We start from the raw sequence: 72,089 nt of genomic DNA, 5'->3' as shown, positions 1-72,089 counted from the left end.
GTTATTTTTTGTTTAGTTTTTTTGCTTGGGAACATTCCTGATAAGCCTAGGCCTTCCCTTTCAATTTGCTTCCGACGCCAAAGTCAGATTAAAACGGTAAAATCTTTACTTTATTCATATTTTAAAGTCAATGTAGACCAGCTAAGTGATATAGAGGAATTTCGATTTATTTCCTACATCCCATAACAGTATGACAGCATACTTACCTCAGTTTTCTGCCATTCTGTTGTATTCGTCAGGTCCTGAAATGGCGCTATTTGCAGGAGCTTTCGATATGATAGGTTCACAAAAATTATGAATCTTTTTAATGATGCAACATTATTGCTTTAAAGAGAGAAAGTGCTAGCGGCAGCATGACTATGTCTAATACATTTGATTTAAAAAGCACATTGGTGCCACAAAGTGCTAAGCCCCATCCTAAACCATGAAACTTGTTCCTTCGGTGGAATTTCACTATCACACACTAGTATTAATTAAATATTCAATTCATGTTTTTTTCGTTTATCGTGAATAACTATTATGTAATTGGTCGGAAATAAAAGAAAACAACTCAACAAGATATTTATATATCAAAGAACGTGTGAGTTGTCGGGAAATAACGTTTTGAGAAATGTATTAATGAGAGTTGCACCAGATATTTGAATTGAGCATAATTACTCGATCTGAAGACGTTTTACTGTTTTAAAAACACGTGATTTTTTGTATCACAGTTAAGGCAGAACAAGTACTCTGTGTATGAACAATTTCTAAAACGAAGCAAGCTACTGACAAATAAAACAAGACTTTCAACAGTTTCGATTGAAGTCATCATTTCAATAGTCGCGTGTTTTCGGATCTCATATTACAGTTTAACGTCAGTGGTGTTAGAGAAATTCCTAATATATATAATTAATTTTCGACAAAAGCAATGAGATAAAAAAATCATTTTTGCAAGTTTTAAGATAACGCGCTGCACTGTTTGTAATAGCTAGAGTATGTAATCTTTCAGTACAGCAAAGAAAACAGAAGTATATATAGTCTTATTTGTTGACACTAAGTTTTAGGATAAAATAGCATGGTGTGGTTTTTAATGAATCAGACCACCATTGAGGTTAAATCAATAGTGTGACCATTATTCTTTTACGGCCTGAATATAAATAAAACTTCAATTTGTCTAGAAATGGTTAATTGTATCGTTCCCTACCGCAAGCATGCAACATTGTACCACTTAAGCCTGCCTTATCTCGAATGCTTTTTAAATAAAACTAAACGTTTACTTACTACGCCCTGCTTAATTCATGCTCTCTCTCTCTCTCTCTTTCTCTCAACTCATAAACAAATTCTAATATTTTGTTAGCCAGATGAATTATCACAGTTGAAAAGATACTTAAGATGTGTGTTAGAATAATCATGTTGTGAATATCGCCTATATTTTGTTGAAATGAGTAGTGTAATTCATTCAATTCTCAGAAGCAAAATGTCATAAAAAGACACATGTAAATGTATTTACATTTCAACTCGTATGACTGTAAAACGTTGTATTATATTCATTGATGGCAGTTTTTTTTCTTTAATTCTTTTAATTCACGCACTATAATTTAAATCAATAGTTAGATGCATCGTTAACCAATATATCTAATAATGGAGACAATTTAACAAGTAATCAACGAACATTCAAATAAACACGAGAAGCATGTGTCCTAGACTACAGCGAATCGGTTGTCCACGAGCGCGGCATGTCCTCGGCCCGTGTTATGTAAATGTACAATAAACGTGGTGGGTTTGAAATGGTTGCAGTTTAATAACTGATATTTATTTTCCAACAATAACGCTATTTTATGACATAGACAAGATCACAAAGAACGCCTGTTTTTAATGACAGTCATATCGAGACCAAAAACAGTATTTAATTTACTTTGAAGGTAAAGGTATAATTTGTTTTATCATTTACTCTTTAATATAGTTAAGATCGGAATTCGTCGTGTTTGCAACTACATAAATAAACCCATGTGTGCATTACAGCAAGGCGCAAATCTTGTGTATTGGATAAGGGTAGACTGCTCGCTAGTCCAGCCGTGACCTATTTTTTGAGACTGTTTAATAATTTCATTACATGTTGAATTGGTAATGGATAAAAATAGCGTTTTATCAGTGCAAAAAGGTCAAAATATCAATTAGGTGATAAAATTGTAACATTTTTTTTCATTTATGATCATTTTAATTTTTTTATTTTAATTAAAATAGATTTGTATCTGGTGCCATGGTTCATCCCGATGATAAAAGATAGAGGGAAAAGCGATTTATGTGCAATTCACACTTTCAGTGCAGAGAGGTTAACTAAATACACCGTAGCGCCAAATGACGCATATAGACCCAACAATTTTGTTTTGAATTTTGGTTAAGCTATTTGTGTGTAGATTTTTAAAAAATACTTTAGAAAAAAACTTCCAGACGTTTGATCGCAGGATCCAACGTCCTTAAGTAACATACGTTAAGCTAATTAGTTATATTTAATCAAATAATTGAATAATCTAACATATTCAGCTTAAATGGTAAGTGATAACCTCAATCTGTCTTTTTCAAGCGGCATATTACATGTTTTATTGCATATAGGGTACCCTTATTGCACGGATAACTCCTCCTACAGTTTTCAAGATAGGAAGATGTTTTTGGTGTTTTGTGGTTTTTTTTGAAGATCAATTGTACATATATCAGAGGTATGCATATTGCTTGGATTTTGATTTCTGTTAATTTATGAAAATATTGCCAGCTTTTGAACTACGTCATTTTTTGGAAAAATATTGCATATATGGTACCCTTATTTTACGGATAACTCCTCTTACAGTTTTCAAGATAGGAAATTTATAATTTTTTTTGCAGATCAAAGGTACATATATCAGGTGTGCATATTGCTATACAGTCTTTGAAATTAAGTGGTAGCCCGATGACCGAGGCTGGTATAATCGGGATCAGGCAACAAAATATTTTTTTCGCGCATGCCCGATGGGCTAGTATGTTATTTCCGGCGGTAATTGAAATGATACCATTTTACCAAAATATATGGAAGGTGCTATCCCGGGTAAAAAATCCAGCAAAAGGCTGCTCTAACAGAAGAAGAAAAGGTTGGGGCGAAGAACAGGTATAAAGAAAAGCGACAACTGATATTTCAGAGAGGTTGGCAAGAAGGTCGGCCATGGCTAGATTTCGTAGATGGATTGATGTACTGCACCTGGTGCAAGAATGAAAACGTGGCAAACCGCAAGTTTGTCACCGGAACTGATCATTTCAGAATAGACTCGGTTAGAGAACATGAAAATAGCAAGTGGCACAAACACTTCACACCTAAGTAAAAACCGAAAGCAACATCAGACACACATAGTACACCTTTGAGTTACATAAAGCTGATTATGAACGTTTAGTGATTAAATTTAGGAATGCTCATGCAATTGCAAAACATCACGAAGTTTTAGGGACTACACATTTTTGTGTATGCTAGATAAAGTGAAAGGACTAGATGTAGGCAGTAACTATCTTAATGACAAATTAGCTGCAATGTTCGTTCACAGTATTGCATTAGTGACTCGAACACAAGTTTGTGAGAAGCTTCGGGAGGCCAATTTTTTTAGTCTGACATGTGATGGTGGCACTGATTTTACTGATAAAGAGTTGGAGAATGTATATGTCCGGATTTGTAACAATGGGAAGGTAGAAGATTTTATCTTGTGTATTGGTAGTCCTAGTTCAACATCAGCCAGACATTCATTCTCATATAGGGGAAATGTTTGAGAACTTCGACCTTTCTCAGGTATTCCGGGAAAAGCTGTTTGGGTTTTGTTCCGATGGTGCTTCAAACATGCAAGGTAAATATTTAATGAAATAAATAATTATTTTATGATTTATTGGATGGAAAAATCATATGATTAGTAAAGATTAAATTACAACTTTTTTTATTAAAATGTAGGTTGTAAATCTGGACTTGCTGCACTTTTAAAGGAAACTAGGCCATGCATGTTGGCAACACATTGTCTAGCGCATCGCTTGGAGTTAGCCTTCAAAGTTGCCATCAAAGCTGCTAGCCCTAAGTTGTATGAGAAGACCATGACATTACTGATTGGACTGTATTACCTATACAGAAGTAGTCCGACACAGAAGAAAGCTTTAAAGAAAAGCTTTCAGTCTCTTCAACAGACTATTATTCTACCAACACGAGACGGCGGAACCAGATGACCACAGAGAGCAATAAATGCCTGTTTAAAAGGTACAAACTACAAACATTTCAAAAAATGATCAATATTACTGTGAACTTTTCTTTTCTGTTATCCACATTTATTATGTGTGCTATAACTTATCATTCAGGTTACTGTGCTATACATCAACAACTTGAAAATTCATCACACAAGAATGCCAAAACTGAGGGACTAGCAAAGTTAATGAGTGATGGACAGGTCATTGCTTGTATTCTTACCTTGATATTAAATAAAAAAAAGTTATTATAAGAAATTTATTAAGATGCACCTTTTTGTCGGATATGCTGACACAATCTGAATTTCATTACACTTATATTGCTGACTAATTTTGAAGGAGCTGATTGGACATCTTATGAAGCTCTAACTATATCTACAGAAGTCTGAAATTTCCCTAGCAGATGCCTTTACAAGAGTTGCAGCCACAAGCACATTACTAATATGGCTATTTAATAGCTATGTCATGATTAACAAAAAATTGTTTTATATGAAGAAAAAAAAATAACTTCCAAAATATTTTACTGCAGGGATGTGCAATCAGTGAAAAACATTGTCACACTTGGCACTTATCAAGGAAGGAAATTAAATTTCCTTTGACAAAAGCCCAATCCAAGACCCCAACATATTTTAAATAATGTCATATCTGCCCTCAATTCTCGGTTCCCTCAGACACCTGTTGTGCAGCCAACTGCTCTGGCTGCATTCAATAATTGGCCCGATAAAGGAGAGGATAGTATAGCTGGTTATTATCTACTATTGTTGGTTACTCTTGTTTTAGTTTTTTGAAGTTGCCTGAATCCCATTCTTTTCTTGAGTTCTAAAATTTTTGTTAGTTTCAGATTCATTTTAGATTTTATTAACTAGTTTCAGATTAAGTTGATTATATGATTTGTATATTAATATGAATTATTTTATTACTGTGGAGTTAAGCATTTATAAAGAGATATTGTTTTTATGCGGACAATTAACTAACACTGTTTTTCAGAGTTTGGTGTCAAAGAGATGAATTTTTAGCTACACATTTCAAACACTTCCTGTCAGTTGAATCTGGGGATATACTTAATTAATGGGAGTTGTTGAAAGTGCTTATTTATGAAAGGTAAGTTAACTCTTAATTTTACTAAAGTTAGGTAATTAAAAATATGTGTCATGTGAATAAAGAAAAAAGTTGTGCTCTGGCAGATTTTGTGATGTCCTGGAAACACAGAGATGGAAATCTATTCAGCAGAAGCTGTCAGGAGGTGGATTAGAGAATGTCTTCCTTCTGATTGACATGATGAGGAAACTCCCACCAACATCAGTGAAGAATGAAACCACATTTTCAGCTATAAAGTTGACTAAAGGAAAACGAAGAATTCCACTTTGAACGACCTGCTTACTATCCAAATTCAGTCTCCAAATGTTGAAAATTTTGACCCAGATGAATCTATACAATGTTGGATGGTAGTTAGATATTTAGTCATTAGATCAGCTATCTACTAAAGCATATGGAAATATTTATGATCTGACAAAAGGCATTAAATATTCTTATCGAAAACTCCTTCTGAAAGAAAAAGAATTGTGCCCAACAAGATTAAGAATCCTGCTGAACAGAGAAATCAAAGGCATATTTTGCACCAGTAATCTAATTTAAGATTTATAAAATCAGAGATTTATTCAAGTTTGTACAGATTTTTTTTTATTTGGAGATTTGTTGAGCATGTTGAACGATCAGTTGACCCTTTGGCTTTTAAGGTTGGGCAAATGTGGCTCCTAATGAGGTTCATGTTGATGAGGTTCTGGCTGATCATAGTGATGAAGTTCACATTGAGGAGGCAGCTGCCTTTGCTGAACACGATGGTGTGATTCCTGATCATGGTGATGCTGGAGTAGTCACCCCATCAGTTAATCCAGGAGAGGAGGTATTCATCTTTTACCTTTATTATGTTTAACATATTGTTTAGAGATTTACTTACACTTAAGAAAAAGTTGACAACCTTTGGTTTTATATTTATATGATGAAAGTGATGATCAAGAACTGGAAGAGGAGTATGACTTTGAGGATTCTGAAGAATCTGATAATGAAATGACAGAGCTAGAAGTAAAAAGAGAGCTCGAGCTCTTGTAGTGCAGTGCTAACTTTCAATGCATTACTCAATAAAAAGTCATTTTTTGTCGAGTTTTTATTGTTCTTGATTTGGGCTAATAAATTTTGTTTGGGCTACCAGATTTTGTAACCTCACTTAAAAAAAGTTAAGCGCAAAGACTGGCTATATGACAATTTATGAAATTATGACCAGCTTTTGAGCTGGCAAAGTATTGCATGGAGGGTACTGTATTTCACTGGATATGATAGGTACACTGGATATGGTAGGTAGTGATTATCAATTCAGGGTTGACACGGAATATGGGTACAGTTCACTTAAAATAAAACCCGGCTTGCTGTCACATTGACAGCTTTTCATTTGTCTTAGGTTTGGTCTAGTTTTTTATGGAAAAAAGAAACTGTTTCTGTTATGCGACCAAAAATTGTTACCATACTTTTTAAACCATCTGTGTTTCTTTAAAAAGTTTCGGAGTTGAAATCATACATGAAGTATATTAAGAGCTAGATGTTTTAGTTTTCAGTTACATGTATGCGGCTAAGAATTGTTACAATACTTTATAAACCAGATGTAATTCTTCGATAAGCTTCGGAGTTGTAATCATACATGTAGTATATTTAGAACAACAGTTTTATTATAGACAAATTATTTTAAAGTTTTGAAGTATTTTTTCAAAAGGTGCTTTGATACATAATGCATTTAACCTAAAGATCATATACGTTTTTTGTACTTGCATACATTAGTTTCATCTCTGAATAAAAAAAAACATGCTTTCCATATTGCGAGAAAAAATGTAAGAAAATATAAATGCAAACAGATACTGGAAGAGTAAGATTTACAGGAATATTTAAACTGATATGAATTGCTTTTAGAAATCGACCAAATCAGAGGAACAGATGAAGAACAGGTACAATATATAACATTTTGACGAAAATTTTTATTAGTTTCATATATAAGTTATAACAAATAAATATAATTATCCTCGTGCCTTTCTATATTTATATCCGCGGTCGTCTATCAGGAAGATCTAAAATAAAAATAAGATAAACAATACACATTGAAATTTTATTTAACAAAAGTCACATAAAACAAGCAATGCATATCCCCTTTAGGTACCCCTAAATTTAAAACAATTGTCGCTTTTTGTATTTATTAGGTCTAAATAAAATTTTGTAGATCAACAATCCTTTTAGAGAGTAATTAAAAAGATTTTACTACTTCTTAACAGTCTTTATTTATAAATATAATAAACATGTAGATCCAAATTTTCTCAATTTAAAACTACCTGGAAGTTTTAAAATAGATTTACCAAACAATAATAAAAAGTGTAATATATAAATAAGACTAAACGAATGACAGACATCGAAAAGACCATCTAACTCCTCAGGTTTTACCTGTTTTGTTATATGTTGCACTTGGAATACCCCTCCCCATTTTTCAAGAAAAAATAACTTACAAGTATTTTGTCGTCGTACACATTGTCTTTCACATTCATCTCTTGTCTCGAAATTATTTTGATTTCCGCCACATCCTCCGTAAATAAATCTCTCGCACTGATTAGTTCTTCTGTTATACCACCATCTTTGGAATGCTGCTCTACAACGTCCCACCTTTTTTGGCTGGTTACAAATGACTCCGTTACCTCCTGCAAATGGAAGTGTAGGTAAATTGATATATCTTACAGAAATATTTTTTGATGCAATGTATTTTTATTATTAAGTATTCGAGTGATGGGTTGGAAATATTGCAGTAATACACGTGGTATAATTTTTTTCCAAGTAAGTTCCTTCACCTACAGGATTGCATACTGCAATCTAAGATTGAATATTTTGTGCAAGGTAGAAGTTGCCATTACACAAAATAACTACCAATTAGTTGAAGGGGGAGGGTGTTAGGGCTTGTGTAGGTATAATATTGACATGGTGAGGGAGTGGTTCTTATGTATGTTATGGGCAATTAACTGTGCAAGTTTAGTTTAGTAGCGTTCAATTTCTGTTTGGAAAAAAAGACTCCCCTGTCTTGTCTGCGTTATACCCGTGCGTCAAAAGATATCCAAGTAAAATAGAGTCTAAGATTACCTGTTGGTAAAGATGCACCCTAAGAAGATAGATAATAAGATTACCTGGTGGTCGGATTATATCAGGGATAATGTTGACTGGATTAACACAAGATCTTCTACAACCGCATCCTTGGTCACAGCACTTTTGGACTAGATAAAACAGATAACTTTAAGACAACAGGCATATCCAACTTCTTCATGTTAATAAGTATCTTCCCATTTCATTTTTTAAGATCAATTACAATACATATGGATATGACTTACGATTAACATTTGCTATAAACTTTTTTAAGAATTTACAATTAATCTGAGTAGGAATTTTTCAAGAGTGCAACATTACAAAGATGAATTATATTCATAAACTTTACTATTTAACAAAGAAAAAAATCAATGGTTCTAAAGATGTGATTTGTATGTACTTCTTAAAATCTTTACAAGTAAACATTGATAAATATTACAAACATTGATAGATATTTTTTTTACATATTGCATCAATCATTCGACTTTTACAAGTTACCGGTTATGTCTGTTGAAATTGAAAGAGAAACATTTCATTTGGATTATCATTATCCTAAACAAGTTTTTCAATTGCATGATTTATAATGCGTAAAAAAATCGTACCTCCGGGGCATTCTCTATCATTGTTACATTGGTTAAACTCCGGTCTACATTCACACGTGGTTATAATGGTGGACACTGGACAGGTGCCCGGCTTCTGTCGCCCGGGACGACTAGGGCGCGACGGGGGAACATACTGAGCACACGCCTGTTTAAACAAGGATTAGTTTAAACGTCTAATAACTTACTCATATTATTTTTAATATTTGTATATTATTAAAAAGTTGCTTTTGCGCAAACGGATAATTATTGTGATTGTTTTTTATATTAGAAAGAAAAATTCAAATAATATGAATAAAAATATACCGGTACGATTCATTAAAACAAAACAAATGTTATTAAAATCTGATAGAAAATAATACTTACACTGACAAAGAAAAACACTACTAATAGTTTGAAGTCCATCTTACTACTTTTTTATGACTACCGTATCGTTTCTCCCGGTTCTATATATATACATACAAACTCCTATCCTTGATACCAACATGTCTTAACTGCAATAAATAACAGCGCCTATTTTGATACATTTTGCGCGTCGCACGATTAATGTAAACAAACACAAATTTTCAAAAATGGTATTTTCCCCCAGATTCCAGAATTATAATATTTAAATGACGCACTTGCGTTGACATACATATAGGTGTGTAGAAGCGTTATGTTTTGTAGTAGAGGATATACTACGTTTAGGATTTTTATCGACGTTCCTCGCCTTACGTGATGACCGCATTGTTTACATTTTTTTTTGGCCGGAGGCATTGCGTTATTTACCTGCATACAAAATGTTCTTTACCACAACACCATAAAATAGCAATTAAAATCATAACCTTACCTGTATAGCTGTCACGATTGTTTTTTACTACACAAATTATTGAAGTTAATCTTTGGAACATTGTGACCGATGAAATGGGCTCACAGCCTAGTTTTATGACTAGGTTTTCTTCCATTTTAAAATTTTCAGATATCAGTTGAATTTGCGTATTAAGCAAGATAAGTCATGGGTAATAATATATATATTGGAAGACTATTTGCAATACAAGAAATGTTAAATATAACTGTCAAAAGAGATCGCAATGTATGCAACTATATAGGTATAAAAGCTAGCAACATTTTCATATGTGCAGTTTTGAATTTTTATCATATTCGCCGGGTCCATTTGTCAGCCTTACTTTGTCTGAACATGATCTAAAACATGTGTGCTTTAATTTTTTTTCTGAAAAAGTTTACACTTTACTATTACTTTAAAAGAAAGGTTTTCACATTTACGAACTGTATTTCTCTCACTTTTTCTGTTCTTATTAGTGATTTCACAATGAAGTCATGTTTTATTCGAGGATTGGCTGTATCCGTATTTGTTATTGTACTTTAAATTTTGAAAACTCCACCAATCAGCCGAACATTCCAATATCACCGCAAAGGTCGAAGGTCAGGTGCCTGAAATTTACCGAGGGTTGATGCACGATGTGATATGGGAATAGGTATACATTGTAATATTTATTGCATTTCTTGTCATAGTATAAAGAAAAGTAGGTTAAAGTTAAATCCTTCTCTGTGCCATGAAGGCCATACGGCCTGTGCTTATCCCCGGTTTCCGTGGTGCTAAGCGGATGAGAGTCATTGACTCCCCCTGGAGTGACAAGTGCATCAAGTGACCACAGCGGGGTTTGAACCAGCGATTTTTCTGTTACTGGTATAACGCACATGGCCACTGAGCCATGTGCTCCACAGTATAAAGAAAAGAAGTATGAATAATTTGTACACATATATTTTTAACATTATTTGAAGATCACATATATCACAAATTTAAGATTTAAAAAATTACTTTTTGGCTATTTTCAGAAAATAAATTTTTGAATGGTTATAGCAGATTCAACTCTTTAAAATAGCAGATGTAATTCATGTCACAGGGGAATACCTGTACATGACCACTAGGAGTCGGAAGGACTGAGCTTCATAATCGGAGCAAGTGGCAGGATTCTTATTCTTGCCTTTGTTGTTTCTGTTGGCTCTAAATATTCATCTCAGACTGACATTTTCAAATTTGCTTCTCATTTTAATATTAGCTGAAGTTATCAGTTACCTGGAACAAAAATTCTGAAACCTTTCGATGATGCAACATTATTGCTTAAAAGAGAGAAAGTGTTAGTGGCAGCATGACTATTTCAACTATATTAGATTTAAAGAAGCACCTTCATGCCAGAAAGTCCAGATCCTTATCCTAGACCATGAATCTTGTCCCCTTGACTGAATTTCACTACACCAAACTCCTAATAATGAAAAATAATTTCATTAATGGGAATTTTCGTTTATCGTGAACAACTTTATTTTGTATTGGGTCAAAAATAGAAACCAGAACTCAACAAGGTATTTAAGCTGAGCCAGATATTTGAATTTAAAAAAGATCGATATCAAATAGTTTAACGGATTCACAAACAAGAGCTCTTTATGTTTCTCAGTTGATTCGTCAGGTAGAGCAAATACTCTGTGTCTAAAACGAGGCAACCTTCTGACAAATAAGTTGATAAAACAGGATTATCGACAATCTCGATTGAAGTCATCATTTCATAAAGTTTATGTTCGATACAAAGACCTTGTTAGGTATTTATCTATTACCGAATTTTCTATTGATTCTACTCTTTTCCCGATTATAGGAAAAAGAGCACATGGCAGGTCTGACGGGTCAGCAGAGGATGTTCACTCCTCGATAGCACTTGATCCTACCTATAATATGTTTTGGAGGTCGATGTTTTTTGACAAGTTTTTTTTATATTTTTTTCTTAATTTCAATTCCTTATGAATTTAAATATTTTATTTTTATATTTTATTTTATTTTTACAATGCTCAACTTGATATGATATTTTGGCCAATGAAAAGTTTGGAGATTTTCTCTGCCTCCCCTTGGAATTGGAATAATGCGGGTTTATCCAAATTTTATTAATGGAAGGGATACTGCTGGAATATGTCCACATGACCCATAGAGACTTCTCCAACAGGACATTCATATTCCGAGTTGGAATAATCTTCATCCAATACATATATAAATCCTACAATCCTGTCTTTTAAATAGCCGTATAATGTACTGTCTGTGTCTGCTTTTGTCTTTTTTACGAGAGCAATTTAGCTTGGTTACATGTATATACTACAGAGAGAATGTAGAAAGTGAAAACTCTACCTTCTTTAAGTGGGGAGGGAATATTGTTACGACCCAGGAAAATTGCTTATTATTTTATTTATCTATTTATTTATTCCAAAATTGTTATTATACATAGCTGTTTATTTATTGTTGATATTGTTATAGTATGTTCTTATGTGATTGTTGAAGACGTATCTTATGATATATAAAGGATTTTTTAAACATGCAAATCTTGATGTGTGTTTTAGTACGGTACTTACTACAGTGTCTTGTATACAAGGATTTCTATCCAACAGAAATACTACGTGGAATTTATTCAACCAGTGATGATAAATATCAAAACAACTATCTGTTGTCATTATCTATTTACAACTCTATTTACGATGAATTAATGCGTCTTGGGTACTCTTGGCCAAAATGATCGCTTACAATTTATGTCAACATGTGCTCAGAGAACTATTTTCTGCTTTACATACTACAAACCACATGTTTAAATAGAATAAACACAATCTGCGTGGTTCAATTACATACATCTGACTGTAAAGACATCGATAAATACTTTGTGTTAGCTGCATTATCGTCTTTTTGAGCAGAAACCCTGTAAAGTTTTCGTTCGCACACACGATTTTACTTCATGAATACTGATTAGCGGGTCACGTGATAAAGACTATATAAGGCCGAGCCCGATCATAATTTGACACTTCGGTCACTTCATGTTTGAGATGAGTCAGCTTCAGCTCTTTCAGCCCGACCTACCGGCTACGAAGGTGAATATTTTGCACCTTCTCTATTAGATAGACATAACTGAATATAGGTTCTATTTTAGATGTGTTAAGGTTTCAGTAGATCTTGAACATCACCTTCTGCATCATATTCAGCATCCCTGCTCACCTTCCTCAGACGGCGCAACTAAATCAAGTTCAACACCTTTCAACCCCTACTACTAGAATTGGAACTAAATGATGTCATCTTCAAAATTAAAAAAACCCCACTCAAAACCAAAGATTATCCACCACGACCGCCTCAAACCTTATACATATACTTTCAACAATCTGTAGAACTTCATAACATCCTCATAGACATAAGTTACTAGAGCCCTGTAGTATCAACAACAGTAACAATACATCATGAGCGCAGAGCTGCATTTAAAAATATATATATTCTACTTAAATATTCAGAATGTGTGTAGTTCCTTAACATATCTTAATTTATTAAATAACAGATCACCATGTATAGGTGCTTGGAATGCCCAATCCTAAGCTTTGAGAGGAGATCTCTATGTGAGCGTCATGTGTTCGAAAATCACAGTGGCTGCGGTTACGAGTGCACTGTGTACCATCGAGTTTTCAATAGGCCAAACAATCATTCAGGTCGTTGTGTGGGGAACGAACTACTATTGAGGAAGAAAGCAACCAGAACTTACACGGAGGAAGAGGCAGAGGAACATCGGTCGTTCATTAGAAATCTACATCAGAAAATCGAAGCAATGAATATCATAGGCGTACCCCATCTCAACGCCAGCAGCTACAGCAACATACCAGAATGTGCAACTAAATCAAGTTGAACACCTTTCAACCCCTACTACAAGAATTAGAACTTGGTTTCTCATATTTAAATAGTTCATCAAAAGCCTGAGTGTATTAATATTCACTTAAGAAGGTGCAAGTATACTGTTAGTTATAGTAGTTGTTTACACCTTCTATTTATAAGTCAGCAGCTTTCCGTATGGTCTGTACCTTCTACATTTAGGTATAAAGATTTCATTGAAGGAAATAATTAATTCAACCCCTAGACTCAAAACAGCACCTAGACCTAGGAAGGAGACCCTCCAGAGGAAGATTATTGAAATTTATATTTTATACCTGAATAAATGTGTATTGATTTTAAATAATCTTGTCACAACTCATCTTCTACCAGGTACAGATAGCTGCAATAATGTAGCCCTCTCCCGATTTTTTTTTTTTTTTTTTTTTTTTTTTGGGAGAGGGCTACAACTCCATAGGATCTCCGTAATGGTGCAAGTGCGGGAGTGATTCACTCCCGCAACGATTTCGTCTCAAATCGTTTATAAATGACAATAACATCTGCAATTCTTACCTGAACTCAAACATTGTAGATGTCTATGGCATAAATTAATCCAAAAATATCAGATATAGTCCATATATCGGTTATTTTCGTGTATGTCAACAACGCAAATTGAATTTGTCCGCCATGTTTACTGACCTTGACCGGTTTTATTTTGGGACAACCAATGAGAATTTAGGAGCGGATCTTGAACTGAATGTAGGAATTCCCCTAATTTAAACATAATTAACGCGGTAAATATGAATTTTCCATTAAATACCATTTCCTTAAATGATGTTTTAGTGATAGAACGAGGTAAGATCGATTATTTATACTGACATTCACGTTATCAAGCCCATCAAAACTCCAAGCGTAAATCCCATAAAATCACGCGAGAACTGTCATGGCTGCTGAAAAAGACGACTGGTAAACATGCTGATGTGTTTTATCTGGTTTTGATTTATATTCGGTTAGTTTGTTCAATCTGAATTAAAAAATCATTTTATCCAAAGAAAGTCAAATATAAAATCGATCTTTTCAGACCGAAGTCAGCCGCATTAAAAAATTAATTTTGCACCATTACGGAGATCCTATGGAATTGTAGCCCTCTCCAGTAAACATCAGATATAAAAAAATCGGAGAGGGCTACATTATTGCAGCTAGGTACAGAGGGCTCGCACATTTTGAAACAACTGAGACCTTACAATTAAAGTTAAAACTAGTTTATTTAAATATCAAATAGGTACCAGTTGCATTTCAATGTGCAATGGATATCTGTAATTATCACCGTAATTAAGAGGCAATAAACATATTTTGCTTACAAAGAGATACGATGACACAACTAATGGAAATTGATAACAAGAAGAGGCTAACAATCAGGAATCTGATATTGGTTAAGATTTAATTTGATATACATATACAATTGTAGATAAAGGTTTATTGTTAAAGGGGAAGGAAACCCAAATATTGTTCATATTGCAAATAATAGAATGTCTTAAATAATTAAGATATTTCAAAATATTTTTTCGATAAACTTTATAAATAAGCTTCAATGTCCCTTTGAATTTATAAAAAATTGCATTTCCTGGAGGCTGACATGATGTGGAACTCTTTTGTATTAAAAACCAACAAAATAAATTATTTTGACGACACACCATCTATTCCGGTTTAGGACTACATCAGTACATGTTTTATTTTGGTACATCACTAGCATGGTTAGTGTTTAAAAAAGCTGATTTATGCCTTCCTGTCAAGCAATTAACTGTACAAACACAAGGGGAAGATGCGGGAAAAGTTTTTTTGAAATTCCGGACCCAACAAAGTCAATTTCCACAACTACACCATTCGTCCAGCGATGGAACATGTTCTGTCTGTGATGCATATAAACTTCTATTCGCTTCAGTTTCGCCAGGAGAGAGAATAGGCTCAAATTTATATGGCTTTATACCTAACTGATCAGAATTTGCCATTTAAAGGGTATTGCTATAACAAACGATGATGTTTACTTCTGCTATACTGTGTTGATAAAGCAAACCGGAATAGATGGTGTGACGTCATCATTAAAAGTTCAATGGCAGGTCCCAGAGCGGCGGGAAATCTAAAATAAGCAATCGAAAATTCGTGATTTATTCTTTATCCGTGGGTTTTTATTGAGAAAAACATGATATAGAATCATAAATGATGTTAATTTATCGAATTAGGGTACTATATAAATTTTACTTTCCTTCCCCTTCAAGGTTTATTCATATATAATAGCAAATGTATTCATATAAAATAGCAAATCATGATATGTTTCAACAGTTCAAAAAAGGCGTTTCTACAAAGAATTTGTTTTAAATTACATTCTACGTGGGTCTTTGCAATATGCGGCAAAATATCGTAGTGATCTGATGTTAATTGTTTATACCCTGTAGCCGGCCATTCTACTCGCGTTTTCACCGGCAGTTAAAATTTGTCTCGTATGCTTCCAACCTGTTCAAATTAATTTGACTAATTACAATTTATGTTAATCACTGACTTAATATTGGTTTAAATTACCAAAACGCAAAATAAATCACCTGGTTACTTTTACGATACAACAAATTTTGCATATCTTTGAATCGGTCGTTTCCCTTCATGCATCAATATATATTCTAGAATATCTCCTAGAGTGAATAATATTTACAAACTCTAAGAGCGAAACTATATCTGTTTTATATAAGATTTTGGTTTTGCAGTATTAAATATGCTAAACTCTTGGATTGCAGGTGTTAAACATATTTAAGATATGTGTGGTTTTTTTCAAATATTTCGTCTGAACAAAATGTTGTAAATGAAAAGTGTAAAACAAAGGTTAAAAGACAAATATATTCAAAAATGGTCTAGTGAAATTTCTGACTGGTCAAAAGGACTAATATACAGAATTTTAAACAAAATTTAAGTTATGAAAACTACCTAGTTATATTGCCACATAAGCTCAGAAAGTTTTGCGTGGACCCTGAGGTCCACGCAGAAAATATATAAGCGAGGTTAAACCGGATGATATGGGGAAAATTCAGCCTGCGCATGAGCTAGCCTGGATCCTGTGCGTAATGGGTAGCTCAGGGAACCAGGCTAGTATACGTTAATCTGAATCGGGATCGGGATTCCGTGCTATATGCACACATAAGTTCAAAGGCGCTGTAATTGTAAAGTTGTCGGTAAACAGTACAGAAACAAAGTATTCCTTTTAAAAATGATTGGCATGTGATGTGAACTATCAGTATTATGAAATAAGTTAATGTTATGCAGAAACTACAACATGCATCAAATAGCATAATTTGCAATGTTTTGTTGTTTTCCGAATACACAAGTAACTTAACTTTACTTTTATAGTAGGCGAGGCTAGAGAACTTCCCGATTAAATTTTTTAAGCATTTAAGTATGATTGAATAATTATGTCACTGTATAAAAGTTTACATCTCAACAAAAATGAGCATGATAATGAATATGAAATTTTTAATTTACACAAAGCTGTCACTGCATAGTTAACAATGTAGTGCAAATCCTAATATGTGCGCAAATAGTAAAATTCACCGAATGCCTGATACTGTACATGCAAACTTCATTCATAGATATATCATAATTATTTTAGAAGAGTCAGGGCTATAAATACATGTATATGTAATACAACGTACAATTTAGTGGTTAAAAGCAGAGGGCTAGAGTCGGTGGAATCTCTGATAATCTTAAGGCTTTCACGTTTTCGTTGGAAACACATACAAATGGTCCACGTATTGTAGTCCTTTTTTAAAGGACAGCAACTTTTTTTTATAGAAAATGAGAACCTCAAACTACCATCTCCCAGTGGAGATGGTGCAACATTCATTTTAACCAAAGAAAATGTAAACTTTGTAATTCAGGTCAAACTGTTGACGAATTCCATTATATTCTTGAATGTTAATATCATGATGATCAATACTGTTCAGCACCAACTACTTTGAAGTTTTGTGAACTCGTGTCTTGTACTAATGTTACAAATCTAAAAACATTTATATCAAAATATACAAGTCTGATTTAATAATCCTTTCTCCTTAATTCTACTACATCCTTTTTTCATTGTATATATTATATATTTATACTTAATAAATATTTATTTACTACCTGTCTATTCATTTATAAAAATGTACCTTTATACATTGTATTTATTATATATTTATACTTATTAAATATTTATTTATTACCTGTCTATTCATTTTTAAAAATGAACCTTTATACAATGTACCTCTGTATAACACTCTGGTTGACCTCATGTACCATATCATGGTTTAAGTGAATATCCGAATTTAATTGAATTGAAATAAATACCAGTTCTTAAAAACATATAAAATACGACATCTTCAATTAAATATAATTGCTACTACCAATATTTATAAATAACCACCATTATATAAGATCGATTTTACTTCCAGTCGTCACAGCACTGCGAATTGTTAATCGAGAAGACGTGACTCATTCACCTCCAAAGAAAGCCTAAGTTTGTGAATCATCAAGTATGAACATGCGTGTAATATTTATGGACTGAACAGAAATTCTTCTGTCCCATTTTGTTCCCGAAAAACAAAGTGTACTCTACATATTACTGAAAGGTAAATACTTAAACGAAAAAGTTGGTTGGTTTTAAAAATAATAGGTAGATAATAATTTCATAATCTATAACAGCTTGTCCATTAAATTATGCACTGTTAAATTGATGTCCAGATATATACTTTTATTTTGAAAAGTATTAAATGCGCGATTTCATGCCATAAAAACGAAACAACCTTTACCGATAATATCATTTTCCATCAGTACAATACGCCAGCACACACAACAGTACAGACACAGAAGGAAATCGAGCTCCTGGGATATTAATGACTTCAGCACCCGCCCTGCAGTCCAGATCTTGCTGAAATGGACTTTGCTGTCTTTCCATAACTTAAGTTAGCATTGTGGAATATTACTTTCAATGACTTTGGAGAACTGAAAAAATTCGCGGCTATGTTAAGGCTGTCCAAAGCTAAATATGATACTATTCTAATTATCGAAAAATACTTTAACCGAGCGAGTTTCTTTAAACTTTTATTACATACATTAACAGTGACATCTACCACTATATTTGATGCATTTTTGTGACGTCATATATTTTTCTAAGCACGTGACGGGTGTCTTTTATTACGTTAATTAATCAATAAAAATCGCATCGGCGCAAGTGAATAATGACATTAAATCAAAAATATTTTTATGAAAAATCCTTCGATAAGCAATGTATTTTGCAGTTCTTGCTGGGGGTTCATATATCAAATATTTCGTTTATTTGAAATATTGTTAAAACATTTTGCACCGCCATCCAAATTAGGCACATTTTTACCTCTTAGGCTCGATTTACACAAAATCGGGTCAATCGGTAGGTTTCCCCCAGCAAGATTCACATTCATTTGGTACTTATTTTCTCTCCCGATTTCACGTAAAATATACTAAGATTGTTTTTATCTTTCACATGCGCCAAGCCGTTTTGATGTGCATATACAATACATATCACCATTCATTAGATTACACGTAGCATGGGGATCTCGAGTCTCAAAATCATTAGTTTATGAATAGTTATTTACAAATTACGAAGCTTTAAAACTGTTGAAATTTGTTATACTCCATATCGGCGATTTATCACTAGTATTTACAACAGTGTCTATGTAAAGGAATGAAGCGGTTTTATTATGCACAATGAATCACTTATTACTTTACGATACATTCCCTAAGAACGATCGAAAGGAATGCAGATCGTGACGTCAAAGTTAACTATGACGTCATATCTTATGAAGTACAGACATATCGCTGTGAAATTAATCGGGCAGCCTTAACATAGCCGCGAAGCCACCTTAGATGCTGTCAGATCGTTAGATACTGATTGAAGCCAATATGTTTATGACAATTGGTTAGCTCAGTTAAATTCCAAAAAATGTAAACATTCTTTAAGCCGTTAAGGCAGTTTAAAATAATCAAGCTTTCGTGTTTCATTGCTACATGTATGCAGTAGGTGCTGGCACGATAAAAGAATTGTCCAAAACTCAGGGATTCAATGAATATTTTAAATAATATTCACAGGCTTTGTTTCAATTCTAGCTCTCAGATGATCATGTTTTAATTGTGTTCTATTATCGGTTGTTTGTAAAATCAAACTTTACCATCATTTCCGTAAAAGTTACATAAAATTCCGTAAACATACAATTTTGGAGTATTGCTCCCCGTTCACCCCAATAACAATTGTAAGGAGACACTTTCATCAAAAGTTGTATCCAACACGATGTGTTCTCAACCCCTTGCCAAGTCTATCGAATAGGATCACACACGAAAATCCCCCCCCCCCCCCAAAAAAAAAATAACAAGACAACATGTCTGCCGCTCAGGGACAGAGACAAACACAGTGTCAAGGTACTATTCCTATTTCTAACCCGTCATGTAATACCATACCACCCATTCAATACATTATTCAAGTAGGTAACGAAACGTTCCACCACATGCAGCCAATGCAACCTATACAACTAAGTGTGCAGCATCGCTTCAAAACCATCCAAACAAAACTTAAACGAACACTTTCCAAATCAACCCACCGTGGGCCAAAACAATTTCAATAAAATTCAGAATTGGAATGAAAAACTTGACGCTATAAAAACTTCCCTCTTCCGCATGCAGAGCGAAATAAATAATCTAAGCGCTAGCGTCTCAAAAGTAGGGAAAATGTCAACAATTTTTTCGAACTCCTACGACTAAAACACAACACACAATGCTACAGCCCTTGAAGAGCTAGACAACCTCAAAACTTCACTCGAAGATTAAACAGGTCGGGTACACTACCTTATATGGATAGCATTATTTAACACGTGACAGTATTTACGTCAAACAGATTCTCCAATCCAATGAATGAGTTGCAATGCATGACGGTCTACAACGTGTCTACGATTCAACAAACGCACGTGGTTTTTGTCTGTTTTATTCACAATATTTAATTGCTTGCCGGAATGTTTGTACATCTTGATTTTTACGTTAGAAGGTAAAAAAGGAAAGATTACGTACCATTAACTTTGTTCCACGCTCACATTGAAAAATACCGTTGTTTTAGTTGATCAATTGTTGCTTAAAAACATGATCAGTATCAAACGATTGACAAACATACGCATACCAGCACAAACAGATTTTGTTACGAAAAACCACACACTTGTGTTTTGGTGACTTTATCATTGTGCACTAGAAATAAATACAGGTAACTGTAATTTTTGGGAGTTGATTTTAATCAACTCTCCTATGCAGTTACTCAGACAAACTGAAAGTGAAACAGTGTTTGGACCTCAGCACAAATCATTGCTGCTGACAAGACATAGTTCTTGAAAATAATTGATAAATTCGATGTAATGTATGCTAAAGCATTGTTTTTCAAGGAAACTTATTTATCAATACCTTGAAATAGTCAGATTTTAAATGGAACGAACAATTTTAATTTTTTTGTAGTCGTATGTATTCCCACGCCAGAGTTCAACTCTGTCTCGTTCAACTGGACGCTCGGCTGTCTCCGTAAATCCTTGTCGGAGATTTACGGTGTCAGCCGAGCGTTTGGTTGAACGAGACTAGAGTTCAATATTGCTTGGATCCATGTAATTTTCGAGAAATATTTCTGTTACTGATACATAGTTTGATTGAATTTATTTTATCTTTAAATATAATTTAACATGATTCATATGGGGGTTTCTCGACATTCTTGTGGAAAAAGTACAAAAATTCATTTATATGCCTAATTCAAATCAAATTAGAAACTACATGTACTTGTCATGCAAAATAACATATCAATGATTTTAAAATAAATAAACATCGACAAAATCAACTCCCACCAGTTCTTCAGTACTTTGATTAACATACGTGAATAGCCATGGTAATAGAAATGCACAAATATACAAACGCAGAAGCGCAAGCTTTGCAGCATATAGTATTTTGTCCGTTAAGCATTCTGATGAATGACCCTGAAAAAAATATCAACGCGCATTCTACTTAATATACAATGTAAATGTTGTCCCAAATATGGGGTATCACGTGAAAAACGGTACTCACTGCTTCTAATTCAATAGGACGTACATGTACCTCTCTGATGAACATTGACAATGGGGTATTTAAATAGGTTGATATAAGTCCTCATATGCAATATTTTTTAAATGTGAGCATAGAAATTGAAGTTCAGACATAATTGTCCATATTAATTTCATAAATTCTGAAAAATTATTCAAAATGAGTTTCCAAAGGACAATTCAAAATGGTGTATATTTTCAATACGCTTTGTATACACTGAAACTTGTAGTAGCCCACAATGCCTTGCAACTCATTCACCTGATTGGTTTGTCGATAAAAGTAAACAGATGGCTAATTTAGTATGCAAATTTATGCCGACGTCACAAAATATAGTGGTATCGACCTGTTAGAGCGTTTTTATCTGGAAACTTTAGTCTTGACTCTAGTGATAACAGGACGTAAACAATTCATGCGCACGCAACTCTCCAGGTAAACACGTTTTGCAGCGGAGTCTGTACTCGCAATATGGATGTTATTTTGCTGCAATACTTTTTGGACGAAAATGACAATGACATGGCAGTATACCTAGCGAGAAATTTAACAATTTTTGCCTTGCTGAATCACAAACGATTTATTCTGAGGATAAACAATTATGCCGAAAATATCGTGCCATTGTTTGATGCAGCATTATTTAGATCTCATTTTCGGGTAACACCAGCTGTGTATGACATTATACTTCGTGAAGTGCAAGGCTCTATCGTATCAAAGCATGGCGGAGGAACAGAGCAGATTGAGCCAAGTAAACAGTTACTTATTTTTCTTGCATATATGGCAAGTCAAGAATCTTTGAGGGAAATAAGTGTGCAGTTTGGAGTTGGGATCAAGACGGTCCACGGCGTAGTCAAATCCATGTCCTACGCAATAAACACTCTCTTAATACGAGTAAGTATAAATGAACTTGAAAATGATGGTCCAAGACCATGGATACCGGTAACCTACAGCGGATATCGGTATGCTGTAAATCAAAACTTTAATGGTATCGATAAATTCATGATATTTTTAATTTTTTTAAAAATATCATCGTTAAGTTTTAATTCTTACCAATTAACTGTTTACAGAAATATTTCATTTCGTTTTGCACACTGTTTTGCAGTTGACCCCCAAATGGATTAGGTATACTGTTTTGATATTGCTGCATTTTCTCTCAAAAATTTTATATTTTTTTTTATTAGATAATTGACTGGCCTAGTATTCAAACGCAGCAAGCCATATCCCGTGACTTTCAATTACAAAGTGGAATTCCTGGCATAATTGGAGCCCTGGATGGAACCCATATCCGACTTTATTCAGCACCAAAAGGGGACCGAGATTACTTTAACAGAAAACAGTTTCCTTCCATTCAGTTGCAGGTATTGTATATTTCCTGAATATTTAATTTAATGTTTGTTTTTATGATTAATTCTTGTGAATAAATGCAATACATGTAAATAATAAACTGATTTTTTTTATTGTCACTTATTTTCAAGTAGTATGTGACAGTGACATGGTCATTCGTCATGCATACACTGGCTGGCCAGGCTGCACTCATGATGCAAGGGTTTTGCGCAACTCGTCACTATTTGAGGATGGGGAGCAGGGAAATGCTATTGGTCAACGCAACTTTATCATCGCAGACAGTGCATACCCATTAAGAAATTGGCTAATCACTCCATTTAGGAACACAGGACACCTTACTCCAAGGCAGCACAGGTTTAACAGGAGACTTTCGAGTGCCCGGCAAATAGTTGAACGATGCTACGGTCATCTTAAGGGGAGGTTTCGGAGGTTGAGGGAAATTACTCTCAGGAAACCACCTCATATAATTGCAATTATTATTTCCGGGTGCATATTACACAATTTGTGTGTTCTTAGTCATGATGATGTTGAGGACTTTATAGATGAAGATCATGATGTAAATGCTAATTTTTATCCCAACATATACCTGGATGGAGGGTGTGGAGCAGCCAGGAGAAATGAAATAATGAACGCATTACTGTGAATTTGAGAAATATTAAATAGAAAAACAACTAAGCAATGTGTTTATGTTTTAATATTCATAACAAATCAACATAAAAATTCAATACACTGCTTGTGTATAAATAACATAACAATTGTAAAAAAAAAAGTGTAAACCACAAAATTAAAAAAATATCACAAAGTTTTAATTAATATGTATCAGTATATACCTATATTCTGATATTAAAAAAAAAGTCTGACAATCATATGACGTGACTGATACGAGATCACAATTGTTACTTTTTGTCCAATGATCTTTCGAACAAATCGAGCATTCTGTCCATTCTTTGAAGTTTGTCTCTGTGCTGTGTTTCCATTTGATCCATTAGTTTTGAATTTTGCGCATCCAACTTTTCCATCAGATCAGTTTTTAAATTGGGCCTAATCTTCTTTTTGGCAATTCAGCTTTTGTTTCCAATGTTTCTTCCCTATCTCCCTTTTCCAATTTTCTTTTCAAACACTCATTGGTTTTTGGTAACTCCTTCAGTCGATCTGTGTCAAAAGACACACTTAGTTTTGTTGATGCCTTATTCCCATATGCCCCATCAAATGCATCTTTATGTTTCCAGTCCATACGATCTGCCCCTGTTTTTGAGTTGTGGTCATTTATTTCTTTATACTTTTTCTTCAAACTTTTCCACTTGTTAATTATCTGCTGCTTTGTTAATTTCAGCCCCTCACCATTCAATTCCTTTGTAATAGCTTGCCACAAGGAGTCATGCGACTTGTTACCACAGAAATCTTCCTCTTTGGATAATCGACAGTCTATAAGACGTTTTTCTTCTGCGACCGTCCAAATATGAATAGACTGAAATATATATACATTAATCTAAATGTAGCTTGTCAAGTTTTTTAACGAGGAGATTGTGAAATTCCTCCAAAGACACACACATATCATTTGACACTTGAATACTCTCTTCTGACATTATTTTTTCTTCTTTCTCCCAAGGAGAATAAAGTTCAGAAAAACATTTTTTGCTCTCAGGTGACGATTCAAAAAAAAATATATCTAAATTTTTCTCAGGGTAACATTTGTTTCTGTGATGTTTTTCTAAATTTGGCCAGAAATAATTGTCTACCTGTTCTGATGTTGATGATGAGGCACTGGTAGACTCTGGTGTGGAGGAGAAACTTGACCTTGAAGAGCTGCAAGGCGATTCATTTTCAACCGGAGTTTCATTACTGGTACATGGCATTTCATTGCTGGTACATGGTGGTCGTTTCCAATATTCTGAGCTCTTATGGCATCTGCTAAAGCTTTTCTAGTCATCGGATCTAAAAATTAGGATTAAATAATAAAGATATAGAAGAACAAATATTTTTCATATTTTAAAATATTCAAATTTGATTAAAATAAAAATGTAGTAACTTATAAATATAATTGTGCTTACCACACTGGGGGGACCTGTACAATTCTGCTAACTCCTTACTCATTAGAGCAGTGTAAGTGGTACTTTCAATCTTTGTAGTTACAAGGACACTGAAAAGTTCATATGAAACATTCAATAGTAAATGAAATTGAGGTCCTATTAATTCATCATTTTACTTTCATAGTCAAATCTTAAATATTTTCCTGTATTACACTGACTAGTACAAGCACACACACACGCATGTACATGTACACACACACATATATATATACACAAGTGCGTCGGAAACAAATTGAATGGGGGTGGCTAGAATCTTGAACAAAAAAGATTTTGGTTATGGTAATGTGTAACTGTGAAAAATTGGGTGGGGGACACTGGGGGCCTAGCCTGGTAAATATTGTCTCGAATGCTTACTGGAGGCACTTTTGATAATCTGAGTTGTGAAGTAAATGAAATTCTTTCGTCTTTTGACTATTTATATGTTTTCAGATTAGTTATAACTGTAGCAATGTACTATTAAATAATATCATGTTCAATTTCAGAAATTCAGCCATTTTAATAACCTCTGTATTACATTTTCGATAATTTTTAAACTTACAGATTTTGACTGCTGCCGCCGTCGGCCATTTTGAATCCATACAAACCCTGCGTCAGAGCAGGGTCGACCTCGATATCAACCCCGGTAGAATTCGGGTCGGAACTCTTGTGTTTTTACCTGGAGAGTCTCGACTCGAGACGGAACTCAGGTCCCAGATAAAAACGCTCTTAAATAAAAGCTAACTATCAGTTAAATTTAGCCTACATCGTCACATCATTTCTGACATCTGTTTGAAACGTCATTTTGTTCCGGATTGATAACATTATGGCATGGTACATGTACAAAATAGCTATACACTGTTTAATTGAACTCTTCTAACAAGGGAGATAAGATAGGAAAGAAAATCACCAAAACGCATAAAAAATATGTACATTTTCTTCGTGGTCAATGCGTTCAACTAACAATAATTAGGGGAAAAAAGGTTGAAACAAAAAGCAAATCGCACAGTTGATCATATGTTGAATATTTAGAAGAAAACCATTTGAACATAATAAATGAAGCCAGACAGTCAAAGTATAAGTACATGTATCGTATACTATACTTTACGATGTAATTTCTTCTGTTCTTAATATTGTTTTGTATAAAAAAAATATCTACATAACATACCGTATTAATAGTGGTATTCTCCTATATTTCATTTTGAGCTCTTCTCCCAAGGGAGATCATTATAGCCCAAGAATCTCCACAACCATCGAGCCCTGATAATAACATTAGACAATATTTAATTATCTTACCTGCCGGGTCCACACACCTTGTTCTGCAACCACAACCCCATGAACAGCATTTCTGAGCTTTCAAAAAGAACACAACGTCAAAATATTTTATTTAAATGTTAAAAAAATCTACTGCAAAATAATAAGAGAAGTTTTCCTTTAAGGGGTATGGCGGTTGGTCACAGACCAGGGCGGACGTGTTTTCTATCGCTCAACTATTTCCGAGTGTTTCTGGACTTTATACAGGTATACAAAAGATACTTCTTACCAAAAAAAAATATCCTTCTAATGTTTTCTAGTACTAAAGGGAAAAAATGGGAAAAACTAGTAAAAAAAAGGAAAACTTGTAGTAGTACAAACAGCGATACGAGTCGCGAGATCAGTGCTCACAGTGCTCACAATGGTAGTCTACTTAACGTTGCCATTGGTGACGAGATACTCAGCGAAGCAATTTCAAAGGCAAATGATGTTTTATATGTTGTCCATTGTGACGATTCCGAAATAAAATCATCAACACCCGTGTACAGGCAGACATTCGCGGAAAGCTAGACGAGTTATTTCGACAACATACGTTAACAAATAGAAAACTTGACGGCATAGTTAGCAAGCTGAATACATTGGACTCGATTGATCGTAAACTGACAAATTTAGAAAATTCTGTTTCTAATCTAGGTCAAAAAAGTTAAGAAAATTGAGGTAAAGCATGAGGAGTTTCAAAAGTTTGTTAAATTTTTGTCTTATAAATTTGACGATGAAACTAAGAAAATCTCGGCGATGGATGGTGAAATACGAAAGCATTCAAAAGAAATGATTTCCAAGGCAAACTAGCAAACCATTAATGGAACGCTAATAATCAAACAGCACATAAAAATATAGATTCACTCGAAAAGGAGACGAAACGCCACGAAACGATGATTGAAAGTATGGCGCGAAGCCTAGACAGCACAAGGAGGGATAACATACAAACCGAAGAGCGGGTAACTGACCTTCAGTTTAAATCCATGAAAATGAATTTGATTTTCACAGGCCGAGGTGGAGAATCCAAAAATGAAACAACCGAGTGTAAGCTACGGGAACTCCTTGAAAATGAGTTGGATATAAAGCATTTTGTGGAATTCTCTAATGTTCATATTTTCGGTCGTTACCAGCGGGGAAGGTATCGTCCTATTGTAGCGCTTTCATATACCAGGCTGATCTGGTTATGGTGTTGGACAGGGCCAACTGGCTATGGAGAACTGGCTTTGGTGTACACCGTCAGTATCCAGCAGCAATGAATGAGCGTCGATGTGCACTTCTGCCAGTGATGAGGCAATACCGCGAGGAAGAAGGAAATGTGAAACTGGTGCCGTCTCTACGTAAATGGTAAGCTGTATCACCATGATTCCGACTAGGACGAGCCTCCCATGGATTCTGCGAACTACTCCGGCACTTCCCAGGATGGTGAATCTGTACATCCCGGCCGCTCGAGATCCGTACTTGACGTTTCTCCCGAAGCTGAGGCGCGGACTTGCGGTAGTAACTCTACATGCAGCAACCTTTTTAAAAACAGTGAGGATTGTCTACGTAAACTGTCGTATGCTATGTTAACAGAAGTTTGGTCAACAAACTCAGTGAGCCTGAATTCTTACACTTATTGTCAAATTATGATATTATTTGTCTATCTGAATGCTGGGTGTCACCCAACTCTGATTTGACCTTAGGTTATTTATCTGATAATTATACAACAAGAAATCATATTGACGCAAGCGTCAAATGGGCCGCAAAAATATAATTGTTGTATGAATCATTGGTTGTTTACATAAAACACACCACAAAGAAGAAAATAAAAGTTGGTGGTACTAATTGTTATGGTATATTCTAATATACTTTCAGCAACTCGTTTTGAAGTTTGACATTTTACTATCATCATAAAGAATCGAGTTCATTACTGTAAGCATTTCTAACGGTACTTGTATGATCATTGCCATAGTATGAAGTAATGGAGAACACACTGATTTGTACATTACTGTAATACAATAAGTTCAACTCATCATTTTATTCTTGGAGATTATGTATTTCAAACCAATTTTTTGTTGCATTGTATTGAATGTAAACTTAATGCATTAGTTTATATGATTTTAAGGGACCACATGATAAAATAGTAATGGATTAGTTCAAATTATTTTCCAGTCAATTCAAATTTTCTGTCATATTTTTGCGTAAATAATTGATATGGATAAAATTTCATGATAATTTCTACCACATTTTACATGGAAATATAATAAATACACAAACAAAGTCATTTTATTTGACACGGCACATAGAAATTCAAATATATCATTTATATAAAATTTAATGACATTCAGGTCTTTAGTATTTCGGGTCTATAGTATGTCCCGCATACCGATCCCGATGCATTGTTTTGAAAAGAATGAAGAACTCCGAAATTTTCCGAATAGATTATAGTCTCGATAAAAACGCGCCAAACACGACAGTCTACTAAATTTGACCTATTTTTCATTTACAAGTAAAACCAAAAATATGTGATATTTTTAATAAGGCATAAAACATATTTCTACATGCAATTTTACTTTCAATTCATAAAAAGAGGCAAAATATCAATTCTACTAAAAAAGAACTATCCCGCAGAAACGCAGTAACACTATTTAAATGTATATCAAATAACGGACCGCCTTCTGGCGGCCCGTAATAATGTCATTCCCCCATAGTAAAGGCCGAGGCGGTGGATTGGTACTTAACAGTGGGACGGACAACTTCGGAATGGACATTTTTCCGGCGTTGCGCACCCCTTTCCATTCACAACATTGACCAAAGTTTAGTACCAAATGGTGGGGTTTTTTATTCAAAATAAATTTATGGAAAAAAAATTGAAACATTTTTAGATAGTTTTTTAGATATTTTAACTTAAAAGTTCCAACCCCATGGGATTTTAGTTTGGAAAAAATACCCCACAGAAAACCCCATGCAAACCCCATGGGGTTTTGCAATAAACCCCATGGGGCAAGAAACCCCATGAAATTATTTATGGGGGAAAAAAACCCACCATTCCCGAAAAAAATCAGATGGGGTTTTTATCCCCATATTTAATGCTTATGTTGGGTTTTTTCCCCCATATTTACTAAAGTAATGATAATGGGGTAAAAAAAACCCACAAAATATTAATCTGAAGTGAAGTAATAGAATCTGCTTAATGTCTGATATTAGGCCGATTGCATAGTTGATATACCTTACAAATTTTTACTAGGCAATTTTCAAATAAAGTTGAATTTACTCATCAAATGTATGATGGATCTCTTTGTGACAGAACAGGTTGCAAGTGATTTTAATTTTTGGTTGTTTGAATAAATCTGTAAAATATTTCTATATTAGCTAGTTTATGCTTAAAATTAGCATTTAAAAATCAAGGAAAATATATAGCAGCCCAGGTGAAAACTTAACTAACCTAATGTCAATTGTTGGAAAGTACCTGTTCATGTATTCTTACAAAGTCTACTTATTAATTAATTTCCCAAGTTATCCTAAATTCATTGTGACTTTCACATTGCAATGGCAAGATGTGGTATTTATCAAAATTTTGGTCAGCTAGGACGTATTACGTGTAGTCTGTAATGTTGCAATCAAAAATTTTGCTGGCAATGAAGTTTTAAAAGTAAAAATATTTCAACAGCAAAACGATTAGGTAAAAATCACAAACAGCAAAATAAAACTGGACCAGTTAGCCTATTCAATATCAATCTACAACATGTATATACTGTCTGGGGTTCTGTGTTCGTCAAGAAGAAGAACTCGTGATTTTATGAGTATATAATGAACTACGAGAGCAAGTTTCACACGCAAAAATCTACAATCCCTTATTTTGTACTTACAGCAAATGAATTCTTTGAAGGTGTTGTTTAGTGAACTGATTCACGCCATCGAAAATTAGATTCTCGGAAAATTATTTACACGAGAAACAATTTACAAATGCATGATTCAGTCCAAACACTGTGAGTGTGACTCTTGTTCAAATGTTGCATCGTGTTTGTTTCAGATTGTTCTTTCCAGACTGATAATAACGTAACAGTAAGCGCTTTTAAGACTATGACAGGTGTTGACTAAAATCAGAACATGCAATTGGGGAAGCTAATACACGAAACTGTCTGTTTTGAAGTTATTTCATTTAAAAAAATATATTTTAAAATATTCTAGAAATAGATCAGAACATTGCATGTATAAGGCCGGCGGAACTGCGGTGACGGTTGTTGTCTCAGAAAAAAGATCGTTTTTTTTTTGCATTAGTGTACAGGTGTATCCTCGACCATATATTGGAGTACAGTACTGCAGTGTAATGGTGAATATATTGTACAACGGCTGCATCAGCGAACAGTGGTCATAAACTCTGTTGTATACACAAGCGCGAAGCGTGGTAAAGATATTTACTTCCGAGGCAAGTGTATGTTGACATTTAACATGGCATTTTAAATTGGGTATATCTTATAGTAGTAACTGCAAACTGTTTGAACTTCTCTGAGAGCTAGCTAGCAACTTAACATTGCTTATTTCTGGCAAACCCTATTTCATATACTTCCCAGTGTAAGTGCATGCATTTCCAAGTTAAAAGAAAGAACAAACCCCAATTAAGATACCTAAAGACACCCCACACACCTTCCCCTTAATGTGCTAATTACCCCTTAAAATTGGTTTTCATCCTCCCTCCCTAGGAATTCACCCCTGCCCCCCCCCCCCCCCCCATTACTTCTACTGGTCTGCATGGGTTTGATCCCTAATGATGAATACATCCCTGAATGTTGAACATATTTTATAGACATATTAGACTGATTTTTTTGCAACATTGAAAAACCAAAACTTTATGATTGCAACATGTCATATAACCTGGAATTAATATAGCAAATTTTATGGTATATATATTACATAAGTAAATAAGGTTTATCCCTTTCCATTTTTGGATTTATTATATGATTTACTGATTTTATTAATTGTCTTGGTTTTTATATGAGGATAAATTTAATAATTAAACTAATATGAATTATACATGTTATATGGCAGCAATTTTTTAAAAAAAAGTTTCAGTTTGATATGAATACAAATCATAACTGCCATGAATCCATATTTTTATGAAAATTATACTAAATGAAAATGGATCAGTTATAAACTTTCATTAAGTTATAATAAGTGCAGTTGATTAACAGCAGGAATGATCATAAAACTGTTATTTTAAGTAATTACAATTTATGAAATGCATTTAACTTGGAATAGGGTTTCAATAAACCTCATAGACCCCTTTACTGTAAGAGTGGTACTGCTCTCTTGCAGGGAAATATGATCAATTATGGTGAAGTTTAAGTACTTGTGATGTTCATGCAGACCAGTTCGAATACCGGGGCGAGATAGCTCAGTTGGTAGAGCACCTGACTAGAGAATCAGGGGGCCCGTGTTCGAATCACGACCATCATTATTTCTCCCATCCTGTTACATTTGGTGCCGTGACCAACCCCTGGAACTGACAGGTTAACTCCTGCCAGGGGAAGAGTCTGGGTTGATCTTCAAGGGCGAAGATCATTTAAGGGGGGAGGAATGTGATGGTCAGACCTGTTCGAATACCAGTGCCAGATAGCTCAGTTGATAGAGCACCTGCCTAGAGATTCAGGGGGCCTGGTTTAATGGTACGTCATGTTTCACCCAATAAAGTCATTTTGCCCTGCAAAAGAGCAGTCATCACAGTTACCGTGAAGGGGTCTAGCTATGACCCTAGCACAAGTGTTTGTTTCTGTTACAGTAAAAAAAATATTTTTGAAATTAAGTTGACATGTAGACAAACAAAGTTATCATAGAAAACAAAATGAGAAAAAACCCATGTTTGCTCTCTTGCTTCTTCTGTCCAAAAGTTATATTTGAATAATATTAAATACATCTAGTACATGTGGAAAATCACCTCATCCTTCAGTTAACATGTAGAATATGTAAATGTATCTTTGACTGTAAAAATAACATCTACTTTGAAAATTATTTTCAAAATGAACAAAAAATATATACTGGTATATTTGGAATATTTATTTAATATACATGTAGAAAAACATAGGTAAAATTTGAACATTTTTCCATGAAATTCTATTATCACCATGCAGCTATCCAGCTGTATATTAATCTTATTTTACTTAAAAGCATACATCACACTGGTAGCTATACATGTAGGTCTTATTGCTTTAGCATGGTTGACAAGAGAGTAGAAACACCATATAGCTATAAGTATATATTAGATATTCACTAAAAATGAGTGTTTAATTAAGCTCACTTTTTCATGGAATCAAGAAATATCATATGCCGGATGGAATGTCTCTTTGTCTGTGGCTATGTATAAATATATATTACATGTAAAATGCTACAAATCTAAAGGTCAATTTTTAGTTTCTATGGCAATTGTTTTCAAATGTGTGTGAGAATTGACTCGAGGAAATTGGCATAGGTTTTATGATCCTATATGTGAAAGGTTTTTAACATCTAGCTGCACTTCATGAAAATCAAAAGATAGGGGGAGGGTATACATGTAAGGGTATTTCTATGTGATGTTATGCTTTTATCATGATAATATCATGAAGATACCAGGTACATGTAGTATTGAATAATTAAGGTTTCTTATTAGAGGAGACTGAAGAGCAATTGACTTCTTAATGATTATTTAGTAAAAATGTTTTACTGCAGGAAATTTAAACCCCATGAATCTGTGCATGTTTATACTTATAGAAAGATGATTAAGTGAAGTGGAGATAGTGGGATCACTTAAATGGTTATATTTTTTCTTAAACCTCAATGGAAGTGGCATTATGGGGTTTACTTTTTTTTTAGAACTGCATATTCTTTCTTATTATAATACAAAACTCTTTTTTATAGAAAGTTAGTGTAAGTGAAAGGTAGCAAGGGACTGTTTTAGATTATTTGTACTGTCAATTATTTGGTGAAATGGAGAATTGCTCTACTTTCAGGCTTATGTTGTGTTGCAAAAAGTCATAAAATAGTAGTTTTTAGTGATTAGCATTAGTTAGAGAGATGTCTCCTATTGAAATTGGTATGCGATATGTAGGTCCTTAATGACTTATATTAGGTTCATTATGATCCAAAGTACCGGTAAACTTTTAATTGATCATCTTGCAGCTATGACTGTTGTGTTGACTTTAGACAAGGGGTAAAATATAACATGAAACATTTTATTCGAAGGGGAATAGTCAATGTGTTAACATCGTTTAAATTTACAGAATTCTTGATGTAACTGATTGTAATAAAAATGGCTTTTGAATTAAAAGTGGTCATAATTAATCTTAAAAGCAATTTACAGAAACTGTTATTACACGGTACAAGGTGATTGGTTCAGCCGGGAATGGGGATGTTACTAAAACAGAATTAACTTTTTTATTTTTAAATGAAATAAGATTAAATTTGAAAATTTCGACTTAAAATTGCACAACCTAAGCGTTCTGATTATAAAGTGTTTTTGTGAGAAATAAACTCTTAGACTTAATGTCAAAGATGGCAGTGGATATATTTATAGTTTTGTCTGAAAGACCTGTCTAATTTATGAAAAAGGAGGGGGGAAACCAGACATTTGAATGGTTATTTTAGGAGTACAGTCAGAATAATTATTGCAAACATTTGTTTGGGAGTGGAGCACATGTCCATTGTTCATATAATGACACTTTAATATTGCATGGTTGTTTATTTTATCGAATAGATTAAGAAAATGCTACTGTAACAATGTTGCCAAAATTTTCACTTTTTGATTTATGCTTGAAAAAGAGGATGTATGGGTCCCCCCAATAATTGATAATTTTTTTGCATGGGTAGACAATATCCCAAGTACAGTTGCTTCCAGCAGTTACTTGGGGCTTGTGCATGCTGGCCAGTAAGAAAGGTAAAATTTTTAGAAAACAAATTGAGATTGGGCTCCTCTAGTTAGTGTTTACCTTTGCATGCAGAACAATTTTAACAACCCCGCCCCGACCCACATGTAAGAAATACACTATATCCACTACATGTATATATCTAATTGACATATTTCTTTAATCGACAAAAAACCTGTCTCAGTTGTATTTAGAAAATTAACATAGATTGTATCTCAGAATGCATGTATGTGATAAAATTATACATGTATTTAAAAAGTTTAACTAGTTCTACATATATAGTTACATGTAGATTGCGGCAGACAACCCTCATTCTTGAATATATATTATGAGGTGTAATAAGGTATCGAATACAACTGATAACTGATCAAGAACTTCTAATACCGGTAGTGCATTGGCAGCTCATTTTCCCTGATTGTCAATATAAATATTAATTAGAGCAAATAATTGTTATCTCAATCTTCATGTTTAAAAAAATATTAGAACCTTAAATTGATCTTCACTAATTAATACAAAAAGATTGATAAGAAAATTAGCCACTTAGTCATTGAATGTATTTTTCTCCTCCTTGACATTTACATGTATGTTTACTTAATGGATAAAACAATGCAGTCATAATTTGAATGTCATTATCAAAAAATCCTGCTGGTATGATTCTATAATATCAATTTTATAAATCTGAGTGACAAGTACGCGCTATTCAGTTGAATATAAAATTGTATTTTGATATTACATGTACATCTACATGTACAATCCAAATTCGCCATTAGCTAGGTTACTGATTATCTGGCATAGTAGCATATGGCAGTGTTTGTTTTATTGCAAAAATTATGTGTTAATTATGACCAACAATTTTGTGTGACCCAAATAAGACTTATCATCTGAGCACTCAAAGAATACCAGATATACATGCAAATTACATGTAGTTATTTATAGCTGACCGAGTTTATAGACTTTTGAAATTTTAACTTGTTTAGTTTAAGTTATGCATTCCCAATAGGATAACATATTAATGTATCAAGTTACAGAGCTTGATTAATGATGAGATTATGAAAATAGCAATAATTTTAAGAAATAACCTCATTACTACAAAATAATGCATTGTATGATAGCATATATCAAAGACTGAACTGGACATTATTCTAGGAGATTCAAGAAATGCACAATGGGTTTGCGTATTTTTAGAAACACTTCATTGAAGAAACAATGTAATTTGTTTGCATATCGGGATAATTTTTCAGGATGTATAAAATTGAATTAAATTGATTGAGGCCAGGATGAGATTGATATAAATGAAACTTGACATCCATGTAAATACATGTATGTACCCAGAATATGTACATGTATAGATACATTGTACATTCAATTAGAGATTAAATAGTCTAATATTCTAATACTGTAAGATTTTCTATCATTGAAAAGTGAACCTAGGTGAAATTAATCTGCAAAATTTGGTGTTTGTACATATATTATGTCTAAATAAGAGTATGAAAGTTAAAAAAAATCCAGAAACCCTTCCCAAATTAAGGAAAATGCAGCATGTATGTTTTAACAATTTTACATTTGTCTTCTAATATTGTGTTTGAATGAATAATTTAATTTTTAGAATGTAGCCTGGTGTGTTTTTGTAACTTAGAAGATGAGAGTGCTGGGCTGGCCTGAGATGAACCAAGGAGACACACTGTGTATACCTCATTAGCACCTATTGTTCTTTCACAGACCTTGCAATTAACTTAAAAATCTTACGTGTCTTTGTAATGGGCACATTCTGTGTATACCTATTGACCACCCTATTGTTCTCCTAATGCTACAATCAACAGAGCAAAGCACTATATACACACGACACATGAGAACTTGAGAATTTGTAAGAAATTACAAACCAAAGGGAAATTCTGAATGAATGAAATTAAAAAGTTTTTATAAGAATTTAATTATAAAATAAAAATGAAAACATTATCTATAATCGAAATTCAAATTTTAACATACATTGAAATAAAACACTTAATAATAATAAACAAAGAGACTCCATAGAAGGTGAAATTTCCTTTGTGGTTCGATCATTAAATTAAATTTAATGATCGAACCACAAAATGTCCTATCTTATTCCAAAAAACTTTATAGAATTCTGTTGTAAATCCATCACTGCCTGGACTCTTATTATTTGCCATATTTTTTATATGGGTACATGCAAAGTTCGGGAACTATGTCAAACAAAAAAAAGGAATAATTACCCGTATCCCAAAAGATGGTATTTAAACAATTGGAAACCAATAACACTTCTAAACATTGCTTATAAAATAAGTTATGAGTGTAATGCTCAGAGAATTAAAAATATGCTTGATATAATTAGTAGCCCCGATCAAACAGGTTTCATTCCAGGAAGATATATTGGTGAAAATACTAAGCTGATATATGATCTTATGCAACATATGGGTGGGGGGGGGATTGACATTTCTGGTGTATTATTCATAATTGATTTAAAAAAAAAAAAAGCATTTGATACTTCACATGGAAATTTATTCACAAATATTAAGATTTTTTCAACTTTGGAGCATCCATTGAATCTTGGATATCTACTTGTCAATGTAATATAGAATCATCAGTCACACAAGCTGGAAACCTTTCAAAATTTTTCAAACATAGCAGAGGATTTCACCAAGGCGACCCAATCTCCTCCTATTCATTCCTACTGTGTGCAGATATTTTGGCATATAAGATTAAACTAACTTTTATATTCGGGCTACACCCTGAGCCTATTTCTATAGACATTTATTCTATCTTCTTAATTATGAAATCCCATATCTATTGGAAAAGGTGTCTTAAGGAAATACTATCAATTCATGAATTAATAATAGATATTGAAAGACATATATCGACTCTAAAATATATTGCTACAAAAAATTGCAGATTAGATGATTTCTATAAGAGATGGGAAACTTGGCTTTTTCTTCTTTCTTTTTAATAGACTTACTCAAATTTGACTGTATAATAGAGATTATATAAAGCTGTCAATCAACTACTAACTCATGTTCAACAACTACTCTCTCTCTCTCTCTCTCTCTCAAGGAACAATTTGGATTTGAAGTAAACATACTTAAAAGCTGTTGTGATCACTTTATTTTATACAAATGTATTGGATTGTTCAACTTTAGATTAAAAAAAAAGAAAAAATAGTCTAATAATGTAAAATTTTCTATCACTGAAAAGTGGACCTAGGTGAAATTAATCTGCAAAATTTGGTGTTTGTACGTTACGGCTAAATAAGAATATAAGAGTTAAAAAAAAATCCATAAACCCTTCCCAAATTAAGGAAAATGCAGCATGTGTGTTTTAATAATTTTACATTTGTCTTCTAATATTGTTTGAATGAATAATTTAATTAGAATGTAGCTCTGGGTGTTTTTCTAACTTAGATGAGAGTGGGCTGGCCTGAGATGAAAAAAGGAGACACACTGTGTATACCTCATTAGCACCTATTGTTCTTTCACAAACCTTGCAATTAACTAAGAATTCTTACGTGTCTTTGTAACGGGTACGTTCTGTGTATACCAATTAACCACCCTATTGTTCAACGGAGCAAAGGTACATACACACGACACGTGAGAGCAGGTGTCCTATCAAGCTGTGTACGTGTAAGCAGGAACAAAGTAATGGACAGGGGGCTGCAATTAATCTGGATGTCAACTTGGGGGCCGGGTGTGGGGGGTGGGTGGGGGGTCTATTTCTGCAGCAAAGATTTTTATTATAATTGAGTTATCATAGAGCCCACCCACCCCCACCCACCCCCTCCTACACACACTCTTTTGGGGGAGAATATTAAAATTTGGAAAACAAGATGTTAAGAGAGGAAAATGAAGTTAAAGGTAGATTACACGCTATCACCCCCCCCCCCCCACACACACACACGCATTTTATAATCGATATTAAAATATATGCAACTTGGACCTTTCCATAAAACAGTGCATTTTGAACACACTTAAACGGCTCTGATCAGGATGTATATCGCTACCGGATCGGGGGGTTGGGATTAAAGGCAATGGGTTGGGACGTAGATTTAAATTTTAAAATAAAAGTGTACTGGGTACATGTATGCGCTTGAAATTAATCCCTGGGTATTTATTTAGTTGAACTCCTTTTGGTCGCCCTTATTTTCTAGGGACTTTTATCAGAGCAATAATTGAATGGTTAAACGATATGTTATGTTAATCATCTATTTAATGACCTCCTTCGGATTTTTTCTGCAAAGATGTATCACTGTTGACCAGTTTATTGCAGCGGCAATGATTGCAGCGATCTGTGTTCAATTGAGCAGTGAACACTGGTGAAGTGTTTCTGGCGTGTAATCACAATTAACAGGGCATTAATTAGATAAAAGTAAAGAAAATACGTTCACTAGCTTTTATGATTTATAACAAGATGCAAGCCATTTCCAATTATCGGAGAATATTACTGTAACAATGAATAAGCATATCAAACATAGTGCATTGTACTGAAAGTTACTGTAGTAAAAATATCTTTATACATCTTAAACAACTTAATACAATTATCAGTAATGAATTATTTCTGTATTCTAATATCAATACTGGAAGGATAAATATAACAATCAGTATATTTCAAAGTTTTTTCGGCAAGAATTAGACGTTCTGGATGTGCAACAGAGACTAATAAGTAAATGATCATACATTAATATAAACTAATTAAATTAAAAGTCGTAAATTGGAAACAAAGATCAAGTACAATGATTTTGCATTGGTTCTGATAGTAGTAAATATGTAACAATGATATAACATTAAATGTAAAAATCATTGGACACGTTGTAGAATATATCATTATTTCGAGTCAAATTAGGTTTAATCTCGACCCCCCCCCCCCCCCCCCCCCCGCTGTTATCGATAAAATTTGCCGCACGGGTATGAATACCTTCCGACGCCCAGGGTAATTAAATAAACGATTATTGAATACTAAATCATATCTGATGAGTATAAAAATAGGAAATGAGATTTTAAAATATCTTAGTTAAAAAAAACACCATTTATTTATCATTTTTCCGTAATCAGTTAATGACCCTTTTTGATATCGTTTAAATATTTAATTACATCAGAAGAAACTAATGAGCGCCGTGGCGCATATGGTAGCGCATCGGCCTACAGACCCAAGGGTCGTGGGTTCGGATCTCACGGCCGGCAATGATTTTTCTCCAAATTTTCTTTCTGTAAAATGCCACAAAAATTAAAATAATATCAATCCAGTAACAGTTCCTTCTCGGCTCGATACAAATTTGACAACATAAAATCAAGCATGCATTGATATATTTAGTATACACAGCGTTCCGATGATATGTATACTCATGTGTTGAAATATAGACAGTGAATACAAAGTACATGTATACACAGGGATTGGTCTTGTTCAGTTTATTATGAAATCGTGGGAATAAATTAAACGATACAAATGTGCAATGGGCCTCATCCTTTGACTTAGATTGTGATGCCTTTTTGTCAGCCTTAGACTCTGTTATTATTGCCGGTGTGGAAATCACTCCAAGTATTCTCATGATTAAGCTTTAAAATCATTACAAAGACTGCATGATTTGTTCTCCATGACTATGTATTTCAAGCACTGGTTTATTTTGTATAAAGGTTATCCTTTATATATACTTGCCAAATTAATTGCAATGGGAAATTCGATTTTAAATAAAATTCCAGCTTTTGCTCGCTTGAGATAAGTCCTATACAATGGGAAGAGTGGGAAAGAAATAGATAAGAGGTACTTACCGGTATACATGCTATGAATTAATTTAAAAACAAAATAATTATTGTGAGAGGCTTCTACCGTATATTTAAACGCACTGATTTTGTCACATGCCTCTGATGTACTATAGCCATGGTATCTATTTTTTATTATCCAAAATAGCTCCTGGACATTATCACAAAATTTATACTCTTTCACTAAAACATTCTACGGAAAAGAAAAAATCAACGGGACTTTTCATCAAGTACCCCCCCCCCCCCCCCCCATGAGAAAACATGTACACAAGCTGAAATTATCCGTCGAAAAGTATTATTGTACATATATACCTTGATAACCACCTTACTATCTCCTGTTAAATTAAGAATTTTATAATAATTATTGGTTTTACTAATAGTATAATGATATAAAACATTTTGCACACTTTATTTATTAGTTGTTATAACCCCCCCCCCCCCCCCCCCAACCCCCAACCCCCACCACTAAATTCATCATGTTTATAGTTAGATGAATAATCTATATAATAATACGGTGTTCAGGATGTTAAATAACTAATAGGATTTTCGAGTTCATTAAACGGCATTATACTTGAAATTCATGAAATTTCGACTGCTCTAATCGAAATATCTGTGTCCCGATTTGTCTAACTATTGCGACATCCGGTTTTCAACTCCATCGCTTGGTACTTGATAAGTTGGTAGGGCTAGTGTTGCTAAGTTTGTGTTTCTTCTGTCCATTTCCAAAGGTAATTCCATTGACTGCAAATCAGTTTCATTTTAAATTTATACGTCTATATATTCTTTAATAACTTCCAAGTGAAAAGCTAGGTAATGAAAAAAAAAAAACCCAACATTTATTCTTGGACCGAATTTTCTCGAAATAGTGAGACCATAGATTTAAGACTGTTTTAATATGCTATGATATTTAACAGAAGTTTAAATATTATATGTAATCTTTGTGATTGCATAAACCGTAAATTTATGCCTTTATTAGTGGATCATATAACATTGGTACATACAATACAGTTCAGTATTGATAAATATTTACAACCTGTCAGATTTTAAAGAATTTTATAATAAGAAGGGCAATACTTATTTTGAATTAGTTATATCTTTTAAACATAATTTACATAGTTTTCATGACATATTTTTAGGCAAATTAAAGGATGACAGAGCATACCTCTGATGCTGACACTTGTCATTTGAAAAAAAGGCATTTTTGGAAGACATTACCAACATCTGTGGATTATAATTCAATGCAAGAGAAAATCTAGAGTCATTAAACTAATGCAAACATGAATAAATCAGTCTCGAGTAACTTATTATTGAGAATCTGATTTATTTGCTTGGATTGGTTTAGTTAACATCACCCCATACTGTCTGCACTGTGAGTACTGGTATTTTAATAGATTGGTAAAATATTTTAGTAATTTTATATTATGAACAAATGGGATAAAATACCCCATGCATATGTGGGATAATAAATCCCATGACATCTATTTTATGGGATTAAAAACCCTAAACTGTTATTTAAGAAAAAAGTGGGTTTTTAAACCCCACATTATTTTCATGGGGTTTTCTGCCCCATGGGGTTTATTGCAAAACCCCATGGGGTTTGCATGGGGTTTTCTGTGGGGTATTTTTTCCAAACTAAAATCCCATGGGGTTGGAACTTTTAAGTTCAAATATCTAAAAAACTATCTAAAAATGTTTCAATTTTTTTTCCATAAATTTATTTAGAATAAAAAACCCCACCATTTGGTACTAAACTTTGGTCAATAGTGTGTATGGAAAGAGGTGCGCAACGCCGGAAAAATGTCCATTCCGAAGTTGTCCGTCCCACTGTTACTTATATATAAATCTAAGCTATCAAGTTATGTATGTGTAGAAAAATACTGTTGTGATACAATCCTTTGGTTGAAGGATTCATTGATTACATCTGCTGATGTTTACTTATGTTTTGTGTATATTCCTCATTAAAATAATATATATTATGATCGGTACAATTTTGATGTTTTTGATAACTTATTAATTAATGTAGCCAAGTATGTTGAGCAAGGCATGGTCGTTCTAAGTGGTGACCTTTATAGTTGTGTTTGTGAATGTAATGATTTTATCGTAAATGATTTATCAGACACAGTTTTTAATAATATTGCTAACATCGTTGCCTACTCAAACGATTTTGCCTTGCCCAATAGAAATTCAGAGGATAAAAGCTGTAACAATTTTGGTAGAAAATTGCTTGACTTATGTAAAGCATCAGGTCTGAGAATGTGCAACGGTAGAGCTGGGATAAGAGTGGTAGGGTTGCTTTTTTTTAATCACCTTGGGTCAAGCGTTATTGATTACGTCCTAGTGCACAAGGATTATTTTGATTTTGTGTCATTTTTTAAAAGTCTTAGATTTTAACACGTGGTCAGATCACGCCCCCATTGCATTCAACTTACGAAGTTTGTCTAACTCTATACGCTCCACTGATTTAGACAATAGGGTATCTTGTAGTACTCATACCATATATTAGTGGAATGATGATGTCTACGGATAAAAGAAGTGGTCTTGAACAAATGACCTGTATGTATTGAATCTTTTGAAAACTCAGACGTGGGTATTGATAGTTGTGTTGACAAATTTACACAAATAATTAATGATGTATTCGATAGCATTTCTGTAAAAGAATTAATAATGACCGAAATGGCCTACATTTATAGTAATGTACTCTCGGGTGAACAAAGATAATCAAGTAACATAGTATAAGCGATATTTTATCACTTCTATAGGCTTATAGTTGTGATTTATAAAAAAAAAAACAATAATGGGTAATATGAGTTTCCACTACAGTAGATAATAAATGCAACTAGACACGATCTCGTTGCGAGCAACGAGGAGGTCTTCCGTGCGATTTTTTGAAGGTTATATGACCTTGACTTTGACATTTGACCCTTTATCTCCTTATCGGGGCAACAAAAAGAAATGATGGTTGAATTTTGTTAGGAACATCATTCTCAGCATTTTATTCTATATTGATTTTCAAAATGATGCTTTTTAAAATATTTGTTCTGTTTGAGGTACGTTATCAACGTTTTGTACTTCTGGCCCCTTAAAATCCATTAAAAACCGCTTAATACGGAACACATGATAAAATAATTATAATATATTGTTAAATAAATGTGAGATGAACATTATTGCTTCCTAAACATATAACAAAGTTTTTTTCAGTAAAGTGCTATGGAAGAAAGACTTTAGAGCCCTTTTTGGTCCCTAAATTGAAGGGCCAGCCCCTTTTTCTTGGCATCATACGAAAGTTCTTTTGATATTAAACATATTTTGTTCAACAAGTGTTTAGAAATTCCGTTTTTGAGCTATCTGGGATAGTACGTTTTAGGGGCCGACCCCTAATCTCCTTATTGGGGCCAGATAACGAAACTTTTATGATTGAATATTGTTTAAAACATCATTCTAAACATCTTTTATTCTATATTGCTTTTCAAAATATTTGTCCTTTTTGAGATATATTCGATCGAAGTTTTGGACTTTTGGCCCCTTAAAACCCCTAATTACGTAACGCATAATAAAAAATTTATAACGTATAGTTTAATTAGTAAAAGATGAACATTTTTGCTTCTTAAACATATGACAAAATATTTCTCAGTAAAGTGCTATGGAAGACAGACTTTAGAGCCCTTTTGGCCCCTAAATTGAAGGACCAGCCCCTTTTTCTTGGCATCATACGAAAGTTCTTTTGATATTAAACATATTTTGTACAACAAGTGTTTAGAAATTCTTTGCCGTTTTTGAGCTATCTGGGATATGATATTTAAGGGGCCGACCCCTAATCTCCTTATTGGGGCCAGACAACGAAACTTTTATGATTGAATATTGTTTGAAACATCATTCTAAGCATCTTTTATTCTATATTGCTTTTTGAAATATTTGTCCTTTTTGAGATATATTCGATCGAAATTTTGGACTTTTGACCCCTTAAAACCCCTAATTACGTAATGCATAATAAATTTTTTATAATGTATAGTTTTATTAGTGAAAGATGAACATTTTTGCTTCTTAAACATATTACAAAACATTTCTCAGTAAAGTGCTATAGTAGAAAGACTTTAGAGCCATTTTGGCCCCTAAATTGAAGGGCCAGCCCCTTTTTCTTGGCATCATACGAAAGTTCTTTTGATATTTAACATATTTTGTTCAACAAGTGTTTAGAAATTCTTTGCCGTTTAAGAGCTATCTGGGAAAGGACATTTTAGGGGCCGACCCCTAATCTCCTTATTGGGGCCAGATAACGAAAATTTTATGATTGAATATTGTTTAAAACATCATTCTAAGCATCTTTTATTCTATATTGCTTTTCAAAATATTTGTCCTTTTTGAGATATATTCGATCGAAGTTTTGGATTTTTGGCCCCTTAAAACCCCTAATTACGTAACGCATAATAAAAAATTTATAATGTATAGTTTTATTAATAAAAGATGAACATTTTTGCTTCTTAAACATATTACAAAATATTTCTCAGTAAAGTGCTATGGGAGAAAGACTTTAGAGCCCTTTTGGCCCCTTATTTAAGGGACCAGCTCCTTTTTCTTGTTATCAAACGGAAGATCCCGTAAATATAAATTTCATTTGCTCTATATGTTATGGTAAAATATTTTCAGGAAAGGAGATAAAGAACGAAAACCATTAAAAATTACGTCGTTTTTTTAAACTCGATTTTCGGGTCCAGGCGAGCTTCGACGCCTTTGAAGCCAGACAACCACAAATGCCTTTAACACATCTACAATCTTTTGTCTACAATCCCTGAAAATTTAAATTCAATATCTTATTTCGTTTAGGAGGAGATAGCAGGACAAAATGACCCTCTAAAAATCACTAAAACGTCAATATCTCCCGAACAGAAATGACGTCATTAAAATAAAAAATTATATATAAGGTTTTTATCAATATCTACAAGATCTGGAATTTTCACGAAAATCGGTCAAGTCGTTTTCAAAAAATCGCTTGTACAAAAAAGCGTAAGAAAAAAAAAAATAAAAGGGAAAAAGAAACAAAGCAATAACAATAAGGTCTTCCGTTGGAAACGGAAGACCTTAATAAATAACATATACACATGGGTATTGTATTGTCGAGATAACAAATATTGTATTGTCGAGATAACAAATAAAAAGAAAACTTATTTACAAGGCATTTCCGAACTATAGAAATGTCGATTTGGTTACATGAGGGAAATTCAATACAAGGTAAATAAATAAGGAGGAATTAGATTGTACAGAACATAAATAATGCTATTTCCCCTAAATTCAATACAAAGTAAATAAATGAGGAGGAAATAAATTGTACAGAACATAAATAGAGCTATTTCCCCTAACTAATGTGATAAGTTAAACATGTTTACTGAAATTAGATGAATCCCTTATTTTAAAGCATACAAGAGACAAAGATTATTATGCTTCTTAACGACATTGATCAAGAATACACATGTGTGGGTGAAGTGAAAGTACATAGCGTTTCATGGATTTTTGCGAATTAAGTAATACAGTTGACCAGTCTGAAAATTGACTAAGGCACGTGGGTGGCTATAGAGCAACAGCCTTAGTAACCAAAGTTAATCACGAACAACGACTTAGTCCCTTTCAGTGACAGGGGTAGAAGAGGTCAGGATACGTTCATCATAATGATGCTCGAAATGCGTTTTTAGCTTTTCGAGGTCGTCCTCTGTGGTAAATGTTACACGATTTTCGTCCATTAGTACAATGATGCGACCATCATACGTCCACACACTATTGACAAGTCTGCTACGAGCAAGCTTGAGAGCTTCAAACAAAATGTTTTACATCTCTCTTAAATAATAGGCTGTTAGATTGGTCCTTTGCTAATAATGTTATATCTGACGCAAAGTTTTGATTTAAACCAGGGTTTGGTACTGTAGATGCCATATCCGCTCTACACAGAATTATTTCACATCACATTAATAAGAATAAAAAGTAACTAAACTTTGACACGTGCGTGCACGGTTTGACATATTGCACATGATATCGGACATTCACGAAATAGATACATCGACACACCGTATTGTTGACATTTACATAATAAAGATATAAGCGTACAATAATGCTATTAATTTCACTACACTCTGCTTAGTTAGAATGATCTAACTGTGTCTTTGGACAGGCCTTCACCACAGTTGAAATGCCTCTCATATACCCGTAATGTAGCAAAATATTGCATAAGTGCTCCGAAACGATTTTGGAGAAAATTAATGAAGCTGCATTGCAAATAACAGTCAAATTATTCATAACAAACCATTTTGAGGCTGTAAATACCTTTCATCAAAAAATTTAATTCATAATAATGAAGAATTCAACACTTTTTTACCAACGGTTTTTACTAATTTTAAATTTACACACCATGTTGACATTCAAACTCTCGGGATATAGCAAATTTTCAAAATTTAAACGTATTTGTATTATCGTTCTTGAGTTTATCCATGCAAATGTGATATTGTGAAAACATAAACTAAAGAGCCTCCCGTGATTTAGCGTAAATGGAATGCACATGCGCAAGATTGTAAAATCCAAAAAACCCAGATGATTTCCGGATTTTTGTAAGAAATTTTCGTTGATTATTAATTAGCGAAGATTGATTGAAAAAACAAAACAAACAAACTGGTAATCTTCAAATACCAATGATGTTTAAAAAATAGAAAAACAAAAGACAGTTCTCTTCCGATTTCTCAGTATTAAAGCTAAAAAATTCGAGTCAATTATTTTAATATAGGAGTATAGATATTGTTGCATTATAGATTATAAAAAAGCTTTTGACAGTGTCGATAGAAACAAAATGTTTTATAAATTTGCTAGAAGCGGAGTCACGGGAAAATTTCTTAGTGTTATTCGTAAACTCTACAGTGATGTTAAATCATGTGTGTTCAAATCAGATCTCTCTGAGTTCTTTTTTTCCACAAGGGGAATAATGCAGGGTGAGGCATTTTCTCCATTCTTATTTTCCTTATACATTAAATAACGACTTTGAATCTTATCTCATTAAGAGTATATATGAATCTACTCAACTTAAGGACATCTCATTGTTTCTTTTGATGTACGCAGACGACACTGTTTTACTGTCTGAGTCTAAGGAGGGTCTTCCAGATATCTTAGATAATTTGCATATTTACTGTGAAAGTTGGAATATTGATGTAAATGTGACTAAAACAAAAGTTGTTGTGTACCGAAAAAGATCAAAACAACCTAAAAGTTACAGATGGTTTTATAATAAGCAATCGGTCGAGCTTGTAAATAGTTTCAATTATTTTGGCAATACCTCGAGTTTTAATGGTAAAGTTAATGTAACACAGGAGATACTGGCTCAACAAGGTAGCAAATGCATGTTTGGTATACTTCAAACATGTAAGGACAATTTTTTGAATATTGAATCAAAATTAAAAGTGTTTGATACAAATGTCGCCAGTGTCCTTAATTACTGTGCCGAGGTGTGGGGTTTTTATACAGGAAGGACGTTGAACGTGTAACGAACTGGGTCGTTTGACCTTAGTTATTTTTAGAAAGTTTAATATACTGATATATTGGATGAAAATTTTAAATACGCAAAATTGCATATTAAAAAACATATATGAGGATGTGTATTCCCCCCAATGTGAAAAATCTTGGATTCCTATAGTAAAAAACATATTTTGCTCTGCTGGTTTTAGCAATGTTTGGTATGCACAAAATGTTCTAAATCAAAGAAAACTGTTTTTAGATATTAAGCAAAGACTATGTGATGTCTTTATCCAGGAAAGAGACGCCTTCTTTGCATGTTCCTCTAAACATAGACTTATTATAGGGATCATTTAGCGTGACCTTTGCGCAACAAATTATTTTCATGGAACAAAATGGGAAACCCTAAAACGGAATGTCAGAAAAAAAATAAAGAACAACATTCTTACGATAATTTCCTACTTAATACGCGCGTTTAATTGCTGTGCGTCATAAAGTTATATTTGTTAAAATTCATTTCATCACGAAAGACGGAACAATTTGTATGGAAAAATATTTTCAACAAAAGAAATTATAACAAATTATTTGTTTTTAAAACTTTATGTTACCTTTTTATTAATTCCGATGAAAAAATAAGACTTTTTTAACACATGCATTTACATGATTTATATACATATATTTTTTAAAAATAACACCCCCTTTTATTGATAAAGACAACTTCTCTTATACCGCCCTAATCGGTTTTTTAAAATATTTTTAATGAGGAGGACAAACTCATTTTCTCTTTATCGGCGTATTTAACTTTTAATGGTATATAACCGTGAACAAAATCCGGTTCAAATCGTATACATTGTGATACATGAAGCTTAGCATTTAGTTTTAGACCTAAGGTGTTTTGAATATGTGTGTCGCTATTTTGTTTTAAGAATATTCTTTGAGCATTACAATTTATAAGATTTTGTATAGTCGTAATGTTTCTTCAAACAACGTTTCATTCACTTTCTCATTATAGTTATTCAATTTTTTCTACAAACAGTACACTTTTTAACTTACCCACTGGTAATAGTTTACAAAAAATGTAATTTAAAACATCAAGGTAAAAAGTACGTTATATTCTGTTTATGTTGTACTTACAAAATCAACTGACAACATTTTGAAAAAAAAAGTGCTCAAACTGTTTATTTACACTGTGTGCACGCCTCATGATTTTATAAAGCAAGATTACATACCTGTGGACGTATTTTGTGATTAATTAGAGTATCGTTGTTACCGTGCAGTTGCCATAATGAACAGGTGCACACCATTTATTTACCTGTGTGCTTACCTTTGTTTTGTCAATTCATATATAAGTCTCCGTCTTTGAAGTACTTAGCATGTTAAATGATTTATAAATGCTAATAGTGCAAGCAGTTCTTGACACAAATTCATATGCTGATTGCATTTTATGCTTTTACTTAATATTAATAAATTAGTCTTCACTACAAAAGGACACAATCATAGGGAAACAAATTAAATGATAACCAATGTCGTTTAAAAACAAAAACTTGAGATGTTAAATTATCAAAATTCAAAACATTCAAAACATATCGGAATGTATAAACAAAATAAGACACACAAATATTTCATGAGCAAACCCCCTAAAACCTTCACTTTGGACCTAAAATAATATTATACACCTCCCTCCCCGAAAACTTACTTTGGTACTCAAGGACGCTTTATGGTCAACAAGTGAAACACAAGATATTCCTTAAGTTCTTAAAATGTTCTGATATCATATGTATACTTATAAACAATAATTTAGTTTAGGAAAAGGTCAAAATATTTCATAGTTTGAATTAATCAACTTACTTAAATGTTCATATATTATTTGTTTAGTAAAAAACCATCATTCAAGATTGAGATTTATGTAGGTTTTTTCAAAATATTTTAGTATTGCATTTATAATATTCAACCAAAATTTGAATGTCAGTTGTTAAAAGGCACTACATAAATTAACTCTAGCTTTTGAGAATGCGTGCAAATGTATTTATATTATCACGCGTGTATAAATAGAGGCAGAAAGACAGCTTCCATCTGATTACTAGATTGTCAAACCAGGGTTTCACACACACACCCTTTAACACACTAACACTGTGCTACAACATTACCGACCTAATAAGTAAATGCGATCCAACCAACGAAGTAACAAAAAGCTCATCTTATTGCTTAAAACATATTTATTTAACAAACAAGAATTAAGGGCATGTTTATCACTGCAGATACAAATTGTTCAAAATATGTTAAGTATATCCTTATATCCGTATTCTGTCTCCTGGAAGATCTGAAATATTTTGTTTCAAATTAAATCTATGGATCACACCATTACAAATATTATCGCAACTGACAATAATTAACAAGGGATTTATTAATATAATTGGCTATATATTCTAATATTTTAATTCTGTAAAATCGGACTTTGAGATTATATTCAATCTGAAAAAATCAATATATTGAGCACAAAACTTACATGAAGGTCGTCGTTTGCATCGTCTTTCACAATCCTTAATTGTCTCAAAATTGTTTTTATTTCCTTGACATCCCCCGTAGTCGAACCGTTCGCATCGCTTGGTTCGTTTATTGTACCAATATCTTGGGATTAATGCTTTGCAGGGTCCAACCACTTTCGGTTGTCTACAAACAGGCTTTTGTTTTTCTACAATAAATCAATGGATTATTTATTCCTTATTAAATTGATAGCGAAATGAAATAAACTTTGCATTAGTCTTACGGTATATATACTTTGCATTAGTCTTACGGTATATTTGTTTTTAAATTAGTTAATGTCTTATTAGACTGTTTCATTTGGAACAGTGCATGGCAGGGGAATTCGGTTAAAAGAGAAAGAAGACTACACAATGTTTAAATAAGAAAAAATCATAATGTGAGTGTGGCTTTGGGAAAACAATATGATTAAGGAAGCTATATTGTCATCAAATTGACCATCATATATACCTAAAATTTAACGATATGATTTTTTAGATTTGACTTATGTGTGATATAGAAAAATCTATATACGGTAACTCTTAAATTAGATTATTTCTTTATATAGAAATCTTCTTAAGAAGATCAATGCAGTCAACAATTGGCCAAGACCATCGAACTCTCTTAACTGCATTATGACAAGATACACTTTTAATGTCTTACCTGCCGGGTTCACGCACCTTGTCCTGCAGCCACAACCCCATGAACAACATTTCTGGGCTATCAACATAAACAAAAATATGTACCAGGAAGTTCTAAATAAGTTGTAAACAATCATTGCTATTCTTTCTTAATCGTATTTTATTTCAGCACAGTTACCCACAGTAATTAATTTGTTGATTTTTTTATTTGTTGTTTTCATACTTGTTTTTCAGTTTATTAAGCTGTGTAATAAGTTTACCTCCTGGACACGCGTAGTCTCCCTTACACTGGATATACTCCGGCCTACAGTCACATGTCGTGATCGTGTCATCCACGGGACAGGTTCCGGGTTTTACTTTTGGGGCGCGAGTAGGGGGCGGCCTGTACAGCGACGCACTAGCCTGGAATATATGTTAACAAATCTATCACACACATTTGATAAATATTAAAAATATTATACTGACATTTTGTTTATTCATTAAGGTGTTATAACTAAATCCAAGACAACGAACCTTTCTATCTATATACTATTTGTCTTTAATCGTAGAATAAGTCATTTATAAGTAATTTACTTACTAGTTGTTGCAAACTAATTATTTACAAAACATAAATCCAGTTGACATGTATTATACGCACTGTTTGAATATATTAAAAAAAACGGCCCTAGCTATTTTCAGAAGAACAAAATATTATAATCTCGTTTATGAATCAAGTGTTTATCTATTAAGGTATTGTAACAATAAAGATCTGAAAAATTACCAATTTTTATTATTTAATTTAATGTACAAATTTCTTTTTGTTACAAATTATTGCAAATTATTTTGACATTAAAGATTCCGTCTTTTATCTCTTTAGTTGATAAACACAATAATTCCGTTTAAAATGAAACACACGTGTCATAAACATACAAATAAAGAAGAACAGATTAGAAAAAAGAAGAAAGATAACTTACACAGCCAACAAGAAGACACAATAATAACCCTTTCATAGTTGTTGAAAACTAAGCATTTGCTTGTAAATTTCAGACTATTTATAGGTGCCATTCATATCGCGTGGCCTATTACGCAGCAAAATATTTTCCGGAAAAAACAAAAACAAAAAGGGAAACCCCAAAACTGAATGTCAGAAAAAAGAGATAATTTCTTTAGATTTAATGAGATAATTAAACGGCAAGAATATTTATACCACATTTCCATTTGATTTAGGATGTCTAAAGGTATGCATTTTCAATGTATGTGCGTTTAAATGAATTAAACGTACTTTTAGAGAAAAAAATTAAACGATTTATATGACCAAAGAATATTTAGCGGACCTCCCCCCCCACAACATTTTATTCGTTTTTTAAAGCTATTTTATATTGTGTAGTGAACACTTTGGTCTAGGCCTTTTCAAATATATTGTTAAAGCTAAACACCGCTCGTAAATAGGCACTGTCCGCCATATTTCTCTCTCGCCACTGTTATCCCTACAACCCCTATACATGTATAAGCTGCAGACCTATTAGCAGTTCAAACTATTTTGCTGTAGAGGTCTCACCTGTGTGGATGTACATCTTGCGTCGCCTTGTTACTCAATCGCGATGATGCTATCCACTTTTACGCACTTTTTCAAGCCAAGAGAATACTAACATCAAATAAACTGGTCAAAATATAATTTACAAACAGAATATGGATATAAAATAAGAATTAAATGAAAAAACTTCAAATTACACAAAAGGAATAATACACGTCGGCCACTTATTTCAGGTGTGCATTCGAAGGTTTTATAAACCAGGTATGTGTGTGACAGTGCCTATTTACGAGCGGTGTTCAGCTTTAACGGAAGCCTTTCAGAGTTGATAGAACTTAATCAAATATCGACACATTATAAACAGAAAATAATGCTCATAGAATAAGTCCTTTTTGCTGAGAAAAAACCCCACTGCCCTGAATGCATCCAATTAATTATAAGCTGATGAACTACAATCTGTAATTGACCATTAAGCAAGCGTTGATACCCAATGGCACAACATAAATAAATGGTTCCGTGTTGCCGATTGCTAACAGGTATGAGAATTGAAGCTTCTAAAAAGAAACTTAAAATACTTAATAGCTTTTGCCATGTTTATAAATCTTTTTTTTTTTTACATTAAAATCCTTTAGGTCTGGGAGAAAAAATACAAATGCTTAAAAGCGAATTAATTTTCTTTTAACATGTTTGATTACGCATATTATCCTGACGAACATGTTACTAAAGAAATGCAAAAACTTGGAAGTTGATTTCTATTTAGACGTTCTATCCGGTAAAATCTTATTATTCATATCTAACCATATCGGTAGGTAAAGATCATCGCAGATACATAACGATAAAACAGGATATCTACTTTTATTCCTGCAATGTCGCTATCCTCATATTTAGCAAGAATCACCAAAGAAAATATTTTATTGTTCAAATATTCTAAGTAATTGATAGGAGAAATGGCACTGTTTAGGTCTTTCGAGTATGATCAAAATAAATGTATACGGTTGACGTTTGTAAGATACTTTATTTATTGCACCCAAAATATGTTCATTTAGATACCCAACAAGAATCCCCGATCGGGATCAGTCGAAATATTGAGAAGATAACGTTGTGTTGATAGCATAAGGTAAGACAATTAAACATTTTTGTTTTGTGTAAAACAAGTACAAACAATGAAGAAATCAAATAAATAATTACCTGTATGACCTTTATAAGCCTAACTTTCTCTCTCTCTCTCTCTCTCTCTATATATATATATATATGAATCTCAATTCTTCTTTTTCAATTTTTAGTCAATATCTTAGACAGTATATAGATGTTGTTTGAAATGAAAAGATATTTAAAAAATAATAGAATAGCATAGATCACAACTGTCAAAATTACTGTGTACAAAAAATGTATAATAATATGTTTGATTAATCATTTGAAAACAAATATTTGCTACATACAGGGTATGAATTCATATATATTACGTATTAACAATTTAATGATAAACACACTCTTCCGTGTTTTGTTTTTTTTACATTAACTAAGTAAATAACAACCGAAAACGAAAGTATGTTTTTTTTTTACATTGCCTCCCAAATATATTAATATTGTTGTATCAGGTCTAAATAAGGTGTAATGTCATTCTATTTTTCAGTTGATGCTCATCCTTTGGTTATTTAAACAATAAAATGCTTTCTTTTGTGATTCATTCGGGATATGAAGGTTGTGACATTGCAGAAAAATACATAACCCGCTAACAGCGCTACTTTTTTAACTTTTCTTCAATTGATTTTGAAAAAAAAAATTATATCCATTTTCAGGCCTAGGTATAACGTCCGATTCCGGTCAACCAAGAATCAGCTTTGAAATGATCTTTATTTCTGTATTTATCTCTCTTCGGAAAATAAAAATGTATGGATGTTTATAACATATATTAACGGTTTTTTTTACAACGAATAAGAATGATTTTTTTTTTGTTCACATATAATTAGTCTTTTATAAATATTGAGCAGAAACCAGAAAAATCATTTACGTATCCTTCCTAGACATTTCCTCGGCATTTCTTACGTTTTCGCCTTATCATGCATTGTCAGCATGTATTTTAATTTTTGAGAGAAAAGAGAGATTAACCAACAATGACAAATCTGTTATACATTGATATTACTTTGACATTTCGTATATAATCATTTAAAGAAAACTCATTAACATATAAAACACAAAACTAGTTGGGAGGAGCGTACCATATAACCAAACAATTCTTTATATTAATACATGCTCAGTTCAAGTGAATACTAATACAGTAGAATTGTTTTCTCAAAAATCAAATGAACAAATATTTAACTAAGAAAACAGATTGTTTATGATGTTTGTGTCCTGCCATGACCCCTGTGTTTTAATTCAACAAATAATATATAAATACTTTATATCTTTAAAAAAAAATAAATGATCATTTATGTGTTAAAGTGCATTTCTTAAAAGGCGTTTACATTATCTAGACAGGAAAAATAGATGTTTATATGAGTTAAAAGAAGTTTGGACCAAAAGCTATGTTATTATTAACGTTGTAAAGTACATCCTAAAATGTCTTTTTTTTTTAAAGATTCAAAGTAAGTTGCATGTGTTATCGAATTTTTAATCAAATATTTCACAAAAAATAATTCCACATACCGTAGTTTAATTTGGTGTTTGTCAAATAAACAACGTACACTGTATCGTGTCATTTCTACTGACTTGTATTTAACATTAATCGGAATATATTGCATGCAGTTTGAAAAATCTGAGTTCTTTATTTATAATATGCATAATGCCAAGAAATTTTCACATCTTTATAGGCACCTATAACATCAAGATCAAACAAACTATTTTGTTTTACTTTGAGCAAAGAATGATAACTATGACAGTATTGTATTTTCATAAGAAAATAAGACCTTCCCCTTTTAATTAAAATAAATTCTAAAGAGAGAGAGAGAGAGAGAGAGAGAGAGAGAGAGAGAGAGAGAGATTTGTTTAGCACCTTCTTTATGTGAATTACATATAAATGTAACATTGAAACAATCAAATTTGAATTAAATTTTATACAACCTCAAAATCTAATAATATGAAAACCTAAAAATATAAATGAAACTCGTGCTTAACCACTTCTGTGCCACAGGGCCGATTTTGGGCCGATCACACAGTTGCGTAGAGTGCCACGGGGCCGATTTTGGTCCGATTTGAACTTGACTCTTTTTCCATATGATTTATCCATTCTATGTCAATAATTATAAAAGCATAGTATGTGAGACTGAATAATAAAATAGTATTTTTTAATTTGTCGACATATTGACTGAATAATATTAATATGACGTAATATTTTATTTTTTTGAATTAAATAAAATTTATGCTACAATCTAAACCACATATGTGCCATACTGTAAAACGAGAAAATATGGCGCACTACAAATTTTAGCGCCTTTTGCGCAACTGCCTCTGAGCGCTAAAATTAATAGTGCGCCAACGATTTTCCATATGTATTAGATTTCTTCAAGTTGCTAAACAATAACGTCAGTCCATTTTTAAGGCTATATTGAAGTGTTCATTTAAATAGCAGATGCTGTCGGTTCTGTTTGTTTAAACAATTACACTGGTAAACGGTATGGGTTATCGGGTATAAGTGCCTAAACATATATTAATTAATTCAGTTTAAATTGCTTTTTAATATCTCTCATTAGCACCTTGAAAATTGGGCTTCTCTCCATGCCACTTCCATTTAGCGCCTCGAGGTGAAAATGTGATTTTAAAGCGTGGCGATCGTTAACGATGACAATACATGATTGATCATAATTTCTTTGATCTCTGATTAGTGGATATAAAGATAACAAGACGATACCTATTTTTGTGTTTTTTTAATGTGAAATTACTGTGAAAAAGATGCTTTCAAGGTGATCGAAACTCGTGGTAAATGTAGCATTCGATTTCACTTTTAGTTTCGGGACACTTCTAGTGTTATCCAAGTCGACACGTTAAATTCAAAGTCCGATAATTCAAATTTGTTTACCAACAAAAATTACACATCATCGCCAATAAATGAAGTGTTCATATCTATCTACTGACGATTTACACAAAAGTAAGTGTATTGTTCTCAACGACAGTTTACCATGCATTCGAGATAGAAATCAAAGTCGTTGTGTTCACGTGCTTGAGTGAACACAGAACTAAATTGTGGGCGTGATCGTTTATCAAACAACAACATTTTTTGTATTCTCTTTTAAGGTGGCTCTAAACACCTTTTTTTGATGACGCAGTACGCAAAAAAGTAAATCTGGAAACATGCATTTCCGGTACTGGCTGATTTAAATTGAGGTGAATTGTATGGGAACCGCTATTTTGAAAAATATGTTAAATGGATAGATTTAATTTGATAATTGGAAAATTCATTACTTTAAAGTTATGTGGTATGTGACACCTTTGTGTGGTATTATTTATCGATATTTTTATTTATTAAACAATAAAATCAAGTATAAATTTTTAAAGAATTTCTTAAGCATCATCGATATTTTACACTGTAGCGCAGTGGGTTAGTGGGTTTACTACAAACCAGTAGGTCATGAGTTCGATTCCCGTTGAAAACAATAACATTTTTAACTTTCCAAAAATTTCTAAAACGTATTTTTTGGTTGAATACCGTGAAAATTCTAAACAGGTGAAAATATTTCAATTATAATATACTTTAATGCACATTAATATCGACACCTAACGGAGATGAGAGGGTTGCTTTGAATTTCTCTCAGGTTTGGATACATAAATCCTATTAGCCTAGTCAATGTTCCCCTTTATTTATTTGACTTAGTTTTGCATTAAAGCGAATATATTCACTTATACAGGGCAAAGTCTATAATGAAATATGTATGTATTTATCATTCCAACATTATATTTAGGAAATTTTCTTCAACTCAGAAATGAAAAGTCCCCAAGGTGTTTGGGCCTTGGGACTTAGGAACGATAACCCTTACATGAGGAACTTTCATACCAAATAAAATTTAAAATATTTTTTGTGTTTATTTGCAATGGTTTTCATTTAATTTTTTATATCACATATATTAAAATACATTTTCTTATAACATCAAGCAACTTTTTCAGATGATTTGTCAACAGAGTAAGAAAATATGAAAAATTATGTTTTGGGGAAATACTAAAAAAAAATTGCAATAATAACATTTTTGAATGTTAAGAAGTGATATATTTTTTTTATGTGTCCGAAGGAAATATCCATCATATGACAAAATAATTTCTCTCAATTTGTTGATAGCTGTCTTTAAAAAAATATTTTACAAAAACACGAAAAAACATTAAAAAAAATTCTTTAAAAATACCTATAGTTTCCCTATCGTCATTTTAGCATTTGAAAAGTATATGTTTGTGGTCTTCTATTGAAAATTGGAATAAACTGTGGGTGTATAGAGCCACCTTAAAGAAAAGATGCATGCGCTAAAATATAATTGCGCTAATGTAATGGCACTTGCGTTTGCGCTAAAATACGTATGCGCCAAATTTTCTCGTTTTACAGTATATGCGAGTCGTTATTTGTTGGCAAGTTGTATTTTATTGCTGCAAGACATTGCGCGGAAAGGCACATTTTGTAAAGATTTCATGTTTTATTGTACATGTATCGGGATTTATATTTATCTGTACATAATTTTGTTCCGTATATATTTGTTTCTCACTATTGAAAATCAACCACCAGAAGATAATTATTCTGTCCGAAAGTAAATGAAAAATACGTCTGAATAACCGTTCTGATTCAAAATTAATTTTTTTAATTCCATATATTCCTTGTAAATGTTACACTAATGAATAAATTCAACATTTCACCTCCATCACTGTAAGTAATTAAAAAAATGACTGCTAAGTACGCGGCGATTTATTATAACGTCATTTTACGTAAATGACGTCATAATAACACGTGCGTTCTGCTATACGCTGTGCAAGATGGCTGGCGTTTTGTTCAATGTAATGCCAAGTGCAAATTATCCGTTTTCCGGTAATCCGGGGCCTAAGAATATGCATCTCCTCTGCAGTATTTCCTGTTGTTTTTCAACCTAAACCTCATCAGAAAAAGTTGTGCGACAAACAAATAGGTATTGTATTCTATAGTTGTGAATGTTGTTATACTGCATTATGAATATATATATATATATATATATATATATATATATATATATATATATATATATATATATATATATATATATATATATATATGTAGATAATATTTTAATATAACATTAAGTGAATGTTTGTTTAGGTTTTTTTTCTTCAAATAATTACATTTCGCTAAAATTTAACAGAAATAACCTTAGTAACAAGACGGGAGGAAATAGTATATAAAGTTAATTGTGACAAAATTATTTAGCTACTACATGTAACACCCTTCTCAGAATTGCGTTGAAGTTTTTAGAAATACATTACTATAGATATATGAGGGATTTCTAGTTTTTAGCAATGGTAGTTTACAAGCCTTTATTTAAACATGTGCTTTGCTCGTTGAAAAAATATTGAATGCTTTTAAAATATGCTTTTGTGAATAAAAATTGTGTATACAATTACGAAACATTATTCTTGAAATTCCTTTTATTATACTTACAAGAACATGCCACACTTTCACATTTACATGCATATGTGCCTAAAACAAATGCGAATTTATTTCACACAACATTACTTTGAATATCATAATCTACTTTGATTTATTGTAACATATTATTCTCAAAGGATTCTCTTGGTAGTTTATATACATTAATTTTTTCAGGTACGCTCGGACTCACATTAGAAACAGTTTTCTCTCTCGATTTTCGAGAGCAAGAAAATGGGTTCTTCTGACGATAAATGAAATGAACGGATTTCTCGATGTGATTTTGAACATGGGTATTGTGAGGAAGCCAACAATACCTGAATTGGAATAAGAGTCACGACAGCAAGTTAAAGCTCTACTGAAGTCATTTAAACGACAGGCCACTGTCAGCCATATTAGTTTCTATAGCCCTAATATCTGCCAACCAGGTACTACCCAGGTGAATGGTCACGCACGAATGATTTTGCTGTGATTGTCAACGTGTTCGGATCGCATCGGCTAATACAAAAGGCATACTAAAGAAAAAAAAATAATACATAGAATTTCCGGTGTATGAAACATACGACAAAACGCAAAGGTTTCCGAAATGCCCCGAGTTCTGAAATAAAATAAAATACATGTACTTTACTACTCATTTTTGACGTTGAAGAACTGCAGGCAACACACGGGCTCCAAGCGCACGACAAGGAAGAATTCTATTTCGAATACCTACAGACCTATCGGTTCTCAATTCCAAAATTTCAGGTAAGAATTATTTTTTAAAAGCATATCGGCTTACACTGTACCTTTACATGCATTCAATTGAAAAAATAACGACGAAAACATGAAATAGATATAGTTTGTAAAAGTGTTACAGAATTCAACACGAACCGAGAAAAGCCACGCGTCTACCTCCAGCACGGACTGTTTACGATATACTCTGCCCATGCGCAGAGCGGTGACTGAAAATGAAAGTACATCGAAAACGTGTAAACACAAGGGAGAAATTATTAGTTATTGCTTCAAGAAGATGAACGCTTACTAGGATAGACACGATTGGAATGAAGTTTTATATAAACATAAATGTTGCTTTGGATGGCAGTTTAGACTCTATTTTGTATTGTAGCAGTGTCATAAATATGGATTTTGACAGAGATGTCGACGATAATGTTGATCATATCCATGGTGAAGACGAAGAGATGGAAGAACAGTATGTAAGTAACTTAGATATGACAAGGTTATATGTACGCCCAAATTCTTATTTCCAGTTGAAGAGCAGTATATAAATAACAAGCTTGTTCGAAATATATGACGTTTCCCTGGCCTTTTTATGATTTTTATATAATGTCCATGTCTGGCATGTTTTTCTGCAATGTAAAATATCACACAAAATATCAGATTTGTTTTCAAAGCCAGGAAAACATCAGATGTTTCGGTCTAGTACCAAAAGATGTGACAAGTTTATATGTTATCTCTAACACATAGTTCACTGTACATATATGTGAAGTTTCAACAAGTACTGTTACTGTTTTTCACTAAAGGCCGAGGTAGAAAATTCATAAAATTTATACCAAAAGCATTCATTTGATCATGATACATTTTTTTTTAATTTGATATATCAGCTGATAATTCATATGGATATTGCACATGGAATAAAAGAAAAATAAAATAAAAAATGAAGTAATATAATCATGCAGAGGAAAACATAATTATATAAAGGGTAGGGGTGTATCATACATGTATGTATGTTTTAGGCTTAGTACTTGTTCATTGTAATAGTGCTATGTATAGTATAATTAACACAGTGCCAAATACTTTACAACCACACCCCAGTGTATAAGTGCTGTAACAACCATACAAGCTATATAATTATACTTTGGGAAAGGGCCCCCATTGGAAAATTCAAATATAAGCTTTCAAGCTCTTGTGGGTTAATTATTCTGGTATCATATTAATTTGTAATGTCTTTTCAAGTACCATGTCTTTCAAATTATTTACATTACCATGATGCATACTATGTACAATATGTATTTTTATATTCATGATGACTTGATACCAAATTTATCTATCTACTTTTAATTTGTACATCTAGCTGTATATACATACGTGTATGATTGCAGTTTTACTCTATACCTTATGTAAATATTCATTTTGAATTAGCTTACGTAAATACCACATTGAAATACAAAAATCTGAACATAGTCAATATATATTTGTTTACACATCATGCACATATGGAATAAATTGATCATGTTATTCATATTACATTACATGTACTACAGGATAATACTGATGAAGTAGAAAATATCATAAAGGAGATATTTGGATCATCTGATGATGAACATGATGAAGAAGATGATGGTGGCAGTGATGATGGTGATGAAGAAGAAAAAGGGAATGAAATGTGGCAAAATATATCCAGGTTTGTAAATTGTAAGGCTTGCATACATTGTACATCATAAAAATATGTTAAACTTTTTCTATCCTTGATACTCATAAATAATTATACATGTAACATGTGCATAATAACTCTCTCTCTCTCTCTCTCTCTCTTACTCTCTCTCTCATATGACAATCTTGAAAGTAACACTCTTCACTCTGCAGTGATATGTTATCCTTATTTTTTTTATATACATATTATCACATATATATAATATATAATATCTATCATAATTGTCTGGTAAAATATATAATGTATATGACTATATGTATTTTCTTTAAAAATCAACAGTGATAAAGACCAGGAGGAGATGAACATATTGTCCGATAGAAGATTTGTTGTTGGGGAGAGGGAACTATTGGACCTATTGAAAAGGAGCACCTGTAAAGAGTGTGGCGATCCTATCATTCAATCCTCCATTGTTGAGGCAGAGAAAATAGCAGCAGGAATAAAGTATAAATATACCTGCACTGTAAGTTATCATAAAATAAATAAATGGCCACTACCTAATTTTTTACATAAATATATGTCAATAACTCATATTGTATAATATAAAATAAAAAAAAATAGTTTTGAATATGTGCTATGAAAAAGTTATTAATTTGTGGAGGATGTTAGATTGTCAATGAGAGGTACCCATATATAATTATATATATACATAATGTAATTTGTTTAGTACTCACTTGATCATTTTTGTAATGTTATATTTGAAGAATTTCACATTTACTAATGATTATTATTGAAACAGAATGGTCATGTTGGAAAGTGGATCTCAACACCATTTTATGGAGGCAGGAGTGCTGTTGCAATCCTGCTGCAACTAATGGTACTTCTGTCAGGAGCATCATGGGATCAGGTCAACATGGGTGCAAAATTTATTAATCTTGCAATTGGATCAGCAAGACAATTCTATAGAATGCAACTTCAATACAGAGTATGTTGCAAGTATTGATTTTTTTTTTATCGTTCGAAGGTTTACCGGTAAATATAAATTGTAGATTCATACTTGCTAGTATTATTTTTATGATGTTATCCTTTTTTCATTTTCATCTAACATACTAGTGCATGTGCCATGATTGTCAAAAAGAATGTATCATCAAGTATGCTAAAAATCTCTTCAACTAGGTTGCAGTACAGAAAGTGTTCACTAAACACATGGAAGATATTGGTGACAAACTGAAAGAGATACCCCTGAGCCTGGCTGTGGATGTAAGATATGATACTCCAGGTAACAGTCTTTACATTTACCTCTACACTATTGCATTATTGTGGACAATTTACTGAATACGTTGCCAGGCATTCATTTAGACAGACTGTGATTTTATTGCCTTGTTGTTTAATTTACTGAAAACATTTTCTGAAAAATATATTTTTTAACATATTTAAGGGTTTTGTGCCAACAAGTCTACAGCTGTCTTCATGGATGTAAATTCAAAACACATCATACATTTGGAGATTGGAGATTCTCGGGAGGTTGGACGACACAGTCCTAAAATGGAGAGGCTCCTGATTGAGAGAGGTCTTAACTACATTCTAAATGTATCACCGTATGTAGTGTGGGAAATAATTTCTGATGCTAGCAGAAATATAATTTCCATGATGCGTAAGTATATATACATGTATTTTACATAATATTGTAAGAAATATTATAGTGTGTAATTTATTCACCATTATATATCTACTTCTAAAAGGAAAATTTTGAAAATATAACTACATGTATATTACAGGCACTGACCCCTTCAAACATCTGCAGCACAGTTTAGACATCTGGCATAAAGCAAAGAAACTGGCCTTTCTGCTTGGAGAGATAGCCAAGAAGGCAGCAAACAAAGACTTACTACCGTGGATTCGTCCAATTATTAACCATTTTTGGTACTGCTGCAGCGCATCAAAAGGGAATGTAGAAAAGTTATTGAAAAAGTGGTTTGGCATTCTCCATCATGTCACCAACCAACACATTTGGCCTGGGGGAAGGTAATGTTGACAATTTAACTTGTATCAAATTGTGTATGATTCACTAAGATAAGATAATATTATAATATATTACATTTCTATGATTGCAGATGTCATCATACTGAAAATAACTTGGAGTCCTTATCTTCAAATAGAAAATGGCTTCATAGAAATTCTTCTGCTCTTCAAGAACTAAGGTAGGTGAACTAGAATGTACATTTCTGTAATATTCATTACTGTACTTATGAAAAAGCAATAATTGTAACCACATACATATATTTTAGGAAAGCAATAACCAATAGGGATTGGTGTGGAAGTATGGCATTCTATGTCAACTGCCGGCAAACTTGGGCAATTGAAAACTTTTTTAGCCATACCCTTTTACACTATGTTCCAAAAAGAGTGTCCTATAGCTATGATTCCTACACCATAAGAAACATGCTAGCTGTAATGGACCATAACAACCATCTTCATAGGCTACCACAGGTCACAGAGAGTGGTTTGCCCTATGTTTATTCCCACTTTTCACGGAAAACAAAGCAGTGGGTTGCATATGAAAAGAAGTCAATCAAAGAATACTCCTACATTCCAGGTACCAGTAGATACATGCTTTGGTGATTTTTTATACTTCCTTATTCTCCTGACTATATGAACTACTAGAAACAGTGTAGTATTACCGGTAAATGATGATCAGAACTTATTTTGGCATAAAAGAAAATTTATTATTTGTTTTCAGGACTCATTATAACCTGCATGAAAGAAATATATGGGAGATCTTGTGCGGGTTATACAAGGACTAGGCAGTCAAAAGATCTTGACAACATATCTGCCAATTTATCCGGATCAGCAAATCCTGGGTCTCGGGTTTTACTTGCAGAAATGAAAAGCAGAAAAAAATGAAGTAAGTTTTTCACCAATAAAAATTTATTCTGAGTCTGAATTTGCGGAGTGGTAGCCCCTATATTGTCCATTTGCTTGTGGAAATCTCCTCCTGATTGCCACGCACACACATGAAGGCACTGGCACTCTCCTGCCTGCTCCCAGGGTACTGTGTTGCCATAGCACAAAATTCCTGTACGCTTGGTTCCGGAATGTAGATTGAGCGAATGAAGGTTCAAGGTTGGTACGATAACTCCAGTTCAGAATGTTGGCAATCTCCAAGACATCATGCCTCAAACACAGATTTCTTAATTCTGGTTTTGAAGTTATGCATGGAGATTGGCAACAACATAGGTTCATGCGAGGATCATCAAATGCTTGACATCGCCCACATGAACACCATGCTATTTCTGAGCTGGGGTTATTGTCCTGCCTTGAACCTTCGATGAAACTTTTCATCAAGTCTGGTTCAGCTTCAACTGCTCTAATTAGAACTTGGCGTAGTGTCTGCTCATTCATTTCTGAAATAGTTTCCTAAAGTAAAATAAATATCATTATTTAATTTGGGAGGATGAAAACAAAACAACTTGAAGTATATCTGAAGTGTATCATTTGATAGAAAAGTATCACTGAAATGCTGATTGTAGTCATTGAACAGTAATGTACAGTTTCAGAAGGCAAGGAAAGTTGTATATTGCTGTAAAAGTATAAGAGACTAATACTGTAAATGTATTACATTTGGCTGTGTATTCTATTTAGCGTCTTTGGCGGAAAACGCATCCGCTAAATCAAGTACATCGCCAAATGTAAAATATATAAGTAGATAAAAAAGTACATTTGGACATGCGCTAAATCAAATCCACGCTAACTTGTTGAAAAATCGTATTCCCCCAAATATCGTACACACTAAATATGATACGTTTACAGTAACTTCATAAATACTTACTCGCAATGTTGACAGTGTCTCAATGTCCTGTCTATTTTCAGGACTAGCAGCAGCCTCCAAGACTTCATTTCGGCTCGGAATATTTCCCCTACTCGAGTTGCGAATGCTCTGTGAGGCGTAAGGGTGATAGCGTGCAGGCTACAATCAGAAACAATTATTGTAACATTTACAAAATTTATCCCTTCTGATCTAGGAGGACCTCATCGTGGTAGAAGGGTGAACATCGAAATAGATGGCCAACACTCCTAGGAGAAGAATTCATTTTACTTACTTCCTCATTTGTGGATGTTGTCTTGAACTGACAACATGGGTTCCGACAATTAGTGCAACCTCTCCTCTTGCATGGGCAACTTTTGCACTTCCCCCTGTTTTCACAGGGACAACAATGCTGAATAAAAATATTAAAATTTACTCATTAAAACATATAATATTCATGTAGTTTTGATGTATGATGTATGAATTCATTAAAAGGTTTATGTTTTTTATAATATATTGTTATGTTATATATTATAATGTATCAACAAAATACAGTTTCAATATGTAAAAGTTTTTAGGGTGCCCATGTCTGTAATATTAGTAATTATAACTTTTTAATTTTGTATGGTATAGATAAGAGAGAAAATTCATGCATTTTTTTTTTTACATCTATCTTTTTTTATGAAGTTTGCTTACTACTTGTATGTAGAAAATGAGAAACATGAAAACTTGTGTATTCTGAACATCAATCTAATATTTATGAAGCTTGCATATGTGTTGTATGTAGCTGATGTTTATTGAAATATGATTATGATTTACTTCAGATAATAATTCCTGTTCTGTCATGAATGAAAAATGATATTATTTTACCATATTATTTTTATTGAATAAAGGCATTTTATTGCATATTTATTTAGTTCCTGTTAAAGATAAAAGAAGTTATCGATAACAGCAAGATATTTTTCATTGGCAAGTTTACATGTGTATATGGCAGAAAATATACATTCCATTTGATTCTTTTGTGATGATGCATAAAAAGAATACTATTTAGCAGGTTTATTCTTACATAAATGATCAGACATGTTTTTTATTATCACAAAATCATATATATATAGCTCTCGTTATGAAAAAAAATGACCTAGGAATGGCTAGGATTATTATTTATTTATGATATTACAAAAGTACATACCCCCCCCCCCTTCCCATAATCAGAAGACTTGGAGCGTAAAATCTAACCTTTTTGTTAGAATAAAAAAAAATGGGATAACCACGTAAATTTACAATCCAAAACGATTATATTTAATTTATTTCCTATCAAATATATGTTAGCATCATATTGAAAAATAGTTTCCTTTTTTTTTTTCTTTTTTTTTTACGAATAATTGCTTCTCCCCGATCAATGCTTTCAAACGCTTGTCAGAAACAAGCATTTCGTTCACACAGAGTATGCGTGCGTGCATGACCGACATGATAAGTGTAAATACATTAGAAGTGAGCACATTTGCGTGTTGGTGTTCTTTATTGCTTGAGTGTAATGTGCATTTTTATGCAAGACTCTTACATTGGATGCCATGACTTGTTGCAAACTTCTCAAATTCTTCTTCGCGATGCGACCGCGGTCTCTAGGACTATGCACACACCGGCACTTCGTCACCTTGTCGAGGAGTACAGGTACTTTGTTTATCGACGAATGCGCTCATGGGTGACGAAGTATAGGGTCTATATATGGTTAGCAGATAACAATAGAACACCAACTAATATGGCGTCTATCGATAAAATATGGCGGCTGATTGTTTACATTCGTTGCTATTTTATGATGTCAGTAGAGCTTTAAGCCGTTGGTTTATGAAAATGTTCTCACGAAACCGGTTTCAACTCATATTGAAGTTTTTCTACCTCGTGGACAACAAAAAAATTCCGAACCGTAACAGTCCAAATTACAGGTGAATTGACCCCTTAGCTCTCCCAATTAATGTTTAAGGTGGAATAGCATGCCTGGAAAAGGTCACTCAAATTAACAGTAAATTATTTGGTTATGAAAAATATAATGATAAATAAACTGTACATATGTCAAATAAGCAAAACATTTGCAGTTTGGGGATAAAAAAACGAATGTCTAAACAAAATTAATTCAGCAAGTAACGACTAAAGTCTCTGCGGGATTCGAACTCGGGCTTCACGGTTCACAAGCCCGACACTTTATTCACTCGTTTACTTATTTTATTTACGTATTTACTCATGGAATAAGTTACATGTATCCGTCTATAAAATTTTGTATAGCAAGCGAATTATCGTTTCGATCAGAGGTCAGCCATTTTCTGATGATGTGTTATTCCGCCTTCAAGAGTAGATTACGTGTATATATTTACATCTACCAAGCATAATTTCCTCTATTTCTTACGGAAACTTATACTTAATGTATAGCTCTATAGAAACAGCCAGACTAAAATCTACACGCCCTATTTATCGACTGGTCGATATCTACAGCGGTTGAAAGTGACATGACTGAAATTGACACGCCCTGTTTATCGATTGGTCTGAACCTACATCGACTTAAGTAAAATCTTAGTAAAATCCCGGACTGCACAAAATAATCATGGCGATGCCAGACTCAAAGTCTCACAGGAGACGATTTGGCTGCTTCTTTTAGCTAACGTACTTTTGTACATTAACAGTAATTTAGTGAATTTTACAAACTGTTCATAATCAATTTAATAATTAGTTAAAGAAAGATGTGAATATAAACAATAAAATGCTTTTGTTTGATGATTCATGCGGGTAATGAAGGTAGCGATCATTGCAGGAAAAATTTACATAACCCGTTAGTTCTAATCAATTTATTGATTGGTCGAAAGCTTCAACAAAACTTAAAAAATCACGGACTGCACGAAATAATCATGATGTCCAGATCAAATTCACAAATATTTCTTTTATATAACGTACTGTCAAAATTTTAATTTAAAAAGTGTAAATAAAAACAATAAATCGCGGGCTAAACCGCGATCATTGCAGAAAAAATTCACATAAGTTACGTATTTTACTGCAATGTCGCTACCTTCGTACCCATATGACTCACCAAAAAAAAAGAATTATATTTTTTAAATGAGGCACCTTACCATAAGGTATTGGTAAAAAGGGGTGGGGTTGGGGGCTATAGCAAGAATCAAGCAAAATAACGACAAACACATGTACCCACTGGGATATATGCGATGTCAAAATATGTATAATTATGTAAATAATGCTTTATATAAAAACCTATATAAATATATTTCAATTAAATTCTTAAAGAAATGTTTAAATTCCTAAAAACCAGTCTCATTATTTTTTTTTACTTTTAAACTTGACAGACCCGACAGTAAAATTCGCCCCTTGATTGACCATTTTAAACGTGTCGCCACCTATTTCTACAAGCCCGACCGGAACATATGTGTGGAAAAATCATTGATTGGTACAAGAGGTCGCACAGCAATGCTCCAATACATCCCGTCAAAAGCAGCAAAATTTGGAGTAAAATTCTTGGTATTAGCCAAAAGTACAACTGGATTTGTTGCACATTTGAAATGCTATCTAGGTAAAAAGTTTACTCCCACATCCAATCTTTTACAAGGAACAGAAGTAGTCCTGCGACTCCTAAAAAACTGCAACTTACTCCAGAAAGGTTATCATGTTGTCTGTGACTTTTTTTTTTTGCAGTTTTGACCTCGCAAGGAAATTAATAGACTTGAACACGTATTTGACAGGAACCTTAAGATCTAACCGAAAAATACCTTTAACAATCAGAAACGCCCATGTTGGACCTGGTGAAAGTGTGTATGTAAGACAAGTTGAAATTTTGGCAGCAGCGTACAGGGGGAGGGAGAGTAAAAAACCAGTTAGAATGATCAGTACTTTTATCAATGCAGCAAACTCAAATGGAAAGCCAAAAATAATACAACATTATAACATGAATATGGGGGGAGTGGATGGGGCAGATATGATGCAACACTTTTATAATGATAATCGCAAATCTACTAAAGTCTGGAAAAAACTTGCCATTAATATCATACATCGAATGTGCAGTAACGCCTACATCCTGTACAGAAAGAACACATCAGATGCACCAGTAAAATCCGGTCTGAGATTTATACAAGAGGTGATTGAGGCCCTAAGTAGTGAGTACCTGGTCGGCAGGGACCAGCCCATCAGAGGCATGAGGCAAACGAGACGGGACGTTACAATCAACCACATCCAAGGTTAATAAACCACAATTTAGTCTTTTTTAGTCTTTTTTATGTTTATCTAATAAAACTTTTTAACACCTACCCCCTATAGAAATGTTAAAAACCGAAGTTGAATTTTTTAAAATGGCCCGCATTCATGATATTGCTTTGATTAAAACAAAACTTAAGGTAGAAATGTGGTCTGGGATATGAGAAAAGGTTCCCCCCTCAATCTAATTTTTATAAAAATAGATATTGGTCTGCTCGATCCATGCAGCGGTGATTTTTGTACATGTATTTTTATCTTATATTATACACTCTTCATACCACATATACAGTAACACGTATAGATTTTCCGACAAGCATAAAAAATTAACAAATCAGATGAATGAGAGAGAGAGAGAGAGAGAGAGAGAGAGAGAGAGAGAGAGAGTGAGAGAGAGAGAGAGAGAGAGAGAGAATACAATAAGGAAAATGATAAAATGACTGACGATGTGAAAACTATTTATCATTTTTATTTATTAGGCAGAAAAGAAAAGGATTGTATCGCATGGGCAAAGGCGGTGATCAAGAACGCAATGTACGAGATGTTTAAACGGCCTTCACTTTGCCGGTTTAAAAAAGCATTTGTGTGTGGAGGAATAGTGTGCAGCGATTAATTGAAAATAAATGTTTTGAATGCAAAATAGAACATTCTTTTGTGAACACAATTTCTGTGAATTTACAATGTGTAATTGATGCGCAATTTTCACGTTTTAAGTTTATTATACCCCCTGCAAACAAAGTTTGGGGGGGGGGGGGTATATAGGAATCACCTTGTCCGTCCGTCCGTCTGTCTGTCCGTCTGTCTGTGCGATCGTGTCCGGTCCATATCTTTCTTAAGGAGAAACATTGGAAGTTCTTACTTCACACAAAGATTGCTTATGACCTAAGGGTGTGTCATGACCTTGACCCAAGGTCATTCGGGCAAGGTCAAGGGCAGAAACAATGCAAAATTTGTGTCCGGTCCATATCTTTCTTATGGAGAAACATTGTAAGTTCTTCCTTCACACAAAGATTGCTAATGACCTAAGGGTGTGTCATGACCTTGACCTAAGGTCATTCGGGCAAGGTCAAGGTCACTGGCAGAAAAATGCAAAAATCGTGTCCGGTCCATATCTTTCTTATAGAGAAACATTGACATTGAAAGTTCTTACTTCACACAAAGATTGCCTATGACGTAAGGGTGTGTAATGACCTTGACTCAAGGTCATTCATGCAAGGTCAAGGTCACTTGCAGAAAAAATGCAAAATTCGTGTCTGGTCCATATCTTTCTTATGGAGAAATATTAGAAGTTCTTACTTCACACAAAGATTGCTTATGACCTAAGGGTGTGTCATGACCTTGACCCAAGGTCATTCATGCAAGGTCAAGGTCACTGGCAGAAAAATGCAAAATTCGTGTCTGGTCCATATCTTCCTTATGGGGAAGCATTGAATGTTCTTACTTCACACAAATATTGCTTATGACGTAAGGGTGTGTCATGAACTTAAATAAAGGTAAATTGAGGAAGTTTAAGGTCATTGTTTCGAAAATGCTAAATTTTGTCTGTGTCATATCTTGTATTAATGGAAATATTAGAAGCTAAAATTTGACATAAAGCTTGCTCTTCTCAGGCCACATAAAATTATTTTTAGATTTTCATCCCCGTTTCTCTGAAAATGGCCTGCCCCGATGAAATTTTTATTTTGAAAAAAAAATTAATGTGTGGAAAAAAAATTTCGGAAAATATCGGGCTCAGTATACCAATTATTCAAAATGTTTGAATACTAAAAGGCTGCTTGACATGTGGATTTCGTTTGATTCGACTTTGATTTGAGTCATGGTTGTTAAAGGAAGGCTGCAAATGTCCTCTTGCATTAACAGTTAACTTAAAATAAAATGAAATTAAAGGATAGAAATTGGTTTGTTTACTCCTATTAGCATTCACAGTTTTAAAAAATAGAGCAGTTGTTATTTATAAAAAATGGTCAGTGAAATAGATTCATCCAATATTTTCTATAATAGCAAAAATACACGCGTTATGATTTTTTTCTTAGCGGGGGGTATCAATTGTGAGCTTGCTCACAGTACCTCTAGTTTGGTCTACTTTTTAACAGCTGATTTAATTTGTTAATACGTTTGATTAAGAAGGGCGGTGCTTGTCCACCCTTTAATAGCGAATTTTCATTTTTATTTTTTTGTTATAACGCTACATGCTAGGCACAAAGCAAGAGCATTTTTGGTAAATTATAAATTAATTGACTAAGATGATTGGCATGATGTTAATATGTTATAAAATATCAGCTTTACCCACATTTTTTTTCTTTTATAGGTGCATTAAACGGTTTAGAAAATAAATCGGAAAAATTGCAATATAATTGCAACGAAAATTGCAAACCCTTCCATATTGTACATTTATTTGTAAATGCACAAAAGGGGTGTATTTAATTTGGGGAATAGAAAACTTGTAAATCCACATCTTTACCACACTGTGAAAGTTCACTATCAACTTACAAATCAAAGTTTTAATTATATTTCGTGTATCAAATGAGAGCTAAATTATATAAAATGGGAGAATACAAGACATATAATTTCAGCTGACGTTTCCGTAGAATATCCATCTCAAAGCAGGTGCGCTTTACGCAACGAACGCGAAATTAAACCCTCGAATAACGTCATAACTCTTTTAAAAACGTCATATACCAGTGACGTTACACATTTGGCAATTCAATCATTTACGTTGGCACGAAAGGGTTAATCAAACAACAATCTATTGAGTTAACATAGCAAATATTACACTTATATGAGTAAAAACAACTCATCACTATGAAGTCATT

At 33.1% G+C, this 72,089-nt stretch overlaps 5 protein-coding genes and 1 long non-coding RNA gene across 7 annotated transcripts; 3 read left to right on the top strand and 3 right to left on the bottom strand.

Annotated features, from left to right (window-relative positions):
- Positions 1-7,227: 7,227 nt before the first annotated feature.
- LOC105332517 (BPTI/Kunitz domain-containing protein-like) lies at positions 7,228-9,502 on the bottom strand. The gene is made up of 5 exons (XM_066081736.1): positions 9,351-9,502; positions 8,988-9,132; positions 8,430-8,516; positions 7,764-7,952; positions 7,228-7,334 (listed from the first exon to the last, which is right to left on the bottom strand). The coding sequence occupies exons 1-5, from the start codon at positions 9,387-9,389 to the stop codon at positions 7,306-7,308; spliced, it is 489 nt and encodes a 162-aa protein (XP_065937808.1). The 5' UTR covers positions 9,390-9,502; the 3' UTR covers positions 7,228-7,305.
- Positions 9,503-40,761: 31,259 nt separating this feature from the next.
- On the top strand, positions 40,762-41,952 carry LOC117682436 (uncharacterized). The gene is made up of 3 exons (XR_004596788.2): positions 40,762-40,847; positions 41,256-41,488; positions 41,842-41,952. It is a non-coding gene; the product is annotated as an uncharacterized lncRNA (long non-coding RNA).
- Positions 41,953-49,799: 7,847 nt separating this feature from the next.
- On the bottom strand, positions 49,800-51,840 carry LOC105332521 (eppin). The gene is made up of 5 exons (XM_011435150.4): positions 51,716-51,840; positions 51,023-51,164; positions 50,785-50,841; positions 50,108-50,293; positions 49,800-49,921 (listed from the first exon to the last, which is right to left on the bottom strand). The coding sequence occupies exons 1-5, from the start codon at positions 51,749-51,751 to the stop codon at positions 49,893-49,895; spliced, it is 450 nt and encodes a 149-aa protein (XP_011433452.3). The 5' UTR covers positions 51,752-51,840; the 3' UTR covers positions 49,800-49,892.
- Positions 51,841-59,208: 7,368 nt separating this feature from the next.
- Positions 59,209-65,939, top strand: LOC105338236 (uncharacterized). Of its 2 annotated transcripts, XM_066081663.1 has the most exons (12): positions 59,209-59,602; positions 59,964-60,051; positions 61,120-61,259; positions 61,569-61,749; positions 62,026-62,211; positions 62,403-62,505; positions 62,665-62,880; positions 63,005-63,251; positions 63,341-63,427; positions 63,515-63,822; positions 63,967-64,131; positions 65,097-65,939. In XM_066081663.1, the coding sequence occupies exons 2-11, from the start codon at positions 59,977-59,979 to the stop codon at positions 64,128-64,130; spliced, it is 1,707 nt and encodes a 568-aa protein (XP_065937735.1). In that variant the 5' UTR covers positions 59,209-59,602; positions 59,964-59,976; the 3' UTR covers position 64,131; positions 65,097-65,939. The 2 variants fall into 2 exon arrangements, with proteins under 2 accessions (XP_065937735.1, XP_065937729.1); XM_066081657.1 differs by having other exon boundaries at positions 59,209-60,051.
- LOC117685183 (P2X purinoceptor 7-like) lies at positions 64,133-65,464 on the bottom strand. The gene is made up of 3 exons (XM_034459470.2): positions 65,327-65,464; positions 65,056-65,193; positions 64,133-64,643 (listed from the first exon to the last, which is right to left on the bottom strand). Exon 3 carries the CDS (start codon positions 64,626-64,628, stop codon positions 64,155-64,157), a length of 474 nt encoding a protein of 157 aa, XP_034315361.2. The 5' UTR covers positions 64,629-64,643; positions 65,056-65,193; positions 65,327-65,464; the 3' UTR covers positions 64,133-64,154.
- Positions 65,940-68,465: 2,526 nt separating the features above from the next.
- Positions 68,466-69,268, top strand: LOC136275482 (piggyBac transposable element-derived protein 4-like). The gene has a single exon (XM_066084856.1). It carries the CDS (start codon positions 68,696-68,698, stop codon positions 69,266-69,268), a length of 573 nt encoding a protein of 190 aa, XP_065940928.1. The 5' UTR covers positions 68,466-68,695.
- Positions 69,269-72,089: the final 2,821 nt, after the last annotated feature.

Source organism: Magallana gigas, chromosome 1, assembly GCF_963853765.1.
Source record: "Magallana gigas chromosome 1, xbMagGiga1.1, whole genome shotgun sequence".
Taxonomy (NCBI): domain Eukaryota; kingdom Metazoa; phylum Mollusca; class Bivalvia; order Ostreida; family Ostreidae; genus Magallana; species Magallana gigas.
Note: the sequence above shows the minus strand (reverse complement) of the source record. Positions and strands in the feature narration are given on the sequence as shown.

What these genes read in the sequence shown, in the direction of transcription:
- LOC136275482 (XM_066084856.1), top strand. Translation starts at nt 68,696, where the DNA reads ATGTTGTCTGTGACTTTTTTTTTTTGCAGTTTTGACCTCGCAAGGAAA.
- LOC117685183 (XM_034459470.2), bottom strand. Translation starts at nt 64,628, where the DNA reads ATGAATGAGCAGACACTACGCCAAGTTCTAATTAGAGCAGTTGAAGCT.
- LOC105332517 (XM_066081736.1), bottom strand. Translation starts at nt 9,389, where the DNA reads ATGGACTTCAAACTATTAGTAGTGTTTTTCTTTGTCAGT. An exon ending in TAGTGTTTTTCTTTGTCAGT is followed by an intron (nt 9,133 to 9,350) that starts GTAAGTATTATT and finishes TTGTTTAAACAG; the next exon opens with GCGTGTGCTCAGTATGTTCC. An exon ending in TGATAGAGAATGCCCCGGAG is followed by an intron (nt 8,517 to 8,987) that starts GTACGATTTTTT and finishes TGTTTTATCTAG; the next exon opens with TCCAAAAGTGCTGTGACCAA.
- LOC105332521 (XM_011435150.4), bottom strand. Translation starts at nt 51,751, where the DNA reads ATGAAAGGGTTATTATTGTGTCTTCTTGTTGGCTGT. An exon ending in AAGGTGCGTGAACCCGGCAG is followed by an intron (nt 50,294 to 50,784) that starts GTAAGACATTAA and finishes GATTTATTGTAG; the next exon opens with AAAAACAAAAGCCTGTTTGT. An exon ending in ATGCAAACGACGACCTTCAT is followed by an intron (nt 49,922 to 50,107) that starts GTAAGTTTTGTG and finishes AAAATATTTCAG; the next exon opens with ATCTTCCAGGAGACAGAATA.
- LOC105338236 (XM_066081657.1), top strand. Translation starts at nt 59,899, where the DNA reads ATGAAGTTTTATATAAACATAAATGTTGCTTTGGATGGCAGTTTAGAC. An exon ending in AAGAGATGGAAGAACAGTAT is followed by an intron (nt 60,052 to 61,119) that starts GTAAGTAACTTA and finishes CATGTACTACAG; the next exon opens with GATAATACTGATGAAGTAGA. An exon ending in AGAATACTCCTACATTCCAG is followed by an intron (nt 63,823 to 63,966) that starts GTACCAGTAGAT and finishes ATTTGTTTTCAG; the next exon opens with GACTCATTATAACCTGCATG.